The sequence below is a fragment of the Juglans microcarpa x Juglans regia genome, chromosome 1D (assembly GCF_004785595.1).
Source record: "Juglans microcarpa x Juglans regia isolate MS1-56 chromosome 1D, Jm3101_v1.0, whole genome shotgun sequence".
NCBI classification, from domain to species: Eukaryota; Viridiplantae; Streptophyta; class Magnoliopsida; order Fagales; family Juglandaceae; genus Juglans; species Juglans microcarpa x Juglans regia.
Genome location: NC_054594.1, coordinates 3,241,296 through 3,313,384, shown reverse-complemented (window position 1 = coordinate 3,313,384; position 72,089 = coordinate 3,241,296). Strand labels below are relative to the sequence as shown.

Here is a 72,089-nt window from a genome sequence, read left to right as displayed (position 1 = left end):
GCTCTAACTCTCTAATTAATTTATATAATCTTATTTTGTAATATATTATTGTCTATGGTCTAGCTATAAGCCTAGAAAAGTGCTATATATTGGCTTTTAGCAGCATGCATGCACTAGCTAGAATTCCATGAACCTGATCACAGACCTTTTAATCTTCGTTTTTCATTTTCTTTATAAGCTAGCTAAAATAAAGTGATTTTAGGTGCTAGAGGCATTGAGTACCACATATTTAGTGACATGTATCTAAGTTAAAATCCTTCTGTGCTTTTTCAATTTAAATGGGGTTATGTGATCAGTTCATGATTTGATTACAGAAAAGAGGTGATAAGATGTGTACCTAGATACTCAAATTTCTTCCCCTAGTGACTAGGATAGTGGAAAATTTTAATATCTAATTAATTAGGTTTAATTAGTAATTAGTATAATTGTTAATTTACTCCGTCAGCATATGATCATCACCACAATTATGATATATTATTTATACATACAACTAATTAGTATAACATAACAATATATATATATATATATATATATATAATCTAATTAATATTTTAAGTTTTGACACTCAGAAAACTTCTTGGCCGGGCTAAATTAAAAAAAGGTGACCAATAATTTTCACTCTTGGTCCCACACATGATCTTGTTTCTCTTAATGCTAGCTACATATATATAATCGTTTTTTTTTTTCCCTTCAAAACAAGCACAAAATTATCTTGTGCGGCATGGATGGTACATTTGAAAAATCATGAACAAATAATATTTTGTATTATTTATTTTATAATGATTTTATCATTATCTATATATAATACGCCTCAACCTAGATAGATTTCAACTCTTTAGACCAATAGAAGAAGAAAACGGAACAACTAATTAAATACTAGGGTTTGGTGGGTGTGAGAAAGTCACGAGGTTTAATTTTTAAGCAAAGAAATATACAATAATATTGTTCATGGTTGCTTTAGCAATATCTGATGGAGTATGCTGATCTAGAGATGCCTCATTCATTAAGGGAAATGGTTAGTTAGGGTTTAACATCATTAGGTAAGGCGGCTTACCCAATTTAATTATTATTGTTTATTATATGTGGGAACAAGCGGGGTTATGTATATATAGAATACAATTTAATTAAAAATATGATCAGTTTTTAGTACATGTCATCATCACCATTAATTTAAAAAAAAAAAAAAAAAAAACTCAATTCTTTATGATATTGTTGTACAATCTTTGGTAAGTTCCGATTCTAAGGTACTATTGTCGCCTGAGGTTTGTGGAATTCGATCCTTAGCCATTGGAAAGGACGTAAGTGACACCTTGAAAACAACAAAATCTACAATTAATATATGTGTGTGTGTGTCTGTGTTTGCGAGTTTTTTTCATATATCATCGTTTTAAGTAAACTTCCAGCTTGCACGGAGCCTACATATAATATACCTCATATACGATCAAGTTTGGTCAAATATATTGTCTTGCTTTAATATCCTATGCATATAGGGTATTTGACCTAGGAGGTTTCAAACTTTCAAGAGATCAATTGCTAAAACTAACACGTACACTGCCTAATCTTGGCGGCAAGTACTTCATTTTGTGATGAGCTCAACATGATCGATGACCAAAAGGACAGCCCTAGCTAGCTAGATGAGATCAAATGGAATTCACCAATCAGCTTTGATTAGTACTTGAAATTATTGTATTAATTTCTTTCCTAATTTTCTTTAGTGTATTTTCTTTCCTAATTTTCTTTTCTTCTCTTTGAGGCATTCTAAAAAGGATGTTTATAATATATGTCTGTGTGTGTGTGTAGTAATAGGTTATTAAATAAGAAGAAAAATTTGAGAAAAGCAGTCCCGGCAGTGACATGACTAGCTTGATAGCATCCGATAGTTGCACTTTCTGCTATATCTTGAATCGCAAATATCAGTGAATCGCAATCGGTAATTTTGAAGATATATATATATATATATATATATATATATATATATATATGAGTCAATGATTCATACTGGTGATCATCAGGCCCTTTTCATCTGATCAGCCAGAATTAATATTGCCTGCCCAGGTGTGTGCGCGCGCGTGTCTGTATGTATATGTACTCATGATGTCTGCAGTAGTACGTAGTACTCTATATATATATATATATATATATATATATATATATAGAGTACTACGTACTACTGCAGACATCATGAGCACAGTTTGTCGCTAACCAAAAGGAATTTCGTGGTTAGAGAAACAGAGAATTGCATTATAAACACCCTCATGAAATTAAGCCAAGCCGACATCACGTGGGGTTGGGATTCGCTGCAATTGCCATATAGCATTATATATGTCAAGGACGGCCGAACATATTATTGGTAATGCATGGTGCTTTAGTCATACTTAATTCGCCACGTACAACAGGTATTGTTATAATCCCGAAAGTTAAAAGTTTAAGTAAATTAATATTCATTAGTTCTAGGACTTTTAGATTAATAGTTGAGTTTTTAACAATTGGTATCAGAACAAAGACAATGTCATGCATTCAAGTCACAGAATGGACGACCTGTAAGCTGTATTAAAATGTCTTGGTGCTATATATGAGCATTATATTAAGTCATTAAATACTGATATATATATATATATAAAGCTGTCAAAATGAAAAGGACTACCACTAGTTAGTGTAGATAGAGTGGGTCGTTGTGGACATCGGATTCGGAAGCGTGATGAAATATTATGATCCTCAAAGCTAAATATTTAACAAAATTAGTATTCAACAATCCTAAGACTTTTGGATTAATGGTTGAATGTTTAACAAAAACTATATACGCATGCATAGATGAGCTTGGTTGACAATTAGTAAATGTAGAAAATTCAAGAAAAAAGGAGGTTGAATTTTCCAAATGTCATTAATATCAGAACGTTCATCATGTTAAATGTTAATTAAAAGCTCTTTCAAATTTCAAGCATTTATTTATTTTAATTCAACGTACATATGAAATATTAATGTTTATACAATTTACTTATTATATATCATATATAATTGTTGGGACTAACTAGTTATATATATAGACTAATTTATATTGATGTATAAGTTCTTGTTAATTTATTTATTTTCATTAACGGGTGCCAATCAGCTCGGTGCAGTAAAGTTTTTTGTCATCCAGCTCCAGCAAGAGACTTTATATATATATAGGTAGGTAGGAATTATCATACCACATCCGGGAGGGAGTTAATTTTTTCTGCCTTTTATTTTGAGTTTCTAGTCATGATTTACGAAGCTGTAACTTTTTTTTTTTTTTTTTTTAAATGATGAGGATCGAAGTCATATATAGTAGTTGTTGACAAATATAGTTTTTATCAATACACACACACATCCAACAGGAACCAATTAATAAATAATTTCAGATTATTCTATATATATAAATTAATTAACCTAATTGGCAACTTGATCATACATATATATATATAGTTGACATCAACATGATATTATATATATATATATATATATATATATTTACTTACTGTTTTCAAAAGAAATATACAGAACTTATGTATTCTATGACTGCAAATATAATTTCTCATATAATATATAATAAATCTAATGGGAAATAGATTCCCAGCGTTTAAGACTTGGACTCACTCGACCCAGAAAATTTTAATTCATGGGAAAAACAAAATTAGTTTGACTAGGTCATGTGTATATATGCGAGTTATGAATTTGTCAAATATATATCCCCAATTAAAGTGCTATGCTGAAGAGTGAGGATAAAAAAGTGGGAGGCATCCCGAAAAGGAAAAGAATAATTTTGAATGATATTGAAAAGCAGAAGGAGAGGGACCATCTCTTTTTCCTTTATCAAATATATATATTAGAAAAATTATATATATTAGCAGAACTTAATTAAATTGCAGAAATAATATTTCTTATAAATTAAAGAAAATCACGTCAGCAATCTTTTTTAAGTGAACTTACAATTAGTAGTTTAGGGATTGTTTTATTATTACCAAGAGAGTGTGGTCAATAATTAATTGGGATGTGCGGCTGCATGCATGCATGCTAGCTGCAGACTATTTACTGATCATGGGCGACTGTCATTTTGTCTTGCACTTTTGCTTTTGCATCGTCTTCCAGCTTTCTTCTCCCCTCTGATCATATATTATTGGGGAAAAGGGACATTTAGAAATTAATGGCGTTGACGCCTCCTCCTCGTACGTACATCAATATGATGCCTGTAGACTTGCTTTACCACGCACTTTTTTTTTCCCTTGATCGATCTGTATAGTGTTGCGGTCTCTTTCTTCTTACTTTCTTGAAATTTGTTTTTCCCTTCTTTCTTTTCCTCCTAGACAGAGCACATGAGTATACATAGGCTTTGTTAAGGAGCTCCAAAGTTGTCACCTCTTTATTATAAGAATTTAAATTTCTTTGATTCCTTTCCCTCATTACCAACAAGCTGCATGCATGCCTTTTAACATATATACGTCAATTATTTTTTTTTTCTTTCCAACTGGCTGCCTATATATCTTTAATTACTAGATGATGATCTATCTCCAACTCGATACACACATTCCCCCCCCCCCCCCCCCCCCCCCAAAAAAAAAAAAATCCTAGGTACGTACTACTATATATGTACACTACAACAAATTATTTTTTTTTAAATCGTTGTTAAAAGTCCAATTTTTATTGCAAAAGACTATTTACAACGATGACATGTTGTTGCCCTAGTCTCGCAAATGCCACGTTGGTAAAAGTTTATCCCAATGAATTTTTTTTCATTGCAAATACTAGTCAATTTTTTGCAACGAGATTTTATTGCTGCAAATTAATTTATCGTCATTGCAAATAGGGTTCACGATAATATAGACATTTGTTGATAGGGTTTTATTTGCAAAAGAGCATGTCTATTTGCAATGAAATGTACATTCGTTGTACAAAAAGAGGAAAAAAAAAATCGAGGCAAGCTATTGTTCAGAGTGCACCGACGGTGACGCCTACACCGTGTTCTGGATGGAATACCACTTATTTGCAAGGATTTAAATTTTCATTGAGAAAACCTGTTATTTGCAACAAATTTTGACCCTTTGTAAATATGTTTCTTTTGCAAGGATGAAAATCCGTTGTAGATATCCATTATTAACAATGAGATGTTTATTTCGTTGCAATTAGACACTTATTTGCAAGGATTTAACATTTCATTGAGAAAACTTGTTATTAATTTGCAACGAGTTTTGATCCGTTGCAAATAAGTTTCGCGGATTATGCATTATTATTTGCAACAACATTATAATTTCGTTGCAATTACACAGTACTTATTTGCAAAGATTTAGGTTTTCGTTAAAAAGACTTGTTATTTGCAATGAGTTTTGACCCGTTTCAAACAAGTTAATTTGTATAGTATTCAAACTACAAGAGACCAGAGTGTACCAAACGGGAGCCCAGTCTGGACGGGAATACCACTTATTATAATTTGCAAGGATTTAAATTTTTGTTGCAAATACCCATTAGTTACAACGAAAACTTGTTATTTGCAACGAGTGTTGATTCGTTGCAAAAAAGAGAAGTAGTGTATTCCTATTTGCAACAAATTTTATTCCTTACAAATGTGTATTTTTATTTAACAATTTCCAACCAATTATTTTTAAACGACGTGCAGTATTTGTGACGAAAAAAATGTTCCTTACAAATGTTTGTTGGAAAAAATCATCTCTCTTGTAGTAGGGCTCTAGTACATATTATATACTCTCATGCTTGTAATTGACGTGTCCCTTTCTTGATATATTGCAATATTATTATAAGCTCTTTTAATTTCCAGCGGTAGGCTTTGCGTATTATACGTATCTAAGTGCATGAAACTCTGGTACAAATAGTTGGTGAAGTTTGGATGATAATCCCGAGACCGTACGTACACATGGAAAAGTTGGTTAAAATGAGTTCAATTGAAGGGAAGAATTAGTAGTAGTCCCTTTCAGCATGAATAATTATTAGAAAAAATTTAATTATAAGCGATTATGCATATTAATACGTGTATCTATTTAATATGATTAGTCAGAAAGTAAATTTTATTGAAAACAGTACTAATTTAAATTTAAAATATGAAAATAATAATATTAATACGCAGATTGGTACGTAAACTTTCTTATACATAATAAAATTTTAATTACTATGCCATTACGTACGGCGTACGATGATCAGCAAGAACAAATTAGGTAAATAATATTGGATTTAGTGCATGTTTGACATTACAATGAGAAATATAATTTATAATTTTAAAATCTATAACTTATAATTTAGGTAATAAATTTTATTATTAAAAAAATTATTTATTGTTTGGTAACTATATTATATATATTTAAAACACTTTAAAAAATTTTATATTTGTTTAGAAATAAATTAAAAAAGTATTTTCTAATGTAGCAATTACGATTATTTAAACTTTTAAAGATGATGACCATATCTTTGAAAGTTTGAAAGATATGATTATCTAAAAATTATATGGATAATTTCATCCATTGATAGTCTTTTTAAAATTCGGATTACGTTTCATATTATCTAAAAAATCACATTTGAGGATAAGCGTCGATGTTTTTCCTCAAACATACTTTTTAACTTATTTGAGATTAAAAATGTTTTAATGTGTAACACTCAAATAACTTAATTTTTTTTATTAAAGAGTTTTTAAGATTATTTAAATACTTTTTAAGACTACTACTACAATCCCAAACAACCCTTACTGTATGCCCGTACATTACGTTCATGATATAGTAGCAAATGGGGTATTATGGGTGATCACTTTACGATTATTATCATTTTTCCGTACAAAGAGATCAACTCTTAATTAAATAGTTATACATGATGATATGCATGCATGGATCCCTTATATATACATATCCGAATTAATTGATTAATTAGATCGAGTCTCGTTCTACTTAACACATGATTGGCGTATATATTGTGAGGGAAAGAAAAGGTCAAGAAATATTTTTGTGGGGGCCCAACTTATAAATTACCACTCCATGATGTGTAATCATGTCATCTGTATTATATATAAATTAATTTACTCAACTAGCTAATAAAAAACGAACGAGTACAGTAATGTCAATGATCTTGTAGCTAGAGATCTGATGCATGGCATTTGGCGTACGTGTCTCCCTTGAGTGATATATGTCGGGTAATGAGTCGCCAACGCACCTCATAAATTAAAAATAAAAATAAAAATAAAATTTAATTTCCTAAATAAATCATAGTGTGTATATATATATATATATATATATATATATATATATATATATATATATAACTCTCTACAACGATTACAAGTATATAAATATCTTAGAATAAATTTTTTCCTTCAAGTAAAAATTTCCTAATTTTCTATATTTATAGAAATAAACGAAAAAGTTATAAAAAAAACCAACTTAATTAGTGATCTCTTGATCTTTTCAAATTATGTTTAATTAAACATGGTATTTTGAATATATAAGATTCATACATCATCATCTATGTGTTGAAAAATTCTTTGAATTTTCTTAATTTCTCGATATAAACTTATAAACTATCGGCCCTATAATTAAAAGAAATTGCTTGGAGGGCTAATATATTAGTTTTAGGAGGTCACATCATAAAAGATTATATATAAGAAACCATATAAGAATTATAAAAAACACTTTGGATGGGCCATGCTTTTGGGAGGTTACTTCATATATATATATATATATATATATATATATATATATAATAATGACCACTAATAATAATTTTCTAATTTTGGGGGACCAACGCACAAAACGTGGTCTGCCTCAGAGGGAAATTGCTCTTAGTGAGGTCATGTACGTGCTTTGGCATGTTCTAAAGAGTTAGTACTAGGCTTGTGGAGTCTTGGCCGGTGAAAAGGATCGTTCCTGCATCGTTACTCGGGCTAAGAGTCGGACTTTCTATTATTTTTCCTATCCATTTGATTATGGCCTCTCTCTGATCTATATATATATATATATATATATATATATATATATTATTTTAATTATTTAAGATAAATGATGATTTAACGATGTTAGAGAAGTAAGAACTGAAAGCTAGCTGAGAAATAAAGGATCAATATATAGCCTCAAGTTAGGCGGGCTTTGAATTTACGCTTTTAATGCATGATGAGCTTGTTGGTGTTAATATCTGTGCCTGGACATGAGGCATGTTTACTAATTGGCAAAGTTTGGTCGTATGCTCTGATTTGTGTGCCGTTTTGAAGGTGTAATATATATATTGTGCTGTGAATAGGTGCTGCTGGTAATTGTGGTCGTTGTTTATCGTTCCTTGGTCGTCGGTTGCTGCTGCGTTTGTGGCCATATTTGTTATTGCCAATTCTATACTCATGACGATCATTATTCTGCTTGTAGCTAGGGGTGGGCTCTGAGTACTGATCGTCAGACTCCAACGTACAGTGCAAAGGAAAATTCGAACACACCAAGAAAATTATTGTGATATGAGTAGAACTCACATGCCTGCATCACTGAAAGCTAGCTACCCTCAGTACTGATGATATATATCCTTGATGCTTTCATGCATATTCTAAATGCATAAACATTTCTGTTAATGCTTAAATTTGCACAATAGACTCGAAGGAATGAAAGAATTATTCCTGACTTACGATGGTAATTTGGGGGTCGATACGGCACTCTTCACGTCTATCCATAAAATAATAGCAAATAAAAATAAATAAATAGAGACACAGGGATTTACGTAGTTCGGCATAATACTTATGTCCACGGGTTGTTTGGGGGCGAAATCTACAATAATGGGTGATTTTACAATCTCTCATGACTTCACATATCTCACAATACAATAGAAGAATTTAAGAAAGAGCCTTTGGAGTCGCTGTGTGGTAGAGTTTGTACATAGGGAGCTTGTGGAGAGTCTCTGGAGAGTTCGTCAGATTTGTGGGGGATCTCCTCCTTATATAAAGATTTATTTCTTTTGAGTGATTGAGTTCAACTTGCCTTATGAAGCCTTCTCCTTTTAGAAGTCTGAGTCTCTTTCCTTTTAGGAGTTAAATTTCTTTTCTTTTAGGATTCGAAGTGTCTTTCTTTATCTCTTCTTAGCCTTATCTCTTAGTTTGATTTTTAGCTTTATCTCGAAGCTAAATTACAGGTTGTTGTTTGACCCCTACAGTTTCATTTGGCTGGCTTACAAATTGACTTTAAAAAAAAAAAAAAAAAAAAAAACCCAAATGATCAAAAGAGAAGCATAAATCTTACAAAAATGTTAAAGAACATATATATTGATGGGTAAATTCGAAGCAGGGAAGATTAAAAATAAAAGAGCCTCATGTAGTGCAGTGGGTTAATTTCGGGTCAAATTTTGACCTAAACTTGAAAATGAGAGAGGGAGAGAGGTTTAGATATTGGTCCAAAACTCTTAGTCGTAGCTAGTTACCAGTACCAGTGGATTCTTGCTTCGGGTGCTATAGCTGGTCAAGGGGAGTTTTCCCTCGATGCATAGATTATATCTCCTTATACTTAAAAGCGTCTATCGTCTGATAAACAGTAATGAACAGTAACTTATGTTACATTTTCTTCCTCCCCCTCACGTCCCTCTCTACCTCACAGCAAAATCACCACTTCCTTTTACGTCCCTCTCTGCATCCTTACGATAAATTCACCACAAAATCACCACACAAATCACAAAATTACCAAATAAATTTTCACACAAATCATAAAATCACCACACAAATCATAAATCAACAGATCCCGTGAAGAGAGAAGGCAGGAGATGGGGTTTTGGCTGGAGGAAAGGAGGAAGATGAGGGGTCGTCGGCGAAGGACGAGGCTACTGGTGGTGGTGTGGTGGCGTAAGGGTGGCTAACGGCAGCGCTACGGGGAGAAACCTGTGCTTCAAGACCCATTTCGGGTTGCTCGCTTGCGGCTGAGGGAGGACCTGCCAAGGGACTTCGATGGTGGGGTTTGCTCACCGGCGTGAGGGGAAGCCGGTGAGGTGGTTGGTTACACCGCAGGGTGGCGCACAACGGCGTTGGGCTGTTCGAGGGAGAAGATCAGGTGAGAGAGAGAGGGAAGACGAGCGGGGAAGGGAGGAGCTGCCAAGGGACTTCGACGGTGGGGTTTGGTTGCCAGCGTGAGGGGAAGCCGGTGACGTGGTCGATGACACCGCACGGTGGCGCACGGCTGCTTGAGGGAGGAGATCGCGTGAGAGAGAGGGAAGACACGGTTGGGTGGAAGGAGAGAGAGAGAGGCAGAAAGAGAAAGTGAGGGGAAAATGAAAGTTTTTAGGATTTAAATCCAACCCTTCATCATAAGTCTCCAAATTTGATCTAATGGTGAAAATTTAAATATTGATTTAAATTAATTTAAAATAGATAATTAACATATAAATATTATATCATAAATGAATTATCAAATTTAATTTATAAAATATTAAAGTTTTTAGAATTTAAATCTAACCCTTCATCATAAGTCTCTAAATTTGATCCAATGGTGAAAATTTAAAATAGATAATTAACATATAAATATCATATCATAAAATTTTATATACTTTTACTAGAACTTAATATATTTTTCACATTTAAAAAAAAAAGATCATGATGTGGATTATATTTTTGTGGAGCCTATATTAATATAATGGCCCTCCCGCAGCCAGAGAAAATCATGAAAAACATGAATTAATTAAGCATAACTATCAATTAGATAAGCTCTAGAAAATGTAGAAAAAACAATCGAGTTGCAATTTTCTAGATATGATCATCAGACATGACCTTGTGGACCCCCAAGGTCACCATCTAGATCTGCCATTTGCAACGAGGGGGAAATCAGTAATGACATTTTTAGTTAAGAATTAAGTAAATCATGAGCTAGTGATGTGATGAATTACCGTATTAGAAATTAAATAATTTAATTAGTGCATAGCAGAATACAGTTGCCGTCCTTGATTGATAAGTTTTGAAACTGTAGCTTATAAAGTTGGATATGCACTTAATCGGTTTATATACGTACTTAACGTATAAAATGAATAATAAAATCTAGTATTATCTTAAATTTTGTAGACAAATAATAATTTTATATCTATAGTACGTATGGAACAGAGATCTTGAATTCTTTTAGAGCATGTTGGGTATGTAATGAGATAAGATAAGATCAATTATGTAAAAAATAATAAAATGATTTGTGAATAGTAATGAAATATTTTGATTTAAGATGTTTTATTGGATTTTGAGAAATGAGGAAAAAAAATTGAATAAAAATATTATGAAGTTAAAATATTGTTTGAAAATAATTTTTTAATATGATTTTTTGTTTTGAAATTTGAAAAAGTTGTATTTTTTTTTTTTTTTGTTTTGTTTAGAAGTTTGAAACAGTTAATTAGATAAAAAAAAGTTGAAAATTTAAAATTAAAAGGTTTATATTTAAATGATGTATAGGAAAAAAAAGAAATTATATATGAAAAGTTCTAAAATTAGTGCCCAAACATATATTAACTTGTCAATTGGGGGAGAAGCCTAATTAATTAAGACCCTATATATAGCGGGCAGGTTTGAGGCCTTAGATGAGATACAAAATTCTCACTTGATCTCATTTCATATGATCATCTCATGATCTTATTCCCAAATATAATTTAAATACAAAATTTTCAAACTAATCATTACAACATTTTCAAACTAATCATTACAAAATTTTCAAACTTTCAAATAAAAAATAAAAAATAATTCTGACTTTTTCAAATCTCCAAACAAAAATAATATTATAAAACTATATTATTACAATATTTTAACTTTATAATATTTTTTATTCAACTTTTTCTTTCTCAAAAATTTAAAAATACTCAACTCAAATTATCTCACTTCCCAAACAAGCCCTTAGGGTAGGGGCTGCAAGAGAGTACATGTCATGAACAGTAATTTTCCTATTATATCTATAAGGGACAAAATACATCAGACTCATAGTATTTTTTAGGCCCAACCCAAGGTAGGGGGACTCATTAAGAGGGAAAAATAAGAAGAGAGAGGGAAATAACAAAAGGTTGAGAAGGGTGTCAAGGTGTTAGGAAGAAGATGAGAGTGGACATAAAGGAAGGGTAATGTGACATAAGGGGGCTAAAGGGAAGTAAAGTAGGGAAGGTGCAGAAGATAATAGGGGGAACCAGATGACTTCATAGACCTTTTGGCCAGACTTTTTCAGGAAGGCTTATTCAACCTGGAGCTCCCGCAACGAGATCTCCACCATGAGATAGTCCTCCGATATCTATTGTACTGTGAGGATGAGAGACCATGAGAGACTGTAAAGCAAGCATATTATAGTTGACTCTCTCCTCCCCAAACTCCCGTGGACATAGACCCAATATCAAACCACGTAAATCTGTATGCCCATCTCTATTTATTTTCCCTGCATTGATTTATCGTTCATTGTCATAGATGTGCATATAGACGTTGTACAACACACCAGACTATCCTTGGAGGCTTCACACCACACCGATTGAGACCCAGAACAACCTCAGCAAGTCAGGAATGGATTTTTCTCTCATTCCAGCCTGTTGTGCCCTTTTTAGGCGTTAACAATATCTTTTTTTCCCTTAAATTTAGTTAAAATCTCTCTAAAAGTGAGATTCAACATGGTTCCTCATTATAATGAGTTCCGTAGTTCCCTATTCATGTATATTAAAATACAAAAGTAATATCTCTTATATATATGCTTTATAATCTTTCCTTTCCATTTTTTATTCTTTGCTTTTATCTTTCATACATTTGACATCTCTTTGGTATTTGCCAAATCGAAAAGTTGTACAAGCATGCACTAAGATTGATTGATTAAATAATTAATTGATGGTATCATATAATATATATCTATATGAAAGTTGGGAATTAAAAACATTGATATATAAATAGTATAAAGAAATGACAAGAATTAAAGATATACGTACGTATGTATTAACACATTCGAAGAGAAGTAAAAAGTAATTTCGATTTTGAAAGTACGTAGGATTGTATTCATGTCTTTGGAATCGATCAAATTAAGGCCACATGTCATCAGGATCAACCTTTCCATCAACATCGTGAATTAATTACTTGCAGCAGTAGTAGTAGTAGTAGTAGTAGTACACATGCACCACCTCGATCGATCAGTGGGTACGTATTACTATCACAAGCGCCAACGACGTCCTCCCATTCTGGCCACTACGTTCTAATTAAGCTGGTGTCTATTTGTGTGTCGTTTTTGGATAACTGATGATAAAGCGAGCTAGCTAGCTAGGTTGCAAAAATCCCTCATAATGTTTTCTTCCTTGCCCACAAACGTACATGACCCACTAGCTAGCTAGTTGCACCCACTAATATTTAATTCTATACTCAGCACAAACTCATCACGAGATTTAATGTAAATTAAGCTCGGATTGCTCATGGGCGCTTATAAATTCCGTAGCGAGGAACTGAGGTCTAGGATAAGAGTGTAAAAAAATAAAAATAAAAAAATTGATCGATCCGGTTCGTACGTAACTGTTTCGATTTGATATAGATTCTTAAGAACTGAAATCAATTTGAAACAAACTGAGCTGATATATATATATATATATATTAATTTTTTATATTATATATATTATATGTTAAATTGTCAATTTTAATCTTATAATATAACATGAGAAGTTCCTTTGATGATACTTGTAAAAAAAGAAATGAAAAGTTTATTTGATGAGAACAAACATTAGAGATACCAACTCTAAGTCTCAATATATAATATAGTGTTACACGTGTAAACGGTAAATCGAAAAAATTAGATCGGATTGGACCAAAACAGAAAAAATCAAGAGTTTCAATTTTATGATGAATTGATCTGTACCAGCCATGTATATCAGTTTAGTTCTAAAATTTATCAAAAATGAGACAGAATCGGATCAGTTACGTACACCTTATCTTGCTAATCTAATCTACACTTACTAAGGGTGGCGGCTGAGTTGGAATTCGAATATAGATCTGGCTTAAACTATTAGTATTATTGACTTAAAATTTTATTGAATTTTCTAGTAGAATTGGGTTTAAGATAGCTATGTCTCAAATGAGATAACACTACTGTTTTCTAGTGTCTAGGTTAATCATCTCGTCTGATTTCCAACAAATAGGCTAGGGTGTTAGTATAACCATACTCAGATAAGGAGGACACATCCCATTGCCCTCCTCATACGTACCTTTTTAGCCAATATATATATATATATATATATATATATATATGGACTCAATTAAATAGATCATGTTTATAAGTACTTCGTGATTCGTGAATTTAGGAAACCACATATGATTATTGAAATCATGAGGGTTAAATAGATCTTGTTGCATCAAAGCTCACATCATGTACGTACTTATGATCATATAAGTGGTTTATATCTTCTGAGGCTAAATGTACGTACAGATCACCATTGCAATTAAAAATCGCAACGTGTGTCCAAGTAAGAGATTGATTAATGATGACGGGCGGCGCTTTTAATAATTAATCACATGATGTTCATGCTATACTATAATATATAAGCATTGTCACTGCAATGAGCAATCTACCAATGACTAAATTAATATATATATATATATATATATATATATATATTCAACTAGTCATAATTTTGTTATAAATTAAGCTTTTAGGAAAATAATTAGTCATTTAGCAAGATTATAACTCTAATATATATCATGCTGAATTAACAACTCATCATGTCTAAAAAAACTCATTAAAAAATTCTTTTAAATCAGATATTTGCGCCGAAAATAATTTATTTGACATGAAAATAACTTTTTTAGGACAAAAAGTCCGATCCAAAATAAACATATGGAGTTAAGTTATCTAAAATAATAAAAATCTAGTTATCTTTTTAACCATTATTTCATCATCATAATTAATTAATTACTTGATCATATTGAATTAAATTATTTAAAAAATTATTTGGTATCTTTTACTTACAGCTCGCTAATCATTTGATGTCACATCATAGAAGATTAAAAGACGATAGCTTGCAATATTTTTCTTCTAAAGTGGACTCACGAAATGCATATGTAATATTTGAAGTCACGTACTCATCAGTCTTTACCAAATATTAACCTGTTTGGTCTACATTTTGCCCTAACCCTTGCTAATTAACTAATTCCACAAATAGTATCATCGCCATCATGTAGAAGAAAAGAATAGACTGTAATGTTTGAAGTGATGCATTATTGTAGCTTAACTTCCATTACAATAAAGAAAAACTGTGCACAAATGAATGTACATGCGCTGCATATATGGAAATTCAAAGGTCGATGATGATAAATAAAACATCATTATTGGATTGTCAAACTATATTAATATTATTAATGATACTGATGTGAGCATAATGAATCAATTTCATTATGGAATTATTAATGATACTGAATGTACATGCATTTGAAATCAATTTGCATGCATGCATGATGACTGGCTAGCTAATTAATTCCCAGACTCTCCCGGAAAATTTCAAAAGAATTCATTCTTGCATGCATGATCATGTGCGGAAACAAAGTGACGAGTCCATGATCATGATCAGCATGTAGTACTACTGTTACAAAATGGATCACACATCATCTATTGGTCCCATCAAATTAGATCAAAATGCAATTATAAGCTGAAAAAACGTGCTAGTAGTATACTAGTACTACTACTGTCTTGTGGAGATAATTTCCAGTTGATAATGGCTTTTTTTTCCTTTATTCTTTTCCTTTTTTCATCCAATTAAATTAAAGAACCATTAATTAATTACTTATGTGCATGGTTGATGTTTCATGTGTGTGTAACGAGGAAAAAAGTAGGCCGGTGCTGCTGCATGCATGCACGCATGGATGGGTGATATTTAGAGGTTTTTAATTAATATCCTGAGATAAAAGCGAAAAAGCCATTAATTCAAAGCCAAAGCTAAATATTTTCAGTAACCCCACAACCACCCTGCATGCATGCATGCATCCATCTAAAGGCCGGTGGCTCCTATCAGCTCATCTCCTAAGCTTTTCCATACAACTTGAACGTGAACTTATACCTACATTAACAACAACAACATACAATTAATTAATGAATTATAACCCCAAAAAATGATCAAAGAAAAAAAAAATGAACGTCATGAATATTTTACTTTTAGAATTAAAGTGCAACCAAAACATATGGGGAAATTAATTAAATTCGAGACGGGTAATAAATATGAAGATCAGACGTACACGTGCAGGGGACGACTTTCACACGTGAGGGGAGGATGGGATAATTAATTATTAGGTTTTGTGAATGATGATCGATGAAGTGGGGACAGCTTTAAAATATGAAGCGTGTGAGAGATCGAAGAGGGTGATGAGATTCATGTGATATTACCCTGAAAGACGACAGATGGAGATCAGGAGGAGAGGCCGGTTGGGCTGTCAATTGTCCATCCAAGTTTTGCAGTTGGAAAGAAAAGGGTTTTATCTCCCTTTCAACGGGTGTATGTTGAGTAACTCATACCTAAAATTAAAAATAAATAACAAGATTTTTTTTTAAAAAAAAAAAAAAAACGAGTGGACGTACGTCGATGATCATGAACAATTAATGCTAGCTAACAAATTAATTTGGTGTCTAAAATTAACTTGTAGTTACGTACGTACGTAAGAAGCTAGCTAGACAAGTAGTACGTAGAACTAGTAAATTAAATATATGATTTGTTCTTGTATTTGAAAGGAAAAAAAAAAAGGTTATATATATCATGTACTTAATTGCTTTTAAGAAATTAATAATCAGGTGCGTGATCATGAGGCACGTGTACGTTAGTCCTGCATGTGTACACTACTGTATCTCTTAATTATCATATATTGCTCAACCAATCCAAAAAGAATTCTATTAAAAATTAATTAATAAATAAAATGAATGAATATACTCATTATATATATGAATATACATATATATATATATAATATAGGCTTATAATCCCTAGCTATATATGACATATTATTATAGGCCGGTTAAACAAAAAAACTTGGTTAATTAGTCAAATAATTGAAAATAATTATATATATAGGCTTACTATACATATATATATATTATTATTATTATTATATATACATACATGACACGGTGATGATCTTCATATATATTTGTATAAAGTCAAATATGAAGATTGGAATATTGGATTTTTCTGTCTAATTTTCTCGAAGATTATCTTCTGTCTAATTATTAATTAGCATAATACTATATACATAACTTTGTCTCTTATGCCTACTTGGTGCATGTGCTGTCAATTAATTTTCTGGCCTCTTGTTAATTCGATCCCGGCCTGATCATGTCCTCAGAGGCAGAGTTTTGATCCTGTTTTCACAGTAATTAAAATGAAAAAATCTATACAAAGCTGGCGGTTGATATATCTATATATATATATATATATATATAATATTAATGGAATCGAAATGCATGTATATATGGTTCCTTAATTAATATATATAAGATCAATTTTAGACTTCTACAATGAAAATATAAGAATTTAGACCTCGTTTAGATGTTGAGATGAGATGAGATGAGAAATTTGTAAATAATAGTAAAAATGTTTATGAGATTTTAGAAAATGAAAGAGAAAAGGTTAAATAAAAAAAATTATAAAATTAAAATATTATTAGAATATAATTTTTATTTTAAGATTTGAAAAAGTTGAATTATTTTGTGTTTTGTTTATAAGTTTGTGAAAGTTGAAATGATAATTAGGTAATAATTAGATAAAAAAAAAGTTAAAACTTTGAAATTGAGAAATATATAATATTTGTGTTTGAGTATAGTACTAGTACTAATGTTTGGGTATTGAGATGATATGAGATAAATTAAGATCATCTCAACATCCAAACAGTGCTTAAATGCATTTTATGATCACAGAGTAGTACTACACAATTTGTTTAATGAACTAAAAAATAGGACGTCATTATTAATCTTTCCCACACAAAAAATTATGATAGGGTAAGTACACGAACACATTTACAATACATGCACATAATATTAGTTCAACCATATATGTAGAAATATTGTATAAAACGCAAAAACATTGTACACAAATATATATATATATATATATATATATAATGCTCACCTACCTATATTTTTCCCAATAAAAGATACATAATATAATGCTTAATTAATTAAATGATCATTAAAATTTGTAAGCTGAACTATTGATGATCAGATCATGATACATAGATCATGTTGTAGTTCAACATTAACAATCACATGACATCATCAGGTAACGAAAAGGTTAAGGCACATGAGATGATGATAAAAACACCACAAAAAAAGAGGGGGGGGGGGGGGGGGGGGGGGGGGGGGGGGGGGGGGGGAGAAATAGACATCCAATGCCTATTATATTGCCATATTTCTACAACCTTAAAGCAGTTATTTGTGCCTTTCAATTCATATATACCTGGTATCTCCAACACCTAAACCTAATTTGCCCCAAGCTTCCGACCTGTCTAGCTAGCTATGGCTGATCTCCTCCAGCCGCCAGCCTTTTTTGTTTTTGTTTTTTAAGGAAAAAAAAAAAAAAAAAAAACAATTTGAGCACTAATATGCATGGTTCCTTCATATATAATTAATAAATCTCTCTTTGGACCCCTAGCTATGCACTAGCTGTCCCTCTCTTTTGCCTGTTTTACTATGTTAGGTTATTGGTGGATGATGATAATAATAATATACAAATAGTATCTTCAAATGACCAAAATAACCTAGCAAAACATATTCATTACAAGTATTAGCTAGGGCATCATGGTCATTCAAAGAGAATATGGACAGGATGGTGGTAGTTTGGATCATTGAGATGACTTCGTACTGACCTTATCTTTATTATTATTATTCCGAAGTTTGCGTTGGTTTCCAAGGGAATATGGAAAATGACAATAGTAACCGACATTCGAAATGGTGTTTTGGTAATTTTGCAGCAATAATAACCTAGTTATTTAACTTACAAAAAAATATATATACACAACCAATTGGATGCCATTGATGATATAATTCTGTTGAAAACGCTACTTAATAAGTGTGTGGGACTCCTACTCTGCTCTAGATAAAGGTTATTTTGGTCAATTGGAACAGATATTAATAAATCGAAGTCTTATTTATTTATTTATTTGGATTTTTTTCTTTTCTACATGTTATAATATTTCAATTTATAAATTTTCTTTGAACAAGCGGGCAACAAATAAAATAAATACAGGCTATTATTGGTGAGTAAAAAGGAGGTGAAGAAGAAGATCGAAAAGCGACTGCTTCTCTCTCTTTCTCTCTATGCCTGAGTTACTTTGAGAGAGATATCAGTCCCCAAAGCCTCCATTTTTATTTTAAATAGTATGTAACTTCCATCTCTCTTTTTCCAGAAGGTGATTGCAAGAACACTTACTGCAAAGAGCAGCCAAAGAGAGAGAAAAGGAGAGAAAGAGAAAGAAAAAGACGACAGACGGAGCAACAAAGAACAAGAGAGAAAGAGAGAGAGAGAGAGAGAGAGAGAGAGAGAGAGAAGATCAGGAGGAATTCAGGAAGCTTTCAATACCGCAGAAGAGAAAACGATGTCTGAGAGCTTTACATCCTTTCACACTCTGCAACTCTAAGAGGTACATACACAGACACACTCCTATATATATGTTTACATGATGAACAAAGCTGAAAATGATTAAGGGGAATTAAAAAAAAAAAAAAAAAAACAAAAAAAAAGCAGTACCAACAAAGACCCATCTTATTCTCTCGCTTGTTTCTTCCTTCCTTTCTTTTATATAGTACTCTTTTTCCTTTTTCTTTTTTGGGTTATAGATGATGAATGACTCAATTAGATAGATGATGTGTGTTCTTCTATTGTTTGTCTCCCATGACGGATCCTTTATGAATTGAGCAGAAAGGGAAGAGAGTGCGTATAGTGGCTCAAATTAGAGCCAAAGAAAGAGATGATGATGACGAAGAAGATTCTGATATGGGACTAGCAACGCCACCACTTCCACCAATTTTCTCGTTTTCGAAGACCGACCACTCAATTTCAATCCCAGAAAAGTCCAATAATTCTGCCAATTCTATGTCCCAAGACTACCACCACGGCATCTTCAGCTTCTCCAATGGGTTTGAGAGATCCGCCGTATCACACCAAGAACAACAACAGCAGCATCAGCAACATCATCACCATCACCATCATCCACATGAAGTGCAGCAACACCAGATGGCGCAGCAGATCCGTAGGGACAAACTGAGAGTGCAAGGCTTCGAGCACCCACCACCAGTACCACTGGTAGGGATAGATGAAGAAGAATCCGGGGGCCTTCCGGTGTATGAGACGGCCGGGATGCTATCCGAGATGTTCAATTTCCCTCCTGGGGTGCTACCGCTACAGACTTGTTGGAGCAACCGATGGCACCGAGCTATCGGACTCCGCGGCCACAGCCAGCGCCGGCAACAAGTATGGCCAACGAATGGTACGGAAGCAGACAAGGGATGGTGGTGGGTTTGGGACCCTTGGGAGATGCGAAGAATCAGAATAGTGTGAATAGCCGTGACAGTCTTGCTCAGCCTCATCATCATCATCATCATGCTCAGATTTCAAGCATTGATGCTACAGATTCAGCCGCTGCCATGCAGCTTTTTTTAATGAATCCACAGCCAAGATCTCCATCTCCTCCACCTCCTTCAACTTCTTCCACTCTACACATGTTGCTTCCTAACCCATCCACTTCTCTTCAAGGGTTTGCAGCATCTGGGGCAGCAGGAGGAGGTTTTGGTCAATTCACTTGGGTACCTGATGGCAGCCATGTAGGAGGTACTGCTGGTACCCAACTCAACAACCCTAGTGAAATTGGAGGGGTTGTGGAGAGCCAAGGTCTTTCATTGTCTTTATCTTCTTCTTTGCAACATATGGAAGCCGCAAAAGCGGAGGAATTGAGGATGGGGGATGGCGGGATATTATATTACAATCAAGGAGCTGGGGCTCATCGTCAGCTCAGTATTATAAGAACTTGGGCGGCCATAACCAGACCTTGCATTTACCGGGAATGGCTCAGAACCACCAGGTTCATGTTGGGTTTGGGTCCTCATTAGGCGTGGTAAACGTTTTGAGGAATTCAAAATATGTCAAAGCTGCCCAAGAGTTGTTGGAAGAGTTCTGCAGTGTTGGTAGGGGGCAATTCAAGAAGAAAAAGTTTGGAAAACACAACAGTACAAACCCTAATCCCAATCCAGGTAACAGTAATACAACTGGTGCTGGTTCTTCATCAACCTCAAAGGATCATCTACCTCCATTGTCAGCTGCTGACAGGATTGAGCATCAGAGAAGGAAGGTCAAACTTCTTTCCATGCTTGATGAGGCATGTAATCTTACTCTCTCTCTCACACCTTCTCTTTCCTTTCAAGGGTCAGGAGTCAATCATTAGGCTATTTATTTAGTCCAATATTACTTTTAAAATCACCCGGACAAACACAAAGTTCCGGCAAGTTTTCATATTATATTTTTCCACATCTATATAAATAAACCAACACCTGTAGAGAAAAGCCGGCTAGCTGGTGAAATAGTGTTCCAAGGGATCAAGTTATATATATTGGCGTGTAATTACACACTATTTTTTGTTTATTTTATATTTACTATCATTGATCCATTGGATTGGTGGAGGTGTTTTACAAGGTATTAGAGGCTGGGTTTTGGTTAGGTGAGAACCTAAGATCAGAGACTACTATATATTAGGGAATTAATGCGTCCAGTAATTAAGATGAGACGCTCCTTTTGAGTACTTTGTGATTGCAAACATGGCCACACGCCACATCAAGCAGGAAGTTTTCATGAACGCAGATTTTGCTTATCAAGCAAGATCCTGATTCCAAGCCCATCATATATACATATATATATATATATAGTTATGTATAGATATAGCTGTGAAAGCCATAGATAGATAAATAATATACCTTGGTTGTTGACCGTGTGAAGGGGATGGTTTTTTCTCTCTCTTGCTTGCTTGCTATTTTTTCCTGCCCGTTAATGTCCATTAAATTTCTTTATGCACACAAGTCTGTGAAACGGCTGTAGTGTGAAAAGAAGAAACACGAGGATATTCTTCTTCCATAAGGCATAAACCATCATTTCATTGTACCAGGCTTTGATGCGAACATATTTTCCCGATTTGGGATGCCTTTACGAGCAATAAAGTCTTCTTATAAGTTATACGAGGACTATAAAATTCTGCAAAGCTAGAGGATATCGTCTTTATTAATTTTCTCTCCTTTTTTTTTTTTATAAACTCAATTTTGGTAATATGCAGATGTTGACTTTCTTTATTACAAGCGGCTGCTTTCTTAAGTTAATGTAGTATATACATCCATATATATATATATATATATATACACACACACACACACACACAAGGTGTAATTTGAAAATTTATGACAAAAATGAAAGGACGTGCATGATATTATACGCGATTTCTTTTCATTAGATATTGAAGAGTACATTTTTTTTTTTAAATTTGTATGTGCAGGTAGATCGAAGATACAACCACTACTGTGAACAAATGCAAATGGTAGTGAACTCATTCGATCTGGTTATGGGTTTTGGTGCAGCAGTCCCTTATACTGCACTTGCACAGAAGGCAATGTCTCGGCATTTTCGGTGTCTAAAGGACGCAATATCAGCCCAATTGAAGCATAGTTGTGAGCTTCTAGGAGATAAAGATGGTGCGGGGAGTTCAGGAATAACCAAGGGAGAGACCCCAAGGCTAAAACTGCTGGAACAAAGCCTAAGACAGCAAAGAGCCTTCCATCAAATGGGGATGATGGAACAAGAAGCCTGGAGACCCCAACGTGGGTTGCCTGAACGTTCCGTCAACATCTTGAGAGCCTGGCTTTTCGAACATTTCCTTCATCCGTACGTTACCTTTACCTATATATATATATGATAATGACCAACATATATTCCTAATGAAAATCAAGAAAGTTAAAACACCAACCAATTATGACAAAATCATATATACTGCATGGATCTACTTTTTTTCATCAATTTGTTATAACAATAGCGACATGCAGTTTAATTATCAGGTAAATGGAGATAGAAAAAACTGCTTGCAGATTAGCGTTTAGGGTAACAGTAATGCAGATTGCAGTGTACGTCCTTCAATGTTACCTCGACAGCAAAAAGCTGTAAAAAGAGCTCCATTAATTATACTATATCACGTCTCTCTCTCTCTCCCCTCTCTCACAAACCTCTTAATATTAAGACGGATCAGTACTGGGAGCAGTGGTCTACTTGTGCTGCAGCAAGTTGCTAGATCTGATCTCTTTCTTTCTCTTAGATTCTCACGCCCTGCAGGGAAAGCAGGAAAGGTTTAATCCCATCTAGTGGTACAGAAAGCTCGGTGTTTCTCTGTACATACGGGCTAGACAAGGACTCTGATGTCATTTTCTGGTCTCTTTCTCAGGTACCCAAGCGATGCAGATAAACATCTGTTGGCACGGCAGACTGGTTTATCGAGAAATCAGGTTTGTCCTCTCTACTCCTCCTTTTTCTCTAAATAAAACAGCAAAATCCCATATCACAGAGAGAGAATCTTTCTTGCTGTGTGGCCGTGCATTTAGCATGCAGCCCGTTAGTGCAATGAAGGAGAAATTAAGGAATCTGTTGGAAAGGAAAGGAAGACAGCAGCAAGCCCTTCGGTCGGACTTACATGGTTTTGTGCTTTATTTCTCTGATTAATTTCTCTGTCTTTCTGTTAGAGAAAGACAACTGTTTTTCGATCCTCCTTTAATTTCATCTTTTCATTTAGTTTGGATTCTTTTGCATCATGACATAAATTCTTAAGATAAAAGGACGCGGGACTAAAGTACGGTAGAGAGTGTAGACATGAAAGTTTGCAGATGGAACGTGAGAGTTTGCAGCTTTGACTCTCTCTCTCTCTCTCTCTCTCTCTCCCACATCTATTGACACCATCTACCCACTCAGTAGTCAGTACGGCCATAAAGACAGTAAATAAATTTGGGTACTTAAAAGACAAATACGAACTCCTTATCCATTGTTAATTAATAATTTTTCTCCTGTCAAAGAAAATGGCGTTAGATAAGGGGTGCATGTATAAATAACCAAACCTGTTGCTTAAACACGAGATTATGAAAAGTGTTGATGTGTTAACGTCGGGGTTTTAAATGTGTTTCAGGTTTCAAACTGGTTTATTAATGCCAGGGTTCGGTTGTGGAAACCCATGGTGGAAGAGATGTACCAACAGGAAGCTAAAGACGTGGAGGGAACAGAGGAAAGAGAAGGAGAAAGGAGCCAAAACAACAGTGGCCTCACACAAACTCCAACGCCCACAACGACAGCTGCAACACCAGCATCAACGACAGGACCAGCAACAACAACAACAACAATACCAACAACAACAATCACAACTATTACGCCAACAGGCAAAAGATCCGATGTCAATGCGCCCGAAAGCGACCCTTCACTTATCGCAATCAATAGACATTGCTTCTCAGAAAACCAAGCAAAGCAGGGCAACTCCACAACCACCACCACCGCCACCGAGGTGGCACCGCCGGTGTCGCAGTGTTTCCCGACGACCCAGGACAGCTCGGACATCCTGCATCAGCACAGATCAATGGCTACCGATGACACGTGTCGCCGTGGCAGTATCGTTTCTGCTGACCATCACTTTGGGACCATTTCTGGGAATGCTGACATTGGGTCTACCCTCATTAGGTTTGGGACCACCGCTGGTGATGTATCACTCACTCTAGGGCTACGCCATGCAGGAAACATGCCAGAGAAAAGTTCTTTCTCGGTTAGAGACTTTGGAGGATGCTAAAGTTCTATAGTCGCTTAAAGGAAAACGAACAAAAAATCTTTTATTTTCTTCATCTTTTTTTTTTTTGGTTCCAACCATTATGAAAACACATTATCAGAAACGTAGCATTAAGCTAGGCGCTAGCTCTGTGGGGATCTATTATAATTGTATAGTAGATTGTTTTTGCATATTTTCCTCTATGTACTTAAGGTTTTTGTACCTCTTATTATATAGGAGTATTTGCTAAAAGGACGTCATGGAACCCTATTTAGAGAGAGGAGGGCCGGTTATTGGCAGTAGATTTTAGTACTGGGTATTATTATTTTGAATAATGGCAATTAGTCTCTGCACAAGTTCTATATATGAATTTATCTCCTACAATATCACCATCATGACTCAGTGCTAAAAGTTAGTATATAATACCCATGCATGCAGTTGGTGCATTGGAATGTAATTATAAGCTGGTGTATATGTCCTATTTGGTCTCTTTTAGCATAAGGTGCATGTTTTCGTGGTTTCAAGTTTTATATATTAATGATCTTTATAATTTCCCTTTCAAGAGGGTTTCACGAATTTTGTTATTCAGAAATAAGATTATATTAATTTCTTGCTAAGAAAACAATCTTTACTTGCAATAATATTATATATATATATATATATATGTGCCTTCATTGTTGCTGAAATCATCTTGTATCATGCAGCTTATTAGGTTATTTTAGTTTAGACCACAAGAAAGCTAAAATACCATTTTCTCAAGCTTAGAATCCCTAGCTAATTTCTCATGCTTAGCCCCAGTACTGCAGCTTGTGCCTACGCCAAAATAACTCTTATTAATTAACCACTGACGTCAATATGGGTTCACTACTTCTATTAATTGTGATTTGGTAAATTATTTAAAGGCCACGAGTTCTTGCTTCGTGGGTTAGGTTATAAGATCAGTTATAGTATTACCATATTGATCACTATGTGAAATCATCACTTATCTCAAAAAATTAAACCGATGAAAATAGGTAGATTTTATTATTTATTTTATATCTTAACACTACTCACGTGTAGGCTAGACTCTCCCTCAATGAGTGATCCAACACGTGAAATATTTAATTAAATGAGATAAAGTTTAGATGCAGAGTTTGAACTCAGGACCTCTGCTCTGATACTATGTAAAATCACCACTTGTTTCAAAAATTTAAACTGATAGAAAGAGATAGATTTTATTATTTATTTTATATTTTAACACAATAATAGTACTTTCGATTCATAGCACTATCACCAGCACGTAGTACTACTTGATCAACCTTTTGCTTCACACAGATAATCTTAATCTTCTAGGCCCCTCTTGTTTAATGGTAGAAACAGTACTACAATACCTAGCTAGGCTAGAAGTGTCAACTTTTTATCACCATAAATATATTTCCAGCTCTTCGAAAAGCAAAAAAGACGTAATACTTCAAGATCACCTTAAAGGGGATTTAAAGAAACAAGGAATTTAGAATATGTTATACTTCCTTCGAAACTCATCAAAACTTGGTCAAATTTCTATTAATGAAAGCATTAATTGTTACTAACAAATTCTTTCTTCACTATATATATATATATGTACTTTGGCGCGCAAAGAACACTGATACTGTTGGAATTAACTGAATATCTAGCTTTTAATTTGAAATATACATAATAACGAAAGTAAACAAAAGAAAATTCAACAACCATACAAATTAAAACATTAAAATTTACGTGATTCGGCTTGAACAAGCCTATATCCACTGACAGAGTCGGTCTCAATTCATTATCATAAAAATAGAGTATAAGAGAAATTATAAATCATTTCTCAATTTCAAAAGCCCCAATACACTTAATGAGCTCTCAAAATCTCACAAAATGAGTTCTATATATATAAAACAGTGAAGATTTCTCTCTTTTACAAGCTGCATGTTGGGTCACGACAATAAATTCTTATTAATTAGTCGAATTTAACTGTAGGGCCTGCCTGCATAAAACTCAATATATGTTTGCATTTTAATCCACATAATTTTTAAACATGTCTGCTTGCTAATTATGATCTGATCATACAAAACTGAATTGCAGTGCTCTCCAATAAAAAAACAAAAACAAAAAAAGCTTCAATTCATGTTGAGAAGAAGTAGTTCAAGGGATCGATCGAGGAGCTAGCCAGCAGTGGGGAAAAAGATAAGAATCTTTGCTACCAACCATAACATGCTTATTCTAACTGGAAGAGTGGACGATACAACACAATGTTTCTAAACTAGTACAAGGCCAATAGCATCAATATTCTTGTCTTTTCTATTCATGTCATGCCACAGGTAGAGCAGTCAGTAGGTTAAATTTGTTAGGTTTCCTTTGTGACTCAAAGCCACGCACGAAGCTTCCTTAGAATCCCAAACAATTATCCGCAAAGCAACAAGTACTCTTTACCTAATAGGTTGCTTTTCCTTTGAGAAACTGCATAACTGACCGAAAACAACGTGTTCTTTCTCATATATATATATATATATATATATATGTAGGATTTACAGAGTTGTTCTGCTGCAGCCATCAAAGTCGCTCGCTTCCTTCCAAGTATAATGATCTCATATAAGAAATCTTTGCAGGTATAGAGTACTAAAAATAAAAATAAAACGTTCAAGAATGTGAATATGGTGAAGCTCTAGATCTGTGCTTCCCAATCTCTATATTTTAGGTATCAAGCAATGTCATTTTCAGTCGTATTCCGTTCGAATATCACGTGGTACTACTGCTCAAAGAAAAAATCTTAAAAAGTGAACGGATCCTTAATTACTAATTACTAATATGTAGAATTAAGGACGTTTATACTTAATTTGCTTTCTCTTCCTGTATGTATGTGTGTATATATGTGTGTATGTATATATATACACGTAGGATCTCATGAAGGGTTTTGTCGATAGTAGGCAACAATAAATACATAACATTGAATAAATTACGACGTCCGTACCATTTTTCTAGGCTGCGGCCTCTAGCTAGCCGTGTGCTGAACACCACATGCATGCGCGCATTTTGTGCCATTGCTTGAGTACAGAAAGAAAGAAGAAAGAAAGAGGAGCACTGCATAAGTACTGAAATAAAAAATAAAATAAAATAAAATAAAACCTTATAATATATCTTAGTCGTCTGATATATTATATGTGAATGGTACTCGATGCAGTCATTAATTAGTTATCGGAGTTTTCAATAACCCTTTTGCATTGAATGTGGGTATAAATGTTGCTTTTTCTGGTGTGGGGGCCTTTGGTATGTGATAGTAGTACTGTTCATTATCACCTCGTCCAAACGGATAGGCTCAAAGACCTACTCATTGCTACTCATAAAATCCTGCCTCCCCACATTAGAATGCTTTTTTTGTCTTGTTTGTTGGCTTAAATTGCCAACTTAAATGTGCAGAAACATGAGATCGACGACAATTCTAAATACATACTTATATATATATATATATATATAATATATATTATGTAACATGTATTTATGAGGTTCTTAAAATTTTGAATTGCAAGACAAGAACAGCATGGGGCCGGGGCCACCCACCCTTAATTAATTGCGATTATAGAGAGGTAGCCGGCCGTCGGATGAAAATATGCTATATATACAACTGTCGTCTTGACCTTTATTGGGTCTTCAGGAAACCCAAAAGGACTGTCTAACCTCTCAGATACCTGTAGGGCCCTAAAACATTGAAAGCACATATGTTAGAAATGGTCATGGGATTGGGACATATAAGGAGGATTTGGGCCTGCATGGGTCCATCTCTAACCGGTATGGTTTTATGTCGCAAAATAAATGGGAAGGATTGGGTGCAGCAGATGTAGGACTGGGTCAGCTGCATCATGTGTTAGTCCAACCCCACTTAGGTACGTGTATAGTTATTACTATGACTAGGGTTGGAAATTGGAACATATGTATATAGTATAGTGAGGCAAGCACATGAGGATATAGCTAGGATTTGATCTCAGATACCTAAAATTCAAAGGTGCCATATATATTTGAGGTTTTTCTGAAAATATTGCATGCACTAAATTCAGCATGAGTTATTCACTAGGTATATATAGTCGAGTTTTATGCACGATTGCAATAATTTTAATTGTAATTTTGACTAATTCTTTTAGAATATTACTGATGTGATTATTGATTAGGAAACTTTCTTAAGATTGAGACAAACAAACAAAAAGTATCAAAACCAATTTGTTAATGATACTATGTGAAACTAGAATATATATCTCGGCCTGTCGAGAACGTTGAGAATTTGAGTTTATAATTTCCTAGTACTGAAATATGAGAGGTTATAAATGATTCTACAGATCTCTCATATTAGCAAGCAGTTTGTTCTTAGCAAAAGTTTAAACATATTTATTTATTAAGAGTTTTTTTTTAGAAAACATGGGTTTAAGATCTTTGTATATTATGTGCGCCGGTTTCTATTTATTTTTGTGGGCTATAGGAATTATATTCTTACATTTAGGAAGGGCCGGTGGCAATGAGAGGGGGAGCTTTTATTTTAATTTTAATTTTTTGGTGTAGGGGGACCAGATATAGAGGATCTTTCTCAATAAAATTAAAGGGAGAAGGGGGATTTTTGTGTAAATTTCAAAGGGAAGATTTTATTAACGTGTAGACAGGGAGCCCATGTTCAACATCATGTTGTTGCTCCACCACATCTCTATGTCTATTATTTGATTTTCCTAATAAATTTTTATAAGACAAAAAAAAAATCTATTTTTCAACCTCAAATTATCCACTTTTATTGTAATGTGATACGTACCTATCTATAATTTTTTACATGTAATTTTAATCAGACAAAAAATAAGAGATATGATACAATTTGTATGATCAACTCCTGAATCTAATATAAACACAACACAATATAAACGGTTTTAGGATTGATATAAATAGATTTGAAGGATTGACACGATTAATAAACAGGTAAATCATGGTATTGAGGGAAAAATTAGTTGATTGGTATATTCTTGTGAAAACATGTGTAAAATTGAGTTGTAACAAGTGTTGAAGCAGTGTAATATGAAAAAGATTGAAGTGTGCTCAACATGGCTCAACTGGCGCTCAACTGGCACTCGAGCGGGACCTTCCAGAGAGGTTCACTCGACGTGCGCTCGACTCAGCGCTCAAGCAGAACCCATACAGAGTGGTTCGCTCGATGTGCGCTCGACGCAGCGCTCGAGCAGAACCCATACAGAGTGGTTCGCTCAAGGTGCGCTCGACATGGCGCTCGAGCAGAACCCATCCAGAGTGGTTCGCTCGAGGTGCGCTCGACGTAGCGCTTAAGCAGAACCCATCCAGAGTGGTTCGCTCGAGGTGTGCTCGACGGGACGCTCGAGCAGAACCCATCCAAAGTGGTTCGCTCGATGTGTGCTCGAGCAGAACTCATCCAGAGAGGTTCCCTCGATGTGCGCTCGACTTCTCGCTCGAGCGGTTTCAGAAGACAACGTGCGCTCGACCTTCGCTCGACACCTCACTCGAGCCAATGTTCAAGACAACCTAAAATTCATGATTTTGAGTGTCGTGTCTTGCTGGGACTATAAATAGAACAGGTTATTTCTGTTCTTTTGTATGGAGAAACAGAGCAAAAACCCTAGTTGCCTTAAGAGCCATAGAGAGAAGCTTTTTCACATTGTTGAATCTCTCTTGGACAAACACATCTCCACCACACCACACTCAAGATCAAATCTTATTCAAAGTCCATTGAAGTGGACGTTTTGTTTGGCCTGAAGGTTTCCGGAGCTGCTGTTGATGCAGAGATCGAGAGGTTCTAGTGGGATGCTATAGAAAGGTCGGAGTTCCGACACTACATGATTGTAGAGATCGAGTGGGTCACTCGTGATGTTGCAAGCCAAGTTTAGGAACTATAGGAACTATAAAGGTTTTGTGAGTGTCTCTAAATTGGTTGTAATAAACTTTTTCTATAGTGGATTTTAGGTGGTGGCTTACACTCGGAGTGGTTTTAGATTTTGAAGACGTTCTTCAAATGAGTTTCCACTTCGTGACCAAATCTCTGTGTTGATTATTTGTATGATTTGTGTCATCTTTTAATTGCTTCTTGTCTTTACATTTTATTAGATCAGAAAATTTGAACTGCACCTATTCACCCCATCTAGGTGTTGTATGGGATAGAACTACTGCTTTTTCAATTGGTATCAGAGCAGGTTCACTCCGCTGGGATTAAATTCCTGAGTGTGATCCTGCTGTAGTGGTTCAGATGGATAAGTCTCAATCTCTCACATCGCCACCATATTTTGATGGAAACAACTACGCTTATTGGAAAGTTCGAATGAGAGCATTCCTAAAATCTGTGGATGAACGAGTGTGGGTTTCCATAACAAATGGATGGAGAGAACCAGTTACTATTATTGAATGAGTTCAAATCCTCAAAAGTATGGATAACTACTCTAGGGATGAATTAAATGAGTGTGGTTGGAATAACAAAGGTCTTAATGCGATTTTCATGGCTATGTCCCAGGAGGAGTTCAAGTGAATCTCCATGTGTGAGAATTGCAAAGAAGCTTGGGACATTCTTGAGGTCACCCATGAAGGTACCAAGGTTGTAAAGAATTCTAAGCTTCAAATGCTGACCACTAGTTTTGAAGAACTTAGAATGAAGGATGATGAAACATTTGATGCTTTCTATGCTAAACTCAATCATGTTGTCAATTCTAGTTTTAATTTAGGAGACAGAATCCCTGAGAATAGAATTGTAAGAAAAGTTCTCAGATCTCTTCCTGAGAGATTCCGTCCCAAAGTCACTGCCATTGAAGATAACAAAGATTTGAACAATATGAGGATTGAAGAGCTAGTGGGCTCTTTACAAACCTATGAACATACTCTTCCTGTGGATAAGAAAAATAGGTCCATAGCCCTCAACACTATCGATGAGTCATCCGATGAGTTGGCTATGAGTGACAAAGAAGTAGCCTTTTATGCTAAAAAATTCAGGAAGATGTTTGTGTCCAGAAATAGAAAGAACTGGGGTCATAAGAAGAAAAATTTTGAGAGAGTCAATAAAAATTCCAGTTCAAGAAACAAGGAAATGAGCTCTAAGAAATACACTAGAGCTACTAAAGACAAGGTTCAACCTGATATACAGTGTCATGAATGTCATGGTTTTGGGCACATTCGCATTGAGTGTGCAAATTACAAAAAGGCCAAAGGGAAGGCAAATGGTGCTTCCTTGAGTGATAATGGTTTTGAGACAAGTGACTCTTTAGAGAGTCACTCTCCAAAGAAAAATTTAAACTACATGGCATTCACTTCTTCTGTTAGTGGCCAAAGTCACAAAAGTGAATCAACGTCTGAAAATGAGAGTACATCCAGAAGTGAATCCGGGGATGAAGATGAGTTGGAGGAAATCTATGAGAAGTTGTATAGGGAATGTGTGAAATTGAGGAAACTCAATAAAGCACATATTGAGAATATAGATATTTACAAAAGAGAAAAGGAAGATCTCCAAGGTAAATTGAATGAAGCCATTTGTCTAACCGATCAGCTGCAAAAGAAGAATGTGTCACTCGAGGATAAAATGAAAATGTAGGAAAGTGAGTTGATTTTGTTAAATGATAAACTGAAAAATTTTTCTTCTGGAAAACAAAAGCTTGACAAAATCCTAAACTCGAAAAAGTCCTTTGGTGACAAGAGAGGTATAGGATATGATGTGGCTTCAACTTCAAAAATCGCCTGCAAAAATGAAGGAAAAATAATGTTTGTTCCTGTATCGAATGAAAATGGCCAAGCACAACTTTTTAAAAAGGGTAAGAAAACCCTACATGTGCAAAAGTTTGTCCCACCTTCCAAGAGACAAGGAGCTCGCAACATAAGCCCTATATGTCATCACTGTGAGAAAGTTGATCATGTTAGACCAGATTGCTTCAAGTTAAAAAAATATTATGATCATGCTCCTATATTCTCTAAAAGTAGGACTGTTTATCCTTCTAAAAAGAGTAAAAAGTTCTTGAATGCTCCTAGGTACGTCTCACCCTCTATGAGACATGAAGTTCATAAGGCAAACCACGCTTGTCACAATTGTGGTAAGATTGGTCACATTCGACCAAAATGTTTTGAGCTTAGGGGCCATCTTAAAGAGAATGGAAAAGTCCTACTCAAGAAAAGGACATCAAAACTTGTGGAGCCAGGTCATGGTCTTGACCAAACAAAATGAGATGATCAATGTGAAGTTAGACAAATTGACTACTATCCAGAAGGCTGATAAGGTGAATCATCCAAAAGTGAGACAAGTGTGGATGAGAAAGGGGGAGGAGCATACCAGACATGGTATAGACTGATGGTCATGCATTCATTCATGCATTCATGAATTTTACACTTGTTTAGGTCTTGTATAGTTTTTCTTCATTTTTGTCTTTGTATATTGGTGTGTGCGTTCTTCAACCATCATGAATAATGTTTTGCACATGAATGTGACAAAGAGTGTTAGTGATGTCAATTCTGAAAATTCTAGGTACTTATATCTTTTGAAAATTGTATCATGTACCTTTATAAGTTACAAATGTTTGAAACATGTATCTTTTGTAATTTGTTACTAGTATCACACACTTCACTTCCTGCTTAGTCAATCGACGTTTCATCACTGTGAGTTTTGGGGAGGCAATCAAAAGTGTTAGAAGCTCTACCTACATACAGAATTGACCACGGGCTAGACAACCTCATTATTGTTCCCTGCTACAAAGAAAAAGAAAAAGAAATGATGTTGTATATCATTCAAAAGAAAAAGGGATGTTGTTACAAATTATGGTTCCCTTATGTAAAGAAAAAGGAAAAGAGATGATATTGTATATCATTGAAAAGAAAAATGGATGTTGCAAATAAAAAAATAAAAAAGAGAGGGGGGAAACAAGTATCTTAATATTGATACAGGTAATCAAACAGAAAAACTCAGGTTCTAGCAGCATTAGGTTTGACTTTCTGCATCTTGGAAGAGCTTTCCAAACACTTATGGTTTCTTGTATAGCCCAAACCCGCTCACACTTTTTGGTTGAAATTTCTTGATTGAGCAAGGACCTTGTTAACACGCATGTCTTTATTACTTGTGGTACTTTGTTTTTATTACTTGCATGTTTTATGAGGATATGATGCTCTTTTACATTTGATGTGATATTCAAGCTTCAAAATTGACTTCATTAATAGTTGGATCACACTGAATTTATCAAGCAGAGAAAATTTTGGTCCTCCGCTCGAGCGAACTTAAACCACGCTCGAGTGAAAGTGTTTTAAAAACCCCTGCGTCCTTTCTTTTTCCCCAAACCCGTTTCTCTTCTCTGCGCCGTTTTGTCTTCCCTTCTCGTGCGATTCTTCTCCTGTTATTCTCGGCGGATTTTTCACTCAATTTCACTCAAGAAATCCCATTTTAATCACGGTAAGTCTCTCATCCTTACTTCTTCTCAATCATTTTGGTTTTTTTATTTTCCATTTTCATCATGCATTTCCATAAACATGTATTTCGGAAATTAGGGATTTTGTTTTGGATTTCGAAATGGAGAATTAGTTTTGGGGTGTTTGTTGATTGTTATTTGGGTGTAGAGAATGAATCTCTCACTCTTGTATTGAGGAGGTTCATGGAACTCCTAAGGTGTTTTTCATTTGGTTTTTGTTTGCATGCACTCCAAGTGCTCTGTGAAATACCTCAATGATGTTTGGCTTCTCATTTTCATCATGCATTGGCATTGCATTGTTCCCTTGTTCATTCCATGTCTATCCTAGTGTTGAGATAGTGTTTGACATTGAGGATTGGGACCTTCATTGGGTTTAAAACTCAATATTGGCTTAGTTGCATTTGAAGTGCTCAAAAATGCCAAATGGTTTGTTAAATTGTGTTTGTGGGCATGTGCATTGTGCATTTTAAAATGGTTTTTGATAACATTCATGCCTTGGTTTTGAAATGGGTTTTTATAACCTAATTTTGGCAAAGTATACATTGGTTTGAATCATGCATTGGGCATTTTAGACATGCATTGGACATTTCACTTTTCCTTTAGCCTTGTCTAACGGTCACTGATTATGTCCACAGCCAAAAGCATGTCTCGACGTGTTCGTCCACTCCAAAATCCTCCTGCCCCCGCTCAAGCACTTTTCCACGATACTCGTGTAAGAGAACTTTACGTTTAGAACTTTTCTAACCGTTCTCCTATTGTCGAGCGGGTAGTCACCCTCGGTGAGCTTTCTGAATCTATTATCCCACATATTTTTTAGTCTCGCCAGTGGCTGGCCTTGACCACTGGTCATCCCACTCCTTCTATGGAGTTGGTTAAGGAGTTTTACTCCAATATTCATGCCATCTCTGATGATGGCTCTTTTGATGTTAGTCTCCGGAACATTGTCTTCTGGGTGACTCCGGGCATGTTAGCGGACTTGCTAAATGCCCCGCGTGTGGCAAATCTTGTGTATCCCTATATACGAACTTCTCTTCCTAGTCCGTCAATCATTGTTGAGTGTCTAATTGGTCCATTTTCTAGTTGGAATGGTAAGTCACCCATTCAAACGGCACGTTTTCCACCTGATTTTCTCATTCTCAGTAGGATAGTCCTTACAAATCTCTATCCTACTGGTCATTAGAGTGATGTGGGTCCTGACCGCACCACTCTTTTGTATGCACTGATCAACGATGTCTCCATAGACCTGGAGAGTCATCTGTGCCGGGTTATGCTCGAGGCTTTTAATTCCCTTAGAACACGGACTAGTTTGCCTTTCGCTTGCCTCATCACTAGGTTAGCCCTATCTCAGTCAGTTGCGCTTCTTCCACATGAGCCTAGAGTCCCTCTTATAGCTCCTATTGGTCGTAGGACCATGCAACTGAGTCGTGCTTACATTGCCCCTCAACCTCTAAATGTTGAGCATCCTCCACCACCCTCTTCTCAGCCATTGAGCTCTCGGCCTTCGAGCTCACAGCCACATAGCTTGGTACCATCTACATCGGCACCTGGTTTGACCGAGCCCAACCTTCAACAGGTCTTTGAGTACCTTGCCCGTCTTGAAGCCCGGTTTGATGCACGGTTTGATAGCCTTGATGCTAAAGTAAACATCCTGCAGCAGCTTGTGACTCAACGCTTCAATGATATAGAGGAGCGCCTTGATGATGATGGTGGCAGTCAGAATGATGGTGGTACATGAGACCCTTGGCTTGTCGTGACAAAAAGGGGGAGTGGTATAGATGTAGGGGGAGTAGCAAGAAAGCTGTAGGGGCAGTTTTTGTTTTGTTAGTAATGGTATCACATTGTTTTTGTGGGGGAGCAGCTTTTGTTGTTAATTGTATGCTGCTATTATTTGTCTATTGAACTCAATATCTAATTAATTTCTTAATGAAAAGTTTTTTATGAAAACTGTGCAACTGACATTGTTTATGCTTATGAGATTATTTCTTGCATATTTTTGGTGGTTCGTTTAACCGTTTGCTAAGTGTTTGTAGAAATTTCTCAACATATTCAAGATTTTGTCTAAATCATGGGGATCCTGTTTGGGGTGTGTCAGGATTAGGTCCTATGTATAGGTTAAAGGTTTTGTCACATAAATGCCAAAGGGAGAGATTGTTGAGGGAAAAATTAGTTGATTGGCGTATTCTTGTAAAAACCTGTGTAAAATTGAGTTGTAACAAGTGTTGAAGCAGTGTAATATGAAAAAGATTAAAGTGTGCTCAACATGGCTCAACTGGTGCTCGAATGGCGCTCGAGTGGGACCTTCCAGAGAGGTTCGCTCGACGTGCGCTCGACTCAGCACTCGAGCGGAACCCATACAGAGTGGTTCGCTCGATGTGCGCTCGACGCAGCGCTCGAGCAGAACCCATACAGAGTGGTTCGCTCAAGGTGCGCTCGACATGGCGCTCAAGCAGAACCCATCCAGAGTGGTTCGCTCAAGGTGCGCTTGACGTGGCGCTCGAGCAGAACCCATCCAGAGTGGTTCGCTCGATGTGCGCTTGAGCAGAACTCATCCAGAGAAATTCGCTCGATGTGCGCTCGACTTCTCGCTCGAGCGATTTCAGAAGACAACGTGCGCTTGACCTTCGCTCGACACCTCGCTCGAGCCAATGTTCAAGACAACCTAAAATTCATGATTTTGAGCACCGTGTCTTGCTGGGACTATAAATAGAATATGTTATTTCTGTTCTTTGGTGTGGAGAAACAGAGCAAAAATCCTAGTTGCCTCAAGAGCCATAGAGAGAAGCTTTTCCACATTGTTGAATCTCTCTTGGACAAACACATCTCCACCACACCACACTCAAGATCAAATCTTATTCAAAGTCCATTGAAGTGGACGTTTTGTTTGGCCTGAAAGTTTCCGAAGCTGCTGTTGATGCAGAGATCGAGAGGTTCTCGTGGGATGCTATAGAAAGGTCGGAGTTCCGACACTACATGAGTATAGAGATCAAGTGGGTCACTCGTGATGTTGCAAGCCAAATTTAGGAACTACAAAAGTTTTGTGAGTGTCTCTAAATTGGTTGTAATAAACTTTTTCTATAGTGAATTTTAGGTGGTGGCTTACACCTGGAGTGGTTTTAGATTTTGAAGACGTTCTTCAAATGAGTTTCCACTTCGTGACCAAATCTCTGTGTTGATTATTTGTATGATTTGTGTCATCTTTTAATTACTTCTTGTCTTTACATTTTATTAGATCAGAAAATTTGAACTGCACCTATTCACCCCCTCTAGGTGTTGTATGGGATAGAACCACTGCTTTTTCACATGGATCAATCCGCAATCAACCTATATAACACGAATAAATTATATTTTTAAATGTTATAAATTTAGTCTTATATGTCTTTTTTGTTGTTGGGAATATGTGATATTAATATTAGTATTTGGCTACGTTATATCTCAAACTATTAAATCTTTTTTGTTAATATGTAATTTTATTTTAGGAAAATACTACTTTTATTCTATATTATTGGTTTGGATATTGATAATAAAGTATTTTATCATCAATCCAGTTGCAATTGTGAATTATTTATATAGTTATCCTTGTATTATATTATATTATATTAATTGAGTTAAAAAAATAAGGGTAAGCTTAACCCATTTATATGAAATGGGTTAAAGCGGGTTGAAATAGGTCGTGTCCAGATTAGTCCAATAAAAGTTAATAATTATTAAACGGGTTAAGTTAGTCATATCGTGTCACCCGTTAACTAAACAGGTTGGATACAAGTTTTAGGGTCTGACTCGTTTGATTAAACTGGTCAGGTTCGAATTGACCCATATGATATAGTCTAATACTCTTGACTTAACACAATCCGTAAACACGAGTTTTCACTCCTAACAGTGTATATGGTCACCTTTTAGTATTTATTTGAAAGAAAAATGTATCAAAACTGCACAATAGTAGATTTGAAAGTAAGAATGGTGGTTAGCATTAACCAAGAAAGGCATAAGCCTTTTAATGTCATCCACAAACCACATAATAATGCCTCTTGCTCGTGGTGGTGGCCGTGGAGATCATGAAGCTGAGGAGGGTAAGTCGAGAGGTGAGTTGATTACAAGAAGTTGAATATCGAGTGATTTTACAACCTCGACATTAGTACTTGTAGGAGGTCGTGAGGGTTAAATAATCATATTGAAGGCGAGCCTCCCAAAATAATTTTTAATATTTTTTTATGAACTAATTCATTGCATTATTAACTAAAAGAGAAATATAATAAGACATTTTGAGAAATGATACCAAATGATTGGTCCAATCCCATAGTTGACGGGTTTAAGCGGATTTTGAAAAAGCTAATGAAATTCAATATAAATATCGTATTTATTATTTTTTTTTTATAAAGATTGCACAGCACTTACACACTCTTAATAATATCATTTATCTTTTATAATATGTAACTACGGTCATCATATTTGCTCAGTTGTCATGTATCATTGAAGACTCGGATAAACTTCACAAATAGATAATAATGTGAACATCTACGTACTCTTAACACGAAAAAGTATTGTGAGAAAGAAGGAAAGCTGCAAAGGCTTCACTCAGTCTGGATACATTCAGAAAAAAATAAACTCACATGAAGCAAACTACTTTCAGTTACATTCCTTTCAATCCATAAACCCATTATCCACCAAATCAATCCACATAGGATTAGTCAAAAAAAAATTTCTTGCATGAAGCAGTATAAACCCAAGCCATGGCGCCAGTTTGATTCTCAAGTGATTTGCAACATCTGAACTTTATTTTTTCAAATTTTTCAGCTGCAAAATCTGCCCCTTCTAAAGAGAGTTCCAAGCATCACTCTTCGGTTCTCATAAACTCCTCAGTTGGTCTTGACGCAGGCTTTGAAATATAATCCCTCTGTAGTTGAGTACGCTCTCACTCGTGCGGTTGTTTCTTCAGGGTTATTACTGGTGATGTCATTGAGCTATCTGACTGGAAATTATTACCTGGAGTTTCAACGTAAGGCCTGATGAATGTCCTCCGCCACCAGACCTCGAAGGCTCTCTGAAGATTTGGGCAGTTATCACCAGCCTTCAAAAAACTTCCTAACCAAGAAAGCAATATGCTCTGCTGCTCCTCTAGAGGCAGGGTGAGGATTGTCCTCCCAATTCCTTCCTCCACAACCTTTCTATCAAATGATCTGCACCCATGTTGTAACCAGCTGTAGTCATTAATCAATGGCTCTAACCAGGTTTGTAATAGCAATTGACGGGTGTCCTTTGATGGCAGGAGCTCGCCTCTTCCGATGCCAACAAATAGCCTTGCTGTAATGCAGCTAATATGATAACGAGACACAATGGGCAGCTTTGAATGTAGTGAAGCCAACTCTTGCTGGCCAGCCCACAATAGTGCAAATTCATCTGCTGCTTGCCTGTCAGCTAAAATCTCGACCAACCATGAAAGGTTATCAGCCTCTAGAGCTATTTGCTTCACTACAGGTTCTCTGTAGTCCATAGGTTTATCAGCAAACCCAGGTTCAGCAGCATGCCTAAACAAAGACAAAAGAGAACTCAAGCAGCTTTTGCATGAGCTATAAACGGTTTCATTGAAGATATCAGATGAACCTGCACAGCTTGGGAGACTGTTATTCTCCCTAAGAAGCTTCAGCACTACTGATTTCATTTCCCTTCGGCCTCGCTCCTCATTGCTTTTGAGAACGAGGTCAATTATTTGTGAAAGTGTGTCTTTTGGCTGTTTGGAGGCATCAGAAGAAACTCGCTTCAATACTGGGGTGACACCGATGCCCTCACCCTGGAGTCGTAGGACAGACGAAACCACCTTTTCTTCTTCTTCACCAACCCAAGGGACAGCTTCCAAGTATTCTAAACATGACTGCATGCAAGAGTTGAAGCCAAGTAGTTCTGCAACCTGGACAACAGCTCCATCAGATGAGGTTTTCATGTTATGTAGAGATACATGAAAGTGCTAAAGGCTGATGTAAAATCCAATGACTGGAAAGTATACAAAAAAAGAAAGGCCACTACTCCGACTCATATCAATGCTCACAAGGAAACAACACCGACTACAACTGAAGTAGCCAATCAGCTCACAAACAACAGTATCACCATCGGCAGATAAGAAACAAGGTACTCAAAAGCTTCAATGCGATACCATGCAAAAGAATGAAAATCCAGGCTAATATTGCTGGGGAAACTCATCAACAATCTGGATTGCAAATTGATTAAAAAACTGGGGAGAGATAACAACCAAGTGAAATTATGCTGTAGAGAGAATTAATAATTTAAACCATGTTCCCTGGTAATTAGTAATTTAGTATACAACACAACGCTTTCCTTAGCCAGTATAAAAAATCTTAATGGTACAAAACAAACATACTGATGCAAAATTGGATTTCTTCCATGATGAGATAGCTCATTTGTCTACACATTATGATGTATCTAAATGGTTGAAAGCAACACAAAAGAGTGAGCCTTCAGAACTGAATGCATTTAGAAGGAGAAGCATCAATGAGATGAGAGATTAATTACAGTGAGTAAGCAATATGCCTCATAGTTGTCAATATCACATCATATGCTACACATCTTGTGCAATATTATATGATTCACCCAGATTCGACCAAATCCTGGTGGTTTTAAATATGTCATCTGAAGCCCTATTAACTCCTTTTAGGGCAAAACTATTTTCTCGCCAAGAGTTGCTTTGAGTTACAATAATTAAGGGGGGAATACAGGTAATAAAAATGGATTATGAGAATAATTCCAATTACAAGTGCTTTGAACAAGATTACCTTGAAATTGGTTATGATTATAAATCATATAAAAACTCAAGGAAAGTCCAAATCATATATGGGCTTCTATTCCTAAATGATTACATAATATTACAATTACAGTCCCATGGACCATTATAAAAGCCAAAAACTCCTCTCTCATAGGCAATATGAGATCTAATTCCCAATGGTCTCATCTGTTATAATCTTCCCTAATTAAAATTGCTGCCATCCTCATCAGGCCGTTCCAATATGGCATGGCTTAAGTCCCATATTCTGTTTGAGATTAGCTATGATATTTAACTTGAAAAACAAAAGAGCCCAAATCACATAAGGGTTTATACTTCCAAAGGACTAATCAAAGATATAATTGAAGCCCTGTGGAACATTATAAAATGCAAAAACATCTCCCTCTCAAATAATGTAGGATCTCATTTACCAACCCCTCATACTAAATCTGAGCTGTTACAATAGTAGTTTTAGCATTCATGATAGTTTAAACACCACCCCAAAACTTATCCAAAAAAATATGACCCCAAAAATGTTGATCAAGCAACCAAACATTTTTCATGTACTGAAGCTTCCACAGTACATAAGTTTTTTGTATTTAAAGTAGTTACCATTCTTAATTGCTCCCAAGGGACCATTAATAGCAATCAAACATTTAATATATGCTAGAGAAAGGCTGAATGAAATTTACCGACACTGCCCAATGCTCAAGGCCCAATGGTGATCAGTTTTTAATCTACAGCTTTTTAGCCTTGATAGGCAGGTTTGCTCCTGACAAGGGTCAGCTTTTAGGGATCATTTTGATAATTCGAGTGGCAGAAGCCGAAGCAGCTACTTTCAAAGTTATAGAAAGAATAGCAACGAGTGAGAAGTAGGAGTCAGAAAGATGATTATGAGAGAAAGAACTCCTATGTTATAAGTGAAAAAACTCATTTGTTTTTCTTTTAAAATTTGAATGGATTCATTCTTATCTGATACATACACGAAGAAGACTCAAAAGAAGTGTTTGATGGCTCGGAAGCAATGCTAGCTATCTGCTTAATGCAAGTAAATTGAACGTTGTTTTCGAGGAGATAGGTAGAAAGAAAAAAGTCTCCTAGCTAAAGGTAGCTTGTCTTGCTCAAGAAGTGAGAACAGTAAGAATAAGGTAACTAACGGGTACGTAATGAGTGGGAATCACCTATCCCCTCACAACCCGCCCATACGCAAGATGTCCTCTCCTCTCTTTGCCCATTGGACGTGCAGAGGAAAAGAAGGCCATAACAGATAAATCAAATGATGATGAAGGATCTGCCTTGCCCATAGTAATGAGATCGAGATACCCTTCAAGGACTCTTCATTTGTCAAGGACAGCTTCTAGCAGGATTGGCGTAAAGGTACCACCAATTGTATGCACAGCAGTGCGAAGGGATATATTAATTTTTTAATTTAGGTTGAAAAATTTTAGGTATGGCAGTGTGGTTGGGTGTTTTGATCGGTGATTTAGGTTACTTTGTTTGGGCCTTTCAAAGAAGAAGCCAAGTTCACCGCCATCAACGAGCCAAACCTAAACAGAACAACCTCCACTGGTTCAGCTTAAGGGGTACTACATATAGGTATGGTGGCCGGATTCTGTCAACCAATTTGAATGGTTTAGCTGTCGGAATCCAGCCTTCTATGCTAGAGCCCAAAAAAGCATAATTTGAGGTCAAAAACAGCTGCATGCATGAGTAAGCCATGGGCAAATTCTTTAATATAATAACGACTTAATTTTTAGTCCATAACAGGAGGGATTTGCTTTTCATTACAAGGCTAGCCATCCTTATATCCAGAAAGGCAGGAACTACAAAGGACATATATAAACCGCATTAGAATACTTCAACAATGGAAACCCATCAATGAATCATCTGGATGAAATTATTTGAAGCAAAGAATTAAGATTTCAGATTTTAGTTCAAATGGCTTGAATAGAATATGAAAAGCACAAAAAAAAAAAAAGATATAAACCTTATAAATATATGGATATGTATGATTCGGTGTAAGCATTATTTTAAATTCATTGCATTCGGTTACGTTTTTTACGCAGAGAAGTCAGAGCTTCTTCCAGGTGGAAGCCCATTCCTTGTCAACACAGTATATTTTTGTTGGAGCAAACCCCTAGAAACTCAAATGTATTGTGGGTTATTAAAATTCAATGAAGCAGTTTATTTATTGTTTAAATCCCTCTATTATTAAACCCCAATCCAAATGCAACCTAGTAATTGTTTTACATAGGTAAAACTTATACCAACAATATAATACATATAATCAGACAATACAAGTAACATGGAGAGATCCATTGCATGGTCATGCAAATTACCTTAAGAATGCGGAGGACGCGAGAGACACTTTGCTTGATCAGTCGTTGCTTAATTTCTTTGCAATACATTAGTCCCACAGTTTCAACATATATCTCAACATCCTCACAATCCTCAATTTCAAGAGATGACGTACCAGACTGTGGTTGAGAAAGCTTGTCTGCAATATAACGGCTATTCTCCACTAGAACATTCTTATGAACACTCAATTTCACACAAAATCCCTGCTTTCCAAGTAAAATCACCTTCATATCACTAGTTCCAGGCTCACCAAACTCAATTGCCACCTTCCTTGGCAAATTTTCAATTTTGGGTCTTGGTGCTCTTTCAGCAGCCACAGGTGCACTCAGGCCGGGTGTATCAGGGACAAAGGTTCGCTGATCTGGTCTTGATGGGGTGAATGTTGGCTTTCTTTCAGTTACTGGGGTCTGTTTCTTGGTGACAGTGGTCTTGGGTGGTGGTGAGGAGGGTTTTGGCTTGTTTAGAGGGTTTTGAGCTTTGAGGGTCTTTTGAAACCCAACTGGAGAAGGACAACACCAAAAACCTTCCGGGGTCACCGCAATTGGGACATTTCTGATCTTCGTCTGGCCTTGTTCTACCCTTGTAAGTCTAATTTCAGCCATATTTAAGAAGAATTCGCAGCAATATTCACTCAAGATGGGGCATTTACAATGAAAAATACACTGAAGCCCGGTGGATTATTAGAGTCACTCGAACTTTATAGAAGTGAATAAAATCCCGAGAAATGAAGAACTGCTTCTTTGACAACAAAACTCTTCTTCTCCAAAACAGCCTCGGTAACTTGTAAACACACAGATACGAAAACTGGAAAGCTGTGTTTTTATGTTGACTCAAGGAACCCGAGTTCATTTTTACTTCCTCCAGAAAAAGACCAAAGAACTGCTTTTTATAAAAACAACAATTAGAAAAGAATAAAAAAAAAAAAAAGGAGTACGAAACAATGAGTAAAGATTTGGATGAAAACCACCCACCTAAAACCCAAAAATAAAAATAAAAATAAATCACAGTTTCTCTAAAACAGGATAAATAAATTACAATTTACAGCTAGCTGAATAGCAGAAAGGTAAGGATACGCGGAAAGGAATAACAACGTCTTCAAAAATATAATCTTTGCAGAGACGAAATTTACTCTCAAAGCAAAGTACAAAAAAACATCCACAAAAGCATTATCAAGAGGTAACTACAGATCCACTTCCGGTAAAAAAACCCCAAAAATTCAAAAAGTACCCTCAGAAATCAGAAACAAGAAAAAACAGGTCTTTCCTCCGCTCGACAATCCCAATACCCCAAAACAGCTCAAGAAAAAACTCACTAGGAAGCAGTAATCGGAGAGCTCACTGGAAACCTATCTCTTATCTCATTTTCTTTTTAAGCCCACAGGTGGCTAAAATGATTGAACGGGAGCCCCGGTGTCAAGCATCAAGGGAACCACCGAACAAAGACTTGCAGGGTGGGATAATAATTAGAGTGGTAGTGGCTCTTTAATTTGTAAAGTTCAAGAATTTACCGGAAGGATTCCCCTCCCCCCAAAAAAGAGTGAAAGTTAAAGAGGCGATGGCTCATGGGGCTGGTGTTTCCTACCACTTTAGCAATTTGTCTACCTCTACTTTTGATGATTGTGGGATTGTGGGTCTCAGAATTTGCATGCCACTGCCTCTGCAAATTACTGTGGCCCTCTCTCTCTCTCTCTCTCTTGGGGTTCTTACTTCTTATAATAATATATCTATGTTGCTTTTCGTTGGCCGTCGCTGGATATTCTTTGAGTAAAAGAGAACATCGCTGTCATGGAGAGTACTGTGCTAAGCATGCAATCATTTCAATCACTGAGATGCCCTCCCTGTCATGGCGTTGCTAATTAGTAATTGGCTTAGAGCAGAGATGATGGAGGATGGAAAAGCTTGAAGTTGAATCCCAAATTAACTTATTTAAATTTTAAATTATTGACACATAAAATTATTTAAAATATATCATATCAATAAATATAATTAAAAATAATAATAAGATTTAGAAGAAAAACTCTCATCATTCTTTTGACAATTCAACCTAAAGTTAAAATCCTCTTAAAAATGCATCTATATTCAAAGTGGTAATAAATATGAGAAACAATATTCATCAATTATATTTGTTTGCGACCTAGGAAATGGATAACTTAAAAATAATAAATGGATAAGTTATAACTTATATATTGTGAAAAAAAAAAGAATGTTATACATCAACTACTATTTACTCCAACATCTCATACATATATCTTTTTTATAAAATTGAAGTGTTTTTCATAAGAAAAATGATAATTATAGTCGTGAATGTACAAGTACTGTGTAATCGCTTTGAAAAAAATAAATAAACACGAGACCCACATGAAAAAAAAAATTAATTTTTTAATAATAAACTTCACTCTTTTTAAAAAAATTACATTACGTTTACACATTTACGACTGCATATAACATTATTCAGGAGGAGTGGTCAATAGTTGAAGAAATTTTCAATTCACAATATTCAATTCAAAAGTTCGGAGTTGCGAATTTTGGCCCAACTATAATAATACCAACCACCCACACTTATGTCATATTTTCGAGCTTTTAATCATAATCAATGAGCCCTAATATTATTATAACCTATTCTAATGGGTCAAGGCTAGTCACCCAACGATGAACCACCCTATATAGCCCTTTATTTATATCTTATAATAGTCTAAATGTAATAGCTTTTTGTGGGCCAAAACTTTAATTGATAGTAAAGTGAAGGAGCATCATTCAAATTTTGTTCAACAAGAACATGACCTCCCATCTTTTCTTCTTTGTTCCTCGATCACTTTGCTGTTTGCTTTAGAAAAAGAATGGACAAACAGCACCGTCCAATGGCACAAATATTTCACATCTTTTTCTTTTCTTTTTTCTTAATTTATTCACAAAAGTTGTTACTACAAACATAGAAAGTAATATGACATAGCATTAAATTCTTATTTAAAATCTATATATATAAATAATATTAAATGCTATAAAATCTATAATTTGAACTAGCAACATCTATAAAGTTTGAGGAGTGTTAACAACTTCTTTGACTTTTTGGTTGTTTTTATTTCTTTTATAGTATTAATGTGGATAATTAAGAGCAATGGACCATGTCAACTGTGAAATGTAGAGTTGTAGGCTGCATCATGCATTGCAATAATAGAGCCTGGAAATGATGATAGAGTGGAAGTTAGAAGGAGAGAGCACGTTTTCATCATCAATGGCTAACAAAAAGAAAGCCCATTGCAATGTATGATGGCCATGTGGGTGGGTCGGTCGGTCGGTCGATCGATCGTCGACTCGATGCTCTCTATATGTGATAACATTGAACTTCGGTATTAACGCCTCCTACACGTGCTACCTTTACGTAATAATCAAGCAATGTTTAGTTTGGCCTTTCAAGACATTACCCTAATATGTCAATGAAGAAGAAGATCCTGCCATGCAAGGCTTTTTATTACTTTTTTATATATGATTAGTTGATTTGCTTTTTGGGGTCTTGAAAAAAAGTAAATTAAGATTCTAATGTAATAACATATTCAAAAACATCTGTTGGGTCTGGTAAATTGTAGACTTCAACCAATATATACTCCTAAAGTTTTTTTTTTTTTTTTTTTTTGAAATTTGCATTGTATTCATCTCTCAATTGTTGTCATTACAAAGTTTATTCTTTACAACCAAATGGCAAACACAATCAAGGACTTCCTCTAGCCAACAATGTTTCCCATCCATCTGCAATGCCAACCTCGCTAGATGCTGAACCACCACATTGCCATCCCTTCGAGCAAACTCAATTTTCCATCTCACATTGTTACTCCACTTTTGTTTTATGTCTTCTATGAGCTGGCCCCTCCAAGATTCATCCTCTATTTCAATTCTGACAGCATCTATAACCTCATTTGCATCTCCCTCAATGATCACCTCATGGATTCCAATTTTTAAGCACATCATCATTATCCTCCATAAGGCATTGGCTTCTGCTATATAGGGAGAATTCACATATCTTCTAGTTGCACATAAGGAAGCAATAACATCTCCTCTGCAGTCTCTTATTACAATCCCCATCTCCATCCTTTGATGTTCCACATCCAGAGCACCATCAAAGTTTGCTTTATACCAGTTTGCCTCTGGTTTAGTCTTCCAATCGATTCACAGCAGCCTGCAAAACTCTACTTGGACTTTCAAACTTGTTATTAAAAACAAAACTATTCCTTCTATACCATATGTACTTCATTATAACCACTACTCTTCCTATACATTCAGTTTGTATATTTGTATATACGTCCTTCCACAACTGTACAAAGCTGCTATCACAAACAAGCCACTTATGGACAAGACTATTTCTTTCACCCCACACATCCTTTGCAGCTGGACGGCTCCAAAGAGCATGCATAACTGTTTCATCATCAGTTTGGCATATTGGACAATTTGAAATTTTCACCACTCTTTTCTAGTATAACAGCAGCCTTGTAGGCAGAATATTATTAATAGCTTTCCATAGAAAATGTTTAGCAGTAACAGGGATATCAAGCATCCATATGTTCCTCCACATATTATCCCATTTATTCTACTCAGAAAGACCACGCTCCCCCCCTCTGTTGCTTCTGTTTTTCCATGTAGTAGGCACTCTAAACTGTGAACACACCCTTCTTTGAATTGTTCCATAGCAATTTATCTGCCACTCCATTCTGACTAACTGGTATTGCATATATCACCTTAGCCTCCTCTTCACGGAAAACAGTCCCAATCACATTTTCCTTCCATACTCCCTTTTGCTCATCAATCAATTCACAAACTTTTGCATCATTCTGCAGAATTCTTACAGGTGACTGTACACAATGAGTACTAGGAGTAGGCAACCATTTTTGGCCCCAGATACATGTTATTCTCCCATCCCCAATCCTCCATATCATACCTTCCTTCACTATTCTTAAATTCGACTAGATGCTTTCCCAGATTAGTGAAGATGAATTTCCCAATGATGCCTCCAACAGTTGCAAATTTTTAAAATATTTATCTTTAAAGACCTTGGCTACCAATGAATGAGACTCATTTAGCAGTCTTCATCCCTACTTTGCCAACATGGCACTGTTGAAGCACTCCAAGTCTCTGAATCTCAAACCCCCTTCAACCTTTGCTAACCCGAGACGACTCCACTGCTTCCAATGAATTCATTTCTCTTTTTTATAACTAGCCCACCAAAATCTAGCCATAAGTGCCTCAATCTCCCTGCATAGCTTCTTAGGCAATTGAAATATACTCTTAAAGTTTGCATGTAGTTTATATCCCTTCTAGTTTAAAAAAGAGTAATATCTTGTATAAATTCTAAATAGACAAGTTTTCTGTAGCTTTTTTGTAAAAATGCGGGCCCCATTAAAAAGGAAAATGTCTTTTTTTATACTCTTTCATAGTAATGTCCATTTTTTTTGACAAAATGATTATGCGTGACTTGTCTATTTAAAACTTATACATATCATTTCTCTATCAAACTATACAAATTTGATATAGAGAATATAAGAGTTAAGACAAGAAAAGGTTACATACAACCCATGACATAAAGAAGTTGTTTGCTACAAGGACCCTGTAATCAACATTGTTTTTTTTTTTTTTTTTTTTTTTTCCCTTCATAAAAAGGGGAGGCAGGGGCAACCAGGGTAGCAACCCTCCCTAGGCATGACCATAGGAGACTTTCATTGCTGTGGAATGTTCGGTTTGAGCTATAACTACTGCAGCAAGGGCAAACCCGTCACCATAGCACCCCCAAAGTATCCAACTGGTCTAAAGCTCATCCCATGACCCAACGGTCAGGCTTTACTATCAAAAGTGATTTCAACTTATGTCCTCTCAAACTCCTGACCTTGAAACCATGAAATACTAGCTCGTATCAATTGAACTACCACATTGGTGGTTGTAATCAACATTATTTAGCTTCCATATATCTTATTTTCATGAGTTTTTTTCCCTGATAAAATAAAGGAAAATTAAACGAACTTAATGCTAGATTGCATTGGCCAGCCCTGTGCCATTCTACTCTACAGAGTCGATTCTGGACTATAAATCTGTAGCTATAGCTTGGGTAGGCTACACACATTTTTTTTTTTTGTAAAAAAAAAAAAAAAAAGGAATTCTCCAACATTTTTCCACATCTTCTACTCCAAACATGCACTTAAATATTGAGAAATGATATTATTCTATGCTTGATTTTATCATCTAGCTATATTATTTATGTGAAACATTACAAATAAGTTTTATATATCAACCACTTAAATGAACAGTCACTTAAAATGTTACTTTAGCAAGTGTGACTCAGGATGACCAAGTCAAGGATGAAGAATAACTTTATTCTATAATACTATAATTTTAATAAATTTATGTTAAATTACAGAGTTGTTTAAGATTTTATAATAATTGCAAGAAGTGAATTTAATCGTTAAATTAATATTCCTAACACCTTAAACCTTATGAGACATCAAATGTACTCAATGTTGGTGTTTAGTATGTTTACAACAGCATTATTCAACAGATATCTCCATTTTTAATGTATTGCATCTAATGTATTCAACAAATATCTACGTTAGTGTTGCATCTAATGTAGTGAAGAAGAGATTTAAGTCAACCAGGAATCAGTCCCAAACAGCATTCATGACAATTACAAGTCATTTTGTTTTTGTCTGATAAGATTTTTCTTTGGATGAATGGCTGTCGTGTCATTCCAGATTTGCATATCAGAGAAGTGCACAGAAAGATTTATTGGAAACAAAGAAATGAGGGACCTGTAAAAGACAAAAACATAAAACTAAACAGGCTTTCTCGTGCACAAGAAGACTGAGATCTTTAACTGCATATGGCAGATTGTATTGACCAAAGCTGCCAAAAGTAGTTTCTCATGTCTGCAATTGTTTAGATTTTTCGTAAAGTTGTCACGCAGAGCCCACGTGAGCATGGTCCATGCCCTGAGGCTGATCCTTAAATCAAACACGAGGGCTTGGTTACCTCAATGACCCCACACGTGTGCGTGCGCAGCAAATAAAGTAATATGGCTTCAGTGGATGTCTTTCAGCCTTTGTTTTTCTTCCTGGTGACTGCAGTTCTGACATTTTCGAACAGTTGTTATCTTGAGAATTGAACATACAATGAAATAAAAGTGGGTTTGATTTGGTGGATGCTACGTCCTCACCTCTCAAAAACATTTCAGAATTTTTTTTATCCTTTAGAGGTTGGTATTCCACTATTTGGAGGCACTAAATATGAGGATCTAGACATGCAATCGACTAGTCTAAATATTTATGAGAAGCCAAAAAAATTTACATATGAAAAAAAGGAAAAAGCTTGTATGTCATCCAAAATGTACAGCTCTAATACACCACTATAAATTTTTTTTTATATATTTTTTTTATTTAGTGATTAAAAAAATAATTTTAAATATATTGATATATTTTTTTTATTTTTAAAAATACTTAAATATATTAAAAAAATATAAAATGAAAAATGAAAAAAAAAAAAACACTAAAAAGCAAGAAGCGGTAGAAACGAGCAGTGCTACTCAGGCTTTCTACCGCGGTGCTACTCAGGCGGAGAGTAGCACCGCTCAAGAAAAAAATAAGTAAAATTTTCTCCTACAGACTATCACCTATCAAAAGTCTCAAATTGCACCCCCAAATAACCTATTTTTTTAAAAAGTAATGTTATCTACAATCGTAAAGTGCGTAAATATCATACAATCACTTTAAAAAAAAAATAGAGTTCACTATAAAAAAAATTAATTTTTTTCTTGAGTTCTATATTTTTTTTCTAAAATGATTGCACGACGATTACACAATCACGACCGCAACTATCATTTCTCTTTTTTGAATTTGTGCACTCGGTTTAAGATCTAGCTGGTAGTTTGAGGGTGAAAAGTATAATTCCTCCTAGAAAAATATTTGCCAGAATGAAATTAAATTAAACCATTCATGCACTCCATAAGAAACATTACAACTCGCTAACAAATGAAAACAATATGCCAAATAAAAGAATGAAAAAACAAAATGAGGTGTCATCCTCGTTCATACATAGAAAGATGTATACAACATACGTACGATCTACAGGGAGAGGGGGGGGGGGGGGGGGGGGGGGGAATAAATAATTTGCTTAAGCTATTATCTACAAAAGGGAAAGCTTGGAATCCATGTTGTGCAGGATCAGAAGTTAAGACAAAACCTCAAAAAGAATGTTGGAGAGTGGACCAGTTGGTAATTGGATTGATGTTCCCATCTCAGATTCTCCCATTCCCCAGCAATAGAATTTTAGGCACAGGATGATTGTCTAGATTGGATTGGCAGAGCACATTGAAGTTTTAATAAAGGCGGCCCCGACAGTTGGAAGCTCCACAGTGACATGGATATCCTTCTCCAGGGAGCAGCTCATACCGATAGTTGAATGTCAATTCCTCGCCCAAAGCTATCTGCTCATAAAATAGTAAAACAAAATTTAAAAATTGGCAGTGGCCTCCACTAGTGCTCGCGCGCGCACACACTACTTCAATGATACTAGTATGCAAGTTTTCAATTTGAGTGCCATTGCTCAAAGGGAAAGCGTATAGCACGCATGTCCATCAAGGCGAGTCAGGACAGGACCATGCAAAGGCCTCCAAGGAAATAACTTCTTCCATACAACAGAAGCTATCATCTTGAAACCATAATGGAAAACATATTTGCTGGGTCATCCCAAGTATCAGCATGTGGAAAAACATCATAGGAAAAAACAGGGAGAAGTTTTCTTACATCTCGACTTGCATAAAGACCTATGTGTGCACGCTGACTATCCATGCTTTCCACAAGAACCTGGTAACTCACAAGATTTGGCAAGCAGCTACAAATAGCAGATTTCATGAGTACATAAGAGGTTCAACACGCCTAATAGCTGATAACAGGAAAAAAACCAACAAAGCCTTTCATTTCTAATTCTTTTATTTATTTATTTATCTATTAAGCCTCATCACACCAATTGGTCACACAAAAACCTGTCCACTAATTAGTCTCGGGCCATTACTTTCCTAAACTAAAGGGTCTGATTGGTGCGCTAAATTTCTTCAAATTGCAATCCAACTCCAGTTCTTTTTGTAATTGGATCTGAGTTAACATAGGAATATACTGTTTGGACACCACCAAAAGGTTGAGAACTGCAGTTCAAATAATTATGTTATTGGGAAAAGTGGTTGACAGTTACACTTGAGCCCCAGGAAAGAACCTTGAACATATGATGATGTCATTTGGAATATTTAAAAAAAATTCAATAAATAAAAATGGTAAATATTCAGATTTACAATCAAGCAATGCTTCACTAATTGAAAACAAAATTCATTTGCTACTCAAAAGACTGGATGTACTCTGGAATTGAATATATTATAGAAGAAAAGTAGATAAATAGAAAGTCAAATCTTGTTTATAGCTTCTTAACACCTGGGGTATACCAATTCAGAAAAGTGAAATCCATACATTTATTTCAAAGAAGATTCCTACAAATAAAAATTATTATTTCAAGTAAAAATGCTGAGCTCCAAGTGGCTACAGGAATTATATTTGCATGTGTTTGTGTCTGTATGCCTTTACATGCTGCGAGAGAGAGAGAGAGAGAGAGAGAGAGAGAGAGAGGTGAACGTTCTGCATGGTGGTGGTGCAGAGGTGCAATTCTGACAATGGTGATGGCATACTGGCAGTGGCAAAGGTTCTTGATACATTTAAAACAAACCCGAGAAACTATTTTTCTAATCCTTTGATTTTTTAAATTAAGAAATTATTATATAATATGATCTGGTAACACCATTATGGGACGGAAAACTAACGAAAATTTTGTATTGATATAAAAAAAATTCCATCATTATATCTTAAATTGATTGATTACGCAACGAAATAACCTCTTTCATAAATTGTGCAAACAAGGATATAATAGGCTAATAGCTATTGGTAGTGGTGCAGGTATAGTTACACTTGAATTATCAAATTTCCAAATCCTACAAGCTAATGGCAGTCTCACATTTTCTTTTATCGTTGGCTCTTAGACTTAAAAACTACGAGCATATGTCACAATTTATTATCCTACAAAGGTAATAGATGGTAAAACAGCTGCAGATTGTAGACATGATTAAAAACTTGCTTACATTAGCTACTTCCAGAAAAACAAAAGAATAAAAAAGTTTGAGGTAAATTGGTAGCCCACCAATAGATTTGGCTTAGAGGGTTGCATATATGGCCCGAGTAAAATCCAATTGAACTAGAGAATCGCTTAAAATCCTCAGTCAGGAACACTTTTCTCACCTGTGATTGATGAACCGGGAAACATTTCCATATTTTGTTGCATCAATCACATATCGGACCTGTCCTTCAATCAATCTGCTCACATCATTGAAATGAGCATCAATGTCATACAGATAGCCACAACCCTCTTTCCTATACCTGAAAATACCACAAGGGTCCATTCAAAATGTATAGCACAAGGTGTAGCATAGAGTAAACAAAAGCTGCACCTATCAGGAGAATGTGAAACCTGTGCTGCCTCTTGTTTGCTTCCTTCTCATCCAAGAGCTCCCCAATGTACTCACATACAAATGTGCCACGCAGGATTGCTTCACCTGCCCTGAGTCCCCATCCCTGAGAATCAACACCGAGAGAATTTAATATGGACATTAAAATAATATAACAATGATAATAATACCTTTTCCTCCGTTTTGAAGACTTCCAGCTTCACTCTTACTCCATTCTGTAAAACCCTATTACGACAGGTTCTACTGCAACTGCACATATGATTGCATTCATAAACAAGGTAACCCTCCTGCAGAGTTATGTGAAAAACACAATTCTTAAGCAGACCTAACCAAGAAAAAAAATGTGTGCAAAGAAGATTATGAACAAGTAAGCCAGAATAACAGTCCAAACTGCTTGTCATTTAAAAGTGCAATCTATGGCCAATCATATAGGTCATATATCTTTCCAGCAAAATTCTTGTATGGGAAAAAACATTTTTAGGGGATGTTTGGTAATATTTTTCATCTCATCCCATCCCATCTCATTTCCTTCCCAAACATCATTCAAACACAAACACTTTCAAACAAATCATTACAACTTTCCCAAACTTTCAAACAAAATACAAAAAAAAAAAAAAATTGAACTTTTTCAAATCCCAAAACAAATATAATATTAAAAAATTATATTCTAACAATATTAACTTTATAATATTTTTATTCAACTTTTTCTCTCTCATTTTCCAAAACCCTATAAAACATCATAACTCAAATCATTTTACTACTATTCACAGATTTCTCATCTCACATTCCCCAAGCATCCCATTTTAGTGAATCCAAGATTTACTGAGTTAATGCTTTCTATACAGTTCCCCCTGATGGGATCAAAAGAACAATAAGGTTTAGTGCAAGCCAAGCAAATTAAAGGCAGAAATAACAGCCGTGTCTGTCTAAAACAAGAACAGGCAATAGCTAGCTGAAATCATTAAAGTCAATACTAGGTTTCTTGCAGCTAAGGAACGTGCTGATACCATATGTGGCCAATGAAAAAAAATCCCGTCCAAATGGAGAGAGAGAGAGAGAGAGAGATGACAAGGAAAATTGATGGTGGATCAAAATACACTACCTCCAAGATGATCCGGCCTTTCTCATCATAAGGGAACCTGTCACGCATGAGTTTCCCATAAATGTCTTTTGCCTCATCATAGTCATTATCAAAGAGATATACATGATCACATGCTTCAGGATAGCATGTTGAATATGGGCAGGCACAACCCAATTGTAGGCTCTACAATGAGAAGGAAACAAAAAAATAAATCATTCAACAAAACAAGGATATAGAAATATGCATAAATCTTGCTTATTGTGCACCAATAAATTTGTGAATTTGTGTGTCACAGAGAGAAAGAAGGAGAAACAAAGGGGGAGATGAGAATGTGCATAGGGAGATTGCATGTGAAGTTATAAAGTAAACCGTCGATCAGGTCATTTAACATGTATCTCCAACTTATGAGAATTAGACTAGGCATCTCTCAAGTTTAATTTTTGAAAGAGGTGACAATAACATGCATAAAAAAAAGGGAACTGCAATAATACAATTGATAGAAACATAATCTAAGATCAATTACATAGCATTAGATAATGGATTAATATCTTCCAGATAAAGCTACCTCTGTATCGCGACCAGCAGATTGATCAAGAAACAGCTTCATGACATATGTGAAGCTTTCCCAAGGCATCACATTTGGGCAATCAGAGCCATCTTTGCGGATGTGTATAGAATCCGAGACACCCTCATTGGCAATGCAGGCCACTGGAACTGGTTCCTGCCCAAAGCTTATATCATTACACAAGACAGCTGCCTTTTGCATGGACTTCTGTCCCAAATGGTGGCAGTCAATGATATAATGACACTCGTCCACCTCCCACTCATCATTAACTGGATCTAATTGATGTGCAGCTCCGTACCTTACAGAGTCACATGGAAAAGGTAAAGGCAACAGCGGAGACAGCGAGTTTGGGTCCTTGAACGCCTTACAACCTTTAGGACATATAAACCCCTCTTGGTGCCAGTCAACTTGAATGTTATGCTCACTGCAGAGCTTGGCTGCCTTCAGATACAAATGTTCTGGCAATACACCATACTTCCCTTCCAGGGATGCTACAAGACTGACCTTGCAGCAAGCAGAACGAGCGGTAGATAAAATATCAAGGTTGTTAGGCCGAGGTTTGGTTTTCTGAGATTCAGAAAACAAAATCTTTGCAACTGCAGAGCAGTGGGATTCTGTCAATCTACCAAGACTTGCTGTCTCAGTTACATGAGGCTGTAAAGTTACCCCTACAGTGCTTAGTGACTTTGATGCTTGAATGCGTTTCTTCATACTGGCATTGGCTCTGTTCCTGATTCTATATGATGCTGCTGCTAGACCTTTTTTAAATCTAGGACGGCTGAGTCTTCCAGATTTCAATCTACAAGCATAATAACGTATCCCCCTCCTTGAGTGGTGAGAGCTGACCAAACTTGGCCCCATATGAGCAGCTTGATGGTGACGGCCAAGATCAGGTAGTAAATCAAACTTCAACCCACAAAACCTGCAAATAAACTTTCGGAAACACCCTAGATTCTGAGTGTTATTCTCCACAGTAGCTGTATTGCAGAGCTCAGATTTCTGCGGAGAATCCTCACCAGCAGGCAGATTATGCTGTTGACCAGCTTTTAATGGCATGAAATCAACAGGATGAACTGAAAGGACATGCAACCATAACTCTTCAGTGTTCCCAAAATGGCTTCCACAAGGAATACACTGGAGAAGCATGCATTGTTCCACAAATTCCACATGGTGTCTCTCTTGCACATGTGTTTCCAGGACTTTCTTATTAGTAAAGGAATCAAGGCAGATGGCACAAGCATAGCCCCTGAACAGCCATTGTGCTTCCTTTTTATGAATGTCCATCCAGTGGCTACCAAGTGCTTCATTGTCAAGAAACTCCTCTGAGCAGATTTTGCACCTAATAGCCTTTTCATCATCATTACTATCATCGACTGCCATTGGCAACACCACCTGTTCTTCCATGACAGAGGTGGAAACTCGCGCAATTTCATCAGAACTGAAGTCCCAAATATTTCTAAGTCTCTCTATCTCACGGTAAACCAACTTTGTAAAGAAATTGCCAACACTAAAATCTTTAGAGGCTTCAGATATGGCCCACTGAAATTGAACCTCCCTAGGCACTGGGTTTCTCAGGGATAAAATACTTTTAAAGAGCTTGTAGAAAAGCTCACACGCTTGATGCAACCTCAACCTTTGCTCCTGTGAACAACATTTCCTCAAAAGATCTGCGAACACTTCTTTTGAAATAATTCTATCCTTACCATTCCTTGCACGTTTAAGCCAGCTTGGAAGGTGTTTCTCACAGTATAATGAATGGTGCCTTGGACTTTCCAGACATGGGTTGAGATTATTGGGCAGGTAGTAGCTTATGCAGTGCAGCTTCTCCGTTCCATTGCAATCCTTGCCAGGATGCTCAGGCTTTTCAGTTAAGCTGTTCCTTCCATGGAAGGCATCAACTGCCATGACTGAGATTGGATCCACTTGAAGGGGATTTTCAACTTCTCCCACATAAGCCATTTCTTTGCGTTCTGTCGTTTCTGAACTGGGAAGGTCCTCCTTATGCTTTCTCTTAACCATCTCTGGGAAGTTTAATTTCCCTTTTGATTCATTTTGAGGTCTGTGTTTCTTACAGAATGAGGAGCCATATAGAGACCGATGCTTACACCTAGTACCAAGAACAGTGGTACCTTCACACATCGGGGTACCAACCGAGGCAGGTCTTTCTGCTCGAGCAGAGCTACCTATGAACCGAGAAGACAAATGCACACAGCAGTAAACATCACCATCGTTTGCCCACCTCACACATTGCCTTCCCTTAGCTTCTATAAAAGCGATGCATTGTCGGTTCTTACTCCCAGGTTCCAAGGATTCAGTAGCAGCCACTTCATTCACAGGTGTCAACTCCATATCTTTGGTTTGAATTAACTCATAATTTTCAGGTTCAACTACAATGTTCTCCCATTTATTAACCACACAACTAGGTGTACCTGTAGGAGCAGCTACCTCCTTTATCTCGTCCCCTTTACAGTGTTGTAATGCCGATGTAGCAGCACCTGTAGCATCTTGACCATTAAAATATGCAGAGTCAATCTCAAGAGTTATTGCTTGATCAGATACAAGTGTTTCCACCGCAAAAGCATGTGGCTCTGCACGACGTACTTCAAGCTTTGGCCTCTTCTTGCTAAGTTGGAGATTTGTGTTCAAGAGATCATCACTTGTTTGCAGCTGCACGTCTCTGGCACTGGATACTGGATGAGCTGTCGAAAACCATTTCATAACTTCATGCTTCCAGGTTTTCCACTCAGAACCCAATGTGGGTTGCACAGGTGAATCCCAGAGAGAGTTGACTTCTTTCCACAAAATAAAATCAAACAAATCCTGAACCAAAGAAGGAACAAAAGCATCAGACAAAATCCTGAGAAAACACTTCAATTTTATACTATTTCAAGACCCTAAGGGTCCATTTTTATTATCACAGATGAGACGAGGAAGCCAGTTATGGTATCTCCATTCAACTTGTCTCTAGGTGGGTTGAGAAGAAAAGAAATAATTCATTTCATACAAATAGAAAACATTAACCAAAACTTTCAAATGAAGTCGGATAGGCAGGATGATGACTACCTTGAGCAATCTAAGACTGTATAACATGAAGGGACAAGAAAAAATGTTACATACCTCCTTTAGCTTTTCAATGGATTCAGCACTATGTGCATTCTCACATCCTTGCGCCCAAGAGTGAAAATCATGTTGTAGCCAGTAAGAATTTATGTAATGCTGAAGTATCATCTGTGCAGGAAATAAGAGGCAACACTTCCATGTCAACCAAAACAAGTGATGGGAAAGACTGCTACATATCAAGAACAGGATCATAAAGATTACTGTAACACATGGAAGTTTGGTAGGCCCTGGTCATGTAAATCCCTCATTCTAACCGAAAACAGAGAATATCACTCAAATTCCATCTGTTTTAGAGATGATAGCAACAACAAAAAACATTGTAAGTAGCAAGATAAGCTGCCAGAACAGGACTTTGAAGCAGCTGCTGAGAAGAATGGTAGCCAAAATGGCCATTCCATGGTTCAATTGAAGTCTCCAACAGCAGCATACAGCCATAACAGGAACACTAGCCATGTAAAATCAACAAAACAATGACAATCATTTCAGAGGCAGGTGCAGGGATTAGAAATCAGCAATCACTAAGGAAGCCTTTCATTCGATGGCATTTGAGAATTTACTTTAAGGCCTAGCACAGTCGGAATCAGAGTCCTAAACTCATAGGGATTGTTTATCCTTGACAAGTACTAGGGAGTTCATATTTCCGTAGGTGCTGAACCAATCCAAATCTTCCAATCCAACTCAGCATCAATTTCCAACACATGTAAACTATCGATATGTGTCGTCTCAGGTGCTAGAGGACCCAGCTAAATTATGACTTCCATCAAGGTGGAAGACAGAACATAATAGATGGAATTCAACTTCGGGCCTGACCCGATAGATAAACAATATTTATGTCTTGTTAAGACAAACCCTAATCCCCTACCCTTCCTCTTCTTAGAGTTTACCATTCCCTAGGTATTTACTATTGATCCATGCGCCTGGCGTCCATTATTTACATTCATGTACAAGTGCAAATATAATGTTAGATAACTCATTTTGGGATTCCCAATCTTAACCATGTGTAAGGCATGCATTAAAGTTAATCATGGACACGGTAGTTGGGATGCTAGCAGAGGAGTTCGGCATTGACGAAGACCAAATCTGGCAGTGAAGGGGGTGATAGTTTGACCTTTGGTTCAGAACTTTGCTTGCTTCAAAATGCTGGGAAGATTCGGAAGATAATTTAGGCTTCTGACTTCTGTCAGGTCAGAAGTTTGGAAGATTATATTTCCAAATCAATCAGTCAATATACAGCTCTAACAAGACAAGTATCTAGAAATTTTTTCATAATCTAGCACAATCACTAGGAAATGTAATATTCAGTTGCAAATAACTGCAAGAAACAACTTTTTAGCTGTCTACTTTTTAGCTGTCTACATCCCTCACATCTTATTGCCTCTATTGTAACCTCTCCAGTCACTGTGTCAATCACAAATGAACAAGGAGAGAGAGAAGGGGAGCTGGGCAAGGCAACAGATAGAGTGTTAGGGTCTCACAAGGAGATGGGGTAAGGGGCGGCGATGGGGGACACAGAGAGATGCAAGTATCGAAGGAAGTAGATGGAACTGAAGTGAAGAGTTAGGGATTTTAAGTGGGAACTCGCAACGCAGCGTTTAAGAAAGAAAGATGAAGCTCACCGTTTCCGGGGATGACCAGCACGACGTCGTATGAAGATGGGGAACGTAGTGAAGGGCTATCTCGCAGGCTACTTGCCGTTCAAAGTCCATTGAGTCTTAGTATTGTCGTATTAGTCTATTTTTGCATTCTGTTTTCAATTCTGTTTTACTTTACACGTGTTGCAATTTCCTTTGTCATGTTTGTTATTCCTGCAAGGATATGTAGTGGAACGAACGTCTGAAGAATCATGGAAAATCATTATTAAGAAACATCTAGAATTTGGAGGTTAAGGGCCCTCGAAGAACCCTTTGGCAATCTGATTCCTCAGTTGCTTTTTATCAAACAGTTATCTTGCTAGTTCTTTAAGTGTGAATCCATTTACATTACCTTCTCCATTCTGAAATTCTACACTACAACCCAGAAAACTGCCTACATCCACTCATAAACTCAGAGAACCCTTACAATTGGTATCTAGAGCCCACGGTCCTAATGGCAGAAAATACAAGATCTAGTAAACAACAGGAAATGCTTGCTAATCACGATCACAGCATTCAGGAGTTAAGGGATCAAATGCACCAGATGAATGACATGATGCGCACCATGATGGCTACTCAAAATCAGATCCAAACACAACTTGTGACTCGGGATCCTCGTGCAGATGGAGAACAGGACCAGATGGAACACTGATGACCACCATTTAGAGGAATCAAGCTGGAGTTTCCTTCCTTTGATGGCACAGATCCGGCGGGCTGGATTTTTTAAGGCCTCACATTACTTTGACTTTCACCAAACACCTGGTGCCCATAGACTTCTCATGGCTTCCTACCATATGAATGGTGAGGCCCTTGTGTGGTATCAGGATGCTGCAGACACTGGCCAATTCACATGCTGGCAAACTTTTATCCAAGCTCTTCAACTCAGATTCGGGCCTACTGCTTATGATGATCCCATGGAGGACATCACACGCCTGAAGCAAACCTCCTCAGTGGCAGAATACAAGACCAGATTTGAAGCTCTTTCCAATAGACTGAAAAGACTTCCAGATTCCCATAAGTTAAGCTGCTTCCTCAGTGGCCTTCGAGATGAGATTCAACTTCCCCTTCGTATGTTCAACCCAGTAAATCTGAATGTAGCATTTGGCCTCGCACGAATCCAAGAGGAATATATTGTCAGTTCAAGGAGATCAACAAAAACATGGGGGGATAAGGGCGGTACATCTTATTTCAGTAATAACCAAGGGGATCAATCAGTGAAAACACTCCTAGAATTACCAGACCAGCAGTACCTACAAGAAAAATTTCTTCTATGCAAATGGATGAAAAAAGAAAAAAAGGCTTGTGTTATCACTGTGAAGAGAAATGGAACCCATCGCATGTGTGTAAAACCCCTAAGTTCTACTTACTACACGGTTCAGAAGCTGCTTCAAAAGACATCACTGATGAAGTATTTTATGACTCAACAGAACCTGAAGAGACGGGGCCTAAACTACTGCTAGAAAGTAACCCAGAAATTTCTCTCAATGCACTCACGGGCACTCCTTGCCCGAATACAATGAGGGTATGGGGGAAGATTGGCACCTCTATGGTGGTTATTTTGGTGGACTCCGGAAGCACCCACAATTTTCTTGATCCTCTAATTGTAAAAAAAAATCAGTTACCTATGGATGGAGCTGGACAGCTCAAGGTACGAGTGGCGAATGGTGAGCTCTTGCAAAGTCAAGGCTATTGCAGTAATGTACTCACTAACATACAAGGTGCCACATTCTCTCCCTCATTTCAAGTTTTATCCTTACCTGGATGTGGTGCTGTGCTGGGAGTACAGTGGTTAAAATGCCTTGGACCAATTACTTGGGATTTTGCTAGCTTAGTGATGCAATTTCGGTGGAAGGGTAAAATGGTGGGGTTGAAGGGCCTACAATTAAGTGATACTACTTTGGTTAATGAAGAGGATAAATTTTTGTTGCAAACTGTTCAAAAAGGGAAGGGACTTATTTTACAGTTAATAGATACTGAGGTGGAACAGCCATCTCAGCCTTGCTGCCCAGAAATTTTTCAGTTGCTAGAACACTTTCACCAGGTCTTTCAAGAGCCTGTGGGCTTGCCTCCTCCCAGGTCTCATGACCACAAGATCGTTTTGAAGGAGGGCACTAGCCCAATCTCTACCAGACCCTATCAATACCCCCACTACCAAAAGGCTGAAATAGAAAAAATTGTCTCTGAATTACTGACAACTGGAGTTATTAGACCCAGCTCCAACCCCTTTTCATCTCCTGTATTATTAGTCAGAAAACATGATGGCAGTTGGCGTTTATGTGTCGATTACAGAGCCCTCAACAAGGAAACTGTTAAGGATAAATTCCCAATTCCAGTTATAGATGAATTACTGGATGATTTATATGGCTCAGTGGTATTTTCCAAGTTAGACCTACGGTCTGGCTATCATCAAATCAGGGTGGTACCCGAGGATGTCCATAAAACAGCCTTCCGCACCCATGAAAGCCATTATGAATTTTTGGTAATGCCTTTTGGGCTTACCAATGCACCCTCTACATTTCAAGGGCTGATGAACACAGTTTTTAAACCTTTCTTGCGGAAGTTTGTGTTAGTTTTTTTTTTACGACATACTAGTTTACAGCAGCAGTATGGAAGAACATCTGGATCATTTACAGCAAGTCTTAAGGACCTTAGCTTATCACTGTTTATATGCAAAAAGGTCTAAATGATTGTTTGGAGTGAATGAAGTAGAATATTTGGGGCATATTGTGACTATTGGTGGGGTCAAGGCAGACCCAAAGAAGGTGGCAGCCATGCTTGACTGGCCGGTACCTAAGAACACTAAATCCTTACGAGGATTTTTGGGGCTCACTGGGTATTATCGTAAGTTCATTAAAGGGTATGGACTCATTGCATCACCACTTACTGAATTGTTGAAACTTAACTCATTTTTATGGAGTGAAAGGGCAGCTACAGCATTTCAGGATCTGAAGACAGCCGTGACTTCACCACCTGTTTTGAGGCTGCCAGACTTTTCACAACCTTTTACACTGGAATGTGATGCCAGCGGGGGAGGCATAGGAGCTGTCCTAATGCAAGAAGGCCAACCAATAGCTTTTTTCAGCAAGGCTTTAAAGGGTAGAGCTCTGACCCTATCAACTTATGAGAAGGAGTTCCTAGCACTTGTAACAGCAGTTCAGAAATGGCGACCTTATCTATTGGGTCAGGCTTTCACTATCAAGACTGACCAGCAGGCCTTAAAGTTCTTACTCGAGCAAAAGGTGGGCACGGTAACCCAACAAAAATGGATTACCAAACTTATGGGATACGACTTCAACATCCAGTACAAAATGGGGAAGGAAAACAAAGTGGCAGATGCACTTTCACGAAGGCATGAGTCTGAAACAGTTCCTGATGGGTCGCTAGCTGTTATTACCTTTCCAACCCCTCTATGGATTGAGGAACTAAAGCACACTTATATTACCTCAACAGATTTGCAGCAACTATTAGCCAGATTTGACAATAACCAGGAGGTGCCTACTGGATACACACTTCAGCAAGGCTTAATCTTAAAGAAAGGTAGAATAGTGGTGGACCCTCAATCGGCTTTCAAGAGCAAAGTTCTAAAGTTTATACATGAAGATCCCCAGGCTGGACACTCAGGATTTCTTAAAACTTACAAAAGAGCCAAAAGAGATTTTTTTTGGAAAGGTATGAAAAAGGATATCAAAAAGACAGTCAGGAAATGTGATGTATGTCAAGTCAATAAATCTGAGTCTATTTTACCCCCGGGCCTCTTGCAACCACTCCCTATTCCTGGACAAGTTTGGGAAGCAATTTCTTTAGATTTTGTGGAAGGGTTACCAGTGTCTCGAGGTGCAAGTGTTATACTTGTAGTAGTGGATAGATTCACTAAGTATGGCCATTTTATGGCACTCTCCCACCCCTATATAGCTGCTGGGGTAGCTCAAATCTTTCTAAAAGAAGTGTTCAAACTTCACGGGGTTCCTAAAATAATAGTTTCAGACCGAGATCCCATCTTTCCAAGTTCTTTTTGGAAGGCCCTATTCGAGCTACAAGGGTCTACCTTGAATTATAGTTCTGCCTATCACCCAGAGACAGATGGACAAACAGAAGCCCTTAACAAAACCTTGGAGGGGTACTTACGATGCTACGCTGGGGTAAGACCTAAGAGCTGGGCCCAATGGTTACCCATGGCAGAGTTCTGGTACAATACATCCTATCATACATCTACCAAAATTTCACCCTTTGAAGCCCTCTACGGTTACAGTCCTCCTAAACTCACCACTTACATACCAGGCACACCATCAAATATAGCAGTCGACAGTTTATTACACACAAGGGATCACATCAAGTCATTGCTCAAACAGAATTTAGAGGCATCACAAGCAAGGATGAAATTTTATGCTGATCGTAAACGAACTGAAAGGGAATTTACTGAAGGTGACTGGGTTTACCTCAGACTTCAGCCTTATCGGCAGAAGTCCATAGCAACTCATCGGAATCTCAAGCTCTCTCCACGTTTTTATGGGCCTTTCCGAGTACTCCAGCGAGTGGGAAAAGTGGCTTACAAGTTGGATCTGCCAGCAGCCTCACGGATTCACCCAGTTTTCCACGTCTCTTGTTTGAAGAGAAAACTAGGTGAGCAAATCTGCCCACTGCCGCGGTTGCCACCCGTGAACGATAAAGGTGAAATCTTGCCGGAACCCAAAGCCATTTTGGACCGCCGTCTCAAGAACATACGCAGCCGAGCTACCACCGAAGTTTTAATCAAATGGGTTGGAATCGACCATGAGAACAATAGCTGGGAATCACTCTGGAAGCTTAGAGACCTTTACCCACACCTTGTGGGCAAGGTGCTTTAAGGGAGGGAGATTGTTAGGGTCTCACAAGGAGATGGGGTAAGGGGCGGCGATGGGGGACACAGAGAGATGCAAGTATCGAAGGAAGTAGATGGAACTGAAGTGAAGAGTTAGGGATTTTAAGTGGGAACTCGCAACGCAGCGTTTAAGAAAGAAAGATGAAGCTCACCGTTTCAGGGGATGACCAGCACGACGTCGTATGAAGATGGGGAACGTAGTGAAGGGCTATCTCGCAGGCTACTTGCCGTTCAAAGTCCATTGAGTCTTAGTATTGTCGTATTAGTCTATTTTTGCATTCTGTTTTCAATTCTGTTTTACTTTACACGTGTTGCAATTTCCTTTGTCATGTTTGTTATTCCTGCAAGGATATGTAGCGGAACGAACGTCTAAAGAATCATGGAAAATCATTATTAAGAAACATCTAGAATTTGGAGGTTAAGGGCCCTCGAAGAACCCTTTGGCAATCTGATTCCTCAGTTGCTTTTTATCAAACAGTTATCTTGCTAGTTCTTTAAGTGTGAATCCATTTACATTACCTTCTCCATTCTGAAATTCTACACTACAACCCAGAAAACTGCCTACATCCACTCATAAACTCAGAGAACCCTTACATAGAGAGCATTACAAAATCTATTGAAAGAATCTCCACCAACCAGCGGTTGAACTAGCACAAGTATTCAAGTGCCTGATAACTTTTCAAGAGGCATACGAGAATCCATATAAAATGGCACATGAAAATCGTAACAATTATCAATTTGTAAGAAGAGCAAGGTGAAATGTGAATTAAAAATAACATGTATATCATTTAAAACTTAACATATAATGCAAACTGATGGATCCCAGAAGTGTGAGACTTCCTATACTAACAATAAATTGAGTAAATAGCCAACAAAATGATGATAAAAAAAGAAGTGAACAGAAATTCCAGATATAATATAAACTAAAGAATAAAGGTGATACAAGTTGTTTAAATACAAGGAGCTCATGTAGATTTCAACTTGGTATTAGATTTCTGTTTCACTTTGGTAAGTAAATCTTGTGGCAGGTTAGGCAAGGAGCTCATGTAGATTTCAACTTGGTATTAGATTTCTGTTTCACTTTGGTAAGTAAATCTTGTGGCAGGTTAGGTTTATCTATCAAAGGCATATTAGGGTTCATATTGGAGGGGTTCCTTTCGTTTATTAATACTCAATCCATCCAAAGATAAGTGTCTTCATTCTCATACATACCCTTCACCCTCTAATCAATATTGGAGGTTGGTACTTTAAATGCCACGTGATTGAGATTAATTCTCCACGCGCGCGCGCGCGCACACACAAAAGGATATACACACAAAATGAATAAAGAAATGGACCCATTTTTTTAAATAATATTTATATAATACTTCTTTCATTTGGATAGCACTATTCAATCTCTTCCAGCATTAAGCTTGCACCTTATGTTATATTCACTACAGCACAGATAATTGCTTAATCCAATTTAATTGCAGAAACGGGTAGACTTTGAGCCTACTTCCTAAACTATCAAGAACAGGAGTTTACCTTCTGCAGCTTCAAAAGCATTCTTCCAAGTTCAGAATAACAGTTACAACGAGACGCCTCCATAGCAAACTCCTTCCAGATCCTCACATCGCGAGCAGTCTCTATCAAAGCCTACACAAGTTTCAGCAGATCTCTAAAAAGAACTACCATGCAAGAAAGACAGAAATTTAAGAGGCTGAGAAACACAAAAATTTCCATCAAATAAATGAAAAAAAAAAAAATGTAAACCACACAAAAATGAGAACACCAAATCACATACCTCAGCATGAAAATGGTCAACGATATTCAGCATGCCAACAGCCAGCTTTTGCATAATAAATCGGCGTGCAACAGTTAAATCTTTAACCATTTTTAATCCTACCTTATATGTCTTATATGCAATAGGCTGAGGAAATTCATCTATTGGACGGACAAGTAGCATATCTGCCCATGAATAATTTCTTGTGTGTGGAAAAAATATCACCAAATACTTCTTTCTGTCATGTGTTGGTTTTGCTTTTAAAGTAGCCAATGGCCAGTCAGCCCTCGAGCATCTGATTCCTGCTTGCCACTTTCCTCTCCACTATACTTGGGAAAACATAGAAGCATTGATATGAGATAAAATCAGCAAGTGTTTTAATCTTCCTATGGCACATAAGAAAATTAGAAAGCAACAAAGGGAAAAAAAAAATGGAAGATAGCAAGGACCTGGAACGCCATGGTGATAAAATTCAGGCACATTCCCAAATAGATGGTGGGTGGGGAGAAAAGGATAGTTAGGAAGATCACAGAGGTAGTCCCATTAGAGTGGACTAACATACTTCATTTTCAGTTTATATCAGAAAAACCAAATAAAACTTCCAAGAGATCAGAACGGTCAACCCTGAAAATCCCAGCAGGTTAAGTAGTTGTTGGTTTGGTCCATGTTATTTATTAGATTGGGAAAGGCAACATGGGACTTGGGGTCACATGGGAGGGGTTGATGTATAATTTTTTTAATTTTCCAATTCCACATAATTTCTCAATGCACAAAGTCATAATTATATAATAAAAAAAAGGACAAGCATGCAATAGACAAAAACCTTACTCGTGCCTGCAAAACATGAGACTGAGTGCATGATTTTCAATGCCAGACTTGAAAAGCGAGAGAAGTTAACAGTTACCTTGACCCACAGTGCCACTGATTCATCCCCTTCTAACCACGTGGGATCTGAAAGAGAGAACTCCTCCTCCCTGTTGTTTGGCAATTCACCTTCAATGGTATGCACAATTATATGAGAGCTCTCAGAGACTCTGCAAGGTTTCAAGCTACGATTCTGTGCATTTACATCATCAACTTCAAAATCATGGGAACCACAAGATAAATTTTGACCCTCCAACTGAAAATCACAATATGGAGCTCCACAGCAGTGGCCTTCTGGAGAAGGCAATTCATCAAATGTCCCAAGAACTTCATCTTTTTTTGCTACTCGAGATCCTTCCACATTTAGCAATAAGTCATCCTGTCGACCATCTGCCACTTGAACTTGCTTTCCATGCTCGAGGCAGTTAGATTCATTATCATGAGTAAAAGTCGTTCCTGAACTCTGCGGGGCACAATCAGATTCTCCAACATATTGGACACCAGAATAAGGAAGCACTTCCATGATTTTAGACTAAGATTTGTAACGCCATATGATGATTCTGATCTCACTGATTACGCCCCAACTCACCTCTCTGGTCAAATAAAGCTCAACCCAATATAAAGAGTCGGACAAATGTAGAAGAGTAAACTGACAAAACACAAGTGAAGGACAAAGTTAAACCTCAATTTAGAGCACGCTTCTGTCCCACATGTGCAATTCGTATAGAGTGTAGTGTTGTAATTACAAAATGATCATGAGAAAAAAAATATTACACATCAATACTACAAAACCATTGTGTCCAGACATGGACTGACAATATATGAAATAGTCCATGGTGCAGCTGGAGATCCCTTCTGCCATAGTACCAGAGACGTAATGTGGATGTGATGCCAATGCTGCTGAAACAAATACTTCCACATATTAAGGAAGGATGAGATTTCAGGGGGTAAAGAAGAAGGCAAATGAAGGATTCCAACTAGTTGTGCAATCTTTCAAGCTCGAAGTGCATATTAGAGATCTACTCCCCATTCTCCCCAGTCCAAATCAGCCCAATGAATTGAAATATTATGTATCATTCCATTTGCCACCCTTATACAAAATTTGGGAAATTACAAGTACAATCTCCCCTACCTTTAATTCTTGACAAAGCCATAACATTGTGAATAGCACTGCTTAAATCCCATACTTCTGGTTGGAGATAGGAGAAATCTTGAAAATCTTGAAATTGTGGGGGCAAGAAGTTATTGCACTTTATAAGAATTCCAAGGGCTTCATTTTTTACGATCCAAGGAAAACTCAAGGCACATATGGATTTAAAATCCAAAAGGATTGTTCAAGGTTACAATGGGAGCCCTTGGAATCTTTTTTAAGAAGCAAATTTTATCAGAACATAGAAAGAGGCAGGACAATCGCATCCCTTCATCATAAAAAGTTTGCATACCCCAAGTACACAGAATATAAACAAGAGAAAACACCTAATGAGGAAAAGTACAAGGAATTCATGAAAACTGACTACATTAAAATATACAACTATAGCTCAAAGAAATAATGTTTTAAAAAGAAGTTTATGAGTTCTTATATTAAGCATTCCCGATCTTCAAAGCTCCTGTCGTTCCTTTCCCTCCAAATGCACCACAAAAGAATTCATTTTAAACCGGCAATGTGAGATCTCATTCACCACCCTCACCAACTAAATCCGGAGCATTAGATAAAACATCATACATAAAGTGGCAATGGTTATTGAGAATTCTATTCTTGTCAATTTTATAATCGCATTTGAATAAAAGAAGTTTCAAATTAGAAAATCATGATTTATTTTTTTCGCATCAATGTCGCATAACTTGTACAACTATTGTCAATCACTACTTGCATTCTCAATTCGTAAAACTATTAACAGATGCAATGCCATAACTAGTAAAAGTCACAAGCACCATAAAGAGTTGTTTGAGCAACTTAATTGCAAAGAATTTTTCTAGCAAAGTTATTTATTAATATTTTCTATTCCCCAATCATTATCAAATTTCTCGGTTGACCTTCTTGTTTCCAAATTATTCCTGATGTTGAAAAAATCTAAATCGCATGTCAGGTCGCAAGTTTGTAAATTTCTGAAGTTTAAATATGTACAAGTCAGTCAACATACGATCCCAAACACTAGCAAGCACCAGATATCATTTCACTTGACAAAATGAAACCCAGTCTGTTCAACCGGAAAAAATATCAACTTTGAAAAGATAAACTCGGTAAAGATCAATTCAATCATCCAAATAAGAACCAAGATGACATACTTGGAAGAGAAATAAACTGTCCTGATATCACAATGTTGCTTAAACTAGATGCTATATAGTGACAAATAATTAAGGTTCACACTCTAGAGTTTTGTTTTCCTCTCTCTCTCTCCTTTGATTATGAGGAAGGTATTAGAAATACCAAGTATAGACTTATTTATAACAAGCCTAATCTCCACATTTATTGAAACAATCCAAACCCAAACAAAGTGCTTCACCATTGTATATAATTATTGAAATTCAAATGCAAAAATATAAAATGCTAAGAAATTATATTAAAATTATATAATTTTCAATTGAAAAATTAACAATAACTTGCTAATAAAAAAAAGTCATGTAACCAATTAGATTAGTATACATATCCATAGAATTTTCATTTGAGTTTTTTTTTTTTTTTTTTATTCGGAATTTTCATTGAGTTATCTATATCCTCCCATGTTATTAATTTGAATGGATTTGGGCGGGCAAAGCAAAACATTAGAGTTACAAATAAAATAGCAAAATATCAAATTGTAATATTTCTACTAAACATAAAGGTAACCCCGCTGCATCCAAAAAAGAAAGAAAATTGTTAATCAACTTCAAACATGAAATTTATAAATTGTTTAAATATACATATTCTGAGAAATGTAGATACCTCAAAAAATAATTTCCCATAGATTTTTACAGCAAGAGGATCCATGCTAATTTATTTTTTTGATAGGTAATGTTCATAGGATGTATACGCTAATTTATTATGCATTAATAACTTGTTTCTGAAAAAAAAAAAAAAAAAAAAAAAAACCTTTACCCCAAGAATTGAATTTACTTTTCTTTTTCTTTTTTGAAACTCAAAACAGCCGAATTTGTTTGGCCAAAGCCGTCAATTTAATTAGAGATAAACAACACAAGAACCCATTTGATCATAGTCAAATGAATTCATCAACAACGTTTATATAAGAATAAGAATGAGAATTCTTCGAAAGGATCACAACCCCTCCTAAGTGCAACACCCACTCAACAACATCAGCGAACGAATCTCAGTGAATCATTCTGGCTAGAATCCCAGATTCCACATACCAAAAACGCTATAAAACCCCAAATTCTTGTCATTTATTGGCAACAGTAATCATGAACACTTATAACAGACCCGGACCAGAAATGTCCATCCAGATCAAGAAAATAAATGTAACAAATATAACACATCAATGTCCAAGAAATCCCTAATTGGAATGTAGAATCGAAGATGGGTTCCGCTTTAATTGGGGTTTTTGCAGAGCTATTGATCAATAAATTGGAGACATGAGGTAGTTAGGTCACAGAATAATAATAAAAAAAAAAAAAAAAAACATGGACACTGTAAGATGTAACATATGCAAACAACATATACATAAGTAAGTATACATGCATGACAATTGACATGCCCTAAAGCCCTAAAGCTAAAGCCCTAAGCTTTGAACTAACAGATAGATAAACTGACAAAAAAAAAAAAAAAAACAAATGGAGAGGTGGCGGGGAAGTGGGTAATGTTACGTACCTTTAATAGTGTAGTGTGTGGACGTGAGTTTTTTGCACGGAGGCCACAAGCAATGAGGTGGGTGGACGGGAGGGATGAAAAATATTTGTTTTTTGTATTTAATTTTGTCTGAAATACGGCTCTCAAATCCCCCAGGCCCAGGGTAATGTTGGGGATGTGTTTGTGGTTTGGTTCAGGTCCAGTGCCCGTGTCACCAAAAAGGAAAGGAAGGCGGGGGGGTTACAGAGTCGGTCACAGATATTAGAGAAGGAACAAACAAAGAAAGAGAGACGTGTGGTTTTGGCCTGTGGGGTACGACAAAAGTGGGAGAGAGAAACAGTCACGACACCCAATTGACCAATTTAAATATTAATATAAAGAAAATGATTAAGATACAATTTATATAATTATATTTTAATTGACGAGTATTTTTTTATAAAAATATTTTTAATTTAAAATATTATTGTATAAAATATTACAAAAAGAATTATACCTATATCATTACTTCAATACTACTTACATGAGAAATGTCACGGAAAGAAGAGCAATACTACACAATCTCCACGCATCATATTTTTTAAAATTTTTAATATATTTTTTTAA

At 36.4% G+C, this 72,089-nt stretch overlaps 3 protein-coding genes across 10 annotated transcripts; 1 reads left to right on the top strand and 2 right to left on the bottom strand.

Moving 5' to 3' along the window:
• The first annotated feature begins 19,169 nt into the window (after window positions 1-19,169).
• Window positions 19,170-25,108, top strand: LOC121255151 (BEL1-like homeodomain protein 4). The gene is given in 7 exon segments (XM_041155433.1): window positions 19,170-19,558; window positions 19,837-20,314; window positions 20,317-20,910; window positions 20,913-21,289; window positions 22,451-22,836; window positions 23,387-23,447; window positions 24,119-25,108. Coding segments are annotated over 6 exon segments (2,469 nt in total). The 5' UTR covers window positions 19,170-19,558; window positions 19,837-19,911; the 3' UTR covers window positions 24,767-25,108.
• A 13,519-nt stretch (window positions 25,109-38,627) lies between these two features.
• Window positions 38,628-45,000, bottom strand: LOC121236200 (BTB/POZ domain-containing protein At3g50780-like). Of its 2 annotated transcripts, XM_041132747.1 has the most exons (3): window positions 44,604-45,000; window positions 43,273-44,170; window positions 38,628-40,066 (listed from the first exon to the last, which is right to left on the bottom strand). In XM_041132747.1, exons 2-3 carry the CDS (start codon window positions 43,891-43,893, stop codon window positions 39,074-39,076), a joined length of 1,614 nt encoding a protein of 537 aa, XP_040988681.1. In that variant the 5' UTR covers window positions 43,894-44,170; window positions 44,604-45,000; the 3' UTR covers window positions 38,628-39,073. The 2 variants fall into 2 exon arrangements, with proteins under 2 accessions (XP_040988681.1, XP_040988673.1); XM_041132739.1 differs by having other exon boundaries at window positions 43,273-45,000.
• A 6,321-nt stretch (window positions 45,001-51,321) lies between these two features.
• LOC121236162 (histone-lysine N-methyltransferase SUVR5-like) lies at window positions 51,322-71,786 on the bottom strand. Of its 7 annotated transcripts, none has more exons than XM_041132684.1 (12): window positions 71,508-71,783; window positions 67,746-68,298; window positions 66,863-67,165; window positions 66,604-66,714; window positions 58,588-58,698; window positions 55,471-58,290; window positions 54,927-55,088; window positions 53,995-54,111; window positions 53,827-53,930; window positions 53,598-53,735; window positions 52,065-52,152; window positions 51,322-51,745 (listed from the first exon to the last, which is right to left on the bottom strand). In XM_041132684.1, exons 2-12 carry the CDS (start codon window positions 68,226-68,228, stop codon window positions 51,638-51,640), a joined length of 4,545 nt encoding a protein of 1,514 aa, XP_040988618.1. In that variant the 5' UTR covers window positions 68,229-68,298; window positions 71,508-71,783; the 3' UTR covers window positions 51,322-51,637. The 7 variants fall into 7 exon arrangements, with proteins under 7 accessions (XP_040988618.1, XP_040988627.1, XP_040988641.1 ...); XM_041132693.1 differs by lacking the exon at window positions 71,508-71,783 and adding an exon at window positions 68,522-70,364; XM_041132707.1 differs by lacking the exon at window positions 71,508-71,783 and having other exon boundaries at window positions 66,863-67,170; window positions 67,746-67,883.
• Window positions 71,787-72,089: the final 303 nt, after the last annotated feature.

What these genes read in the sequence shown, in the direction of transcription:
- LOC121236162 (XM_041132684.1), bottom strand. Translation starts at nt 68,228, where the DNA reads ATGGAAGTGCTTCCTTATTCTGGTGTCCAATATGTTGGAGAATCTGAT. An exon ending in CCATTGAAAAGCTAAAGGAG is followed by an intron (nt 58,291 to 58,587) that starts GTATGTAACATT and finishes TCTTTGGTTCAG; the next exon opens with GATTTGTTTGATTTTATTTT. An exon ending in GTCTTTATGCAAGTCGAGAT is followed by an intron (nt 51,746 to 52,064) that starts GTAAGAAAACTT and finishes TTTTATGAGCAG; the next exon opens with ATAGCTTTGGGCGAGGAATT.
- LOC121236200 (XM_041132739.1), bottom strand. Translation starts at nt 43,893, where the DNA reads ATGGCTGAAATTAGACTTACAAGGGTAGAACAAGGCCAGACGAAGATC. An exon ending in GCGTCCTCCGCATTCTTAAG is followed by an intron (nt 40,067 to 43,272) that starts GTAATTTGCATG and finishes GCTGTTGTCCAG; the next exon opens with GTTGCAGAACTACTTGGCTT.